At 49.5% G+C, this 71,145-nt stretch overlaps 1 protein-coding gene across 2 annotated transcripts; it reads left to right on the forward strand.

Annotated features, from left to right (window-relative positions):
• Positions 1 to 24,799: 24,799 nt before the first annotated feature.
• Positions 24,800 to 56,430, forward strand: ANKRD50 (ankyrin repeat domain containing 50). 2 transcript variants are annotated; one of them, XM_045831108.1, is made up of 5 exons: positions 24,800 to 25,078; positions 26,501 to 27,451; positions 43,423 to 43,652; positions 48,503 to 52,056; positions 53,417 to 56,430. In XM_045831108.1, the coding sequence occupies exons 2-4, from the start codon at positions 26,907 to 26,909 to the stop codon at positions 52,051 to 52,053; spliced, it is 4,326 nt and encodes a 1,441-aa protein (XP_045687064.1). In that variant the 5' UTR covers positions 24,800 to 25,078; positions 26,501 to 26,906; the 3' UTR covers positions 52,054 to 52,056; positions 53,417 to 56,430. The 2 variants fall into 2 exon arrangements, with proteins under 2 accessions (XP_045687064.1, XP_045687065.1); XM_045831109.1 differs by having other exon boundaries at positions 26,570 to 27,451.
• The last annotated feature ends 14,715 nt before the right edge of the window (positions 56,431 to 71,145 follow it).

Genomic DNA, 71,145 nt, shown 5'->3' on the forward strand with positions numbered 1-71,145 from the left:
TGCGGAGCCCATCAGGGTTCCTGGGCCTAACACTTAATGACTTTGCAGAACTCTTGCTTCAAGGCCCTGCTCTGTCTAAACTCGGAGAGTGAAATTTATTAGAAAGTTTGAGAAAAAGCAGGTCAAACTGGTATCAGTATTTCTGTTATTTATTTTACCCTCTTTGAAACAAATCAATGCATGAGAGAACATCCCATTTAAATCAGTGAAGCAATTAATAGAGGTTTTTCCTCACTGTACGCATATCTGAGCAGGAAATAGCTGTGCTTTGCAAGGTAATATATACTCAACATTAATGAAACATGAATCAGATTTCTAGGATCTACCAATCCTATGCTAAATCAAAAATAAAGAAGTGAGTTTATAGTTTCCTGTGACAGAGCTCAACTATCTGATCTGGGAGCAGAAGTATTTAAGAAAATTTTAACCTGAGATCATCGCACATTGCCATGGACACAGATGCAAAATGTGGCAGGAATTGGGAGTCCAGATTAAAGAATACCAAATGATCTCGCTCTGAAGAACGTTCGAGAGGAAGAGAAGCCCGATTCAGTTTAAACATCTGAATGCACATGTAGAAATAACAATTTGCAAACTCATTCAATCGACTAGCATATTTGAACAGCACTTCTAAAGAAAAAAAAATATAAAACCCCAGAGCTATCCAGGTGGTTTTCCCCTTACGCAGACACACGGCTCTCCACCGGGGGGAACAGCACCCCTCAGGGACACCCAGTTCTGGGCAAGCGCTTGTTGGTCAGCTCTCACCGGCAAGCTGAAGGACACGGCGCCAGAACGAGCCACGACGTGGACGTTACACACACTATTGCTTGTAGACGTGTGTTGGTGTGCTCCGTGTTGTCCTAAAATGTGTGTGCAGGTAGGAGTCTTGAATGCCCTTAGACCCGAGCGTCTGTCCTCGGAGTAGAACCTCCCTTGGTCTCTAAACCTCTCGCACCGACACTACCCACATCAGCTCATGCCCCAACACTGGCTTCGTGAGTCATGTTTTCAGCTGCTCCTTAAGATACTTAGAACTTGTCTGTTGTATTAACCAGAACATAAAAGAAGCTGTTATATAAAACACACTGTTCTTTCTTCCACATAATAAACCTTTGTCTACAGAGTGCCTGTGAATATTGACTTTGCTGTATCGGTGAAATAATTACATTTAAAGCAATAGTTTCTTAATTAAAATTTGATCCTCAGCATTCATGCAAGTTGTCAAATATTTTAACTCCTCTGTCATAGATTTCTAGAGAGTGAATTTTTGTCTTTCTTTTAACATTACCCCACAACTCCAAGTAGCCCTTATCAGTCACAGCTGCGGGGAACTTTCAGAATAACATTCGAAGAACTAATTTCAAAAAGCAATGCCCTCTGGTATATTTCGAAGATAAATTTGTGCAGAAACAAGAATTGGTCGGCAGGAGTGAGAGTTCTTCTGTTTGTACAACTCCCGGTGTGCGAGCTAATCTGGTTTCCACTGGGACCCGTGACGGCGCTTCTCCTGCTTCCTCTCCGAAACTAGGTCTCCACCACCCTCCAAAACAGATGGTTTTGCAAAGAGACGGCGAGCTGAAAACATAGGAAAGATTCAAGCCAGACGACTGGGGACTCCACGTCAATATTCGACTACTAGAACATTCCAAACGAAGGCACGCTTGTGCAGCCCTCCCCTCTGCCGGAGTGGGGTCTGGCACGGGCCGCCCGTGCGTGGCAAGTGGGGGTTGTTTGGGGACCAGGGACAGAGACTTGGACAGAAGTGCCCTGCTGCCAGGAATAGATGACAGATGCAGATTCCTGAAAACGCCTGCATCGCTGCAACTGCACAAAGGTTTCAGTAAACATTTTCAGCGGCGGGCCGCTGAAAGCCCTGGGGGTTCCGAGCCGATAGGGAGGTTCAGAGGAGACAGAGGTGGGGCAGGAAGAGACGGTGGGAACTCCGGGCCGCAGCGTGCAGATAACAAACAAATGTTTTCATGGGTCTGTTGCCAAGTCCCTTGGGAATCACCGCCGCACCAACACAATCTCCTGGAAAATTTTGACCTGAAATGTATACATTTTTTTTTTCTGAGTTCTGGGGTTGATCTGGCAAAGGAAGAACCAGCTCATACATTGGTTTACCTAACATTTAGTTTATTCATAAAAGACTTTAACAGGAATGTGCCTTGAAGTTATGGACTGAGAAATTGTCATGATCAGTAACCTAATAAATTGAATTCAAGCTAATAATGAAATCGTTCCTTTTTACTTTTTATCTAACCACAAGTATTAACTTTTATTTCAAATAACTGAAGACCTGAGTGTGCACTGGAATGTGCATCCACACTTTTTAAGGCGGCATCCTCCATCCAGTGCTACACCCAGACATGGGCTCGACATGGGAGTTGACAGCCAATTCAGCAGTGGTTGCATTTTTGGATCCAGACGATCAGAACCGTTGAGATCAAATGCAAACCCAGGGGATGGAGACGGTGCTCACAAGCCCTAAGATATGCCCCGAAAGACTGGCACTTTCTCACGGAGGTCAAAAACCACGCCTCGAAAACAAACTTCTCCATCAGTTTTACCCTCTGCCCCTCTAGCCCTCATGCAACTGCCCTCTTCCCTGGTCCCACCCCCCCAGGAGCCCCCGCCACACCCCCTGCACCGCCTGCTGCCTCCGTCTGAGCCACCACGCTCACGTTGAACTTCCTTTCCCACCCACGCTTCCACGCCTCTTGCCCTGCACTAAACACGGGACGCCCTGGCATTCTGCGCCATCTGTTAATGTCCGGTCTACTCGATGTCTCAAGGGGAGATGAGTTAAGGACATGTAACTGTGAGAAAGAAGAGCTAAGTGCCTGAGAAAGTACAAAATGCTCCACAGGTGCACAGGAAGAGACTCCATCCAAGTGGTTTAGGAACTGGACTGAGAAAGGACTTCACAGAGGAAATGAGACTTGAACTGGCCTTATATGTTAACGGATTCCCTCAGATTAGAGAGAGAACGGTGGGAGATTTTTTTTAAAAAGGACCGTATCACTCTCTTGCTGAGAGTCCTCCCCACAACCTTCAGATTCCCCTGCAAACAGGAAAACACACGACCTAGTGCCCTGCACCACCTGGGCCCGGCTGGCTGCCTGTCTGTCCCCTCATCCCATCGCCATCCGCCCTGAGGTCCGCGCCCTTGTCGCAGGGAACTGTGTGCATTCCCAAGCGGGGGGCCAGCATTCAGTTCCAGGCCGTTGAACCGTCGGCTCCCACCGCGCAAAACACAGTGGAGGCTTCTTTCTAGTGCGTCCTGCCCCTCTCCCAGCCGGCCCGGTCAGCTCCTCCTCCTCCTCACAAAGCCCATCTCAAACCTCGCGCCCACCAGGTGCCCCTCACGGCGGCTACCAGACTCACGCGTGTGCTTATTCCACGCCACGTTATCACCACGGGCCAAAGGGCCTGTCCTTGCAGCTCCTCCCTGCTCCTGTCCCTTCCTCTTCCTGATGCAGCAGTGCAACTTTTCATCCTCACTTGTATGTTTTTACCAAATGCATATAGCTTGAGCAAACGTATTTTCAAATGTATGTAAATGTGTCGCTTTAGAGTTCTCATCGTCCCTTACTTTTCATTAAATAGTAGGCATCTAAGATTCACCTATGTTGCTGTGACTCTGTGTGGTTTATTATACGTGCCGAATTCATGTGTACAGCCCGTGTGTGTCCACTCTCCCGATGCTGCTCACACGGGGGTGCACGCACGCCCACGCTCACATAGACACACTTGCAAACACACACGCAAACACTTTCACACACAGTCACACACACACACTCACCTCACACAAGCACAGATGACGCAATGCTTCCAACGCCCCGTTACAGACATATACGGGCTCTGTTTACGGACACTGGAGTGGGGCCCGTGAGTCACACGCCGTGTTTAGACTGAATTTTCCAGATACTCCCGACTGCTCTCCAGAACGGCCGAGGGTTCCCACATCCCCGCGTCCCTGCGGGCCCCTGGCGACACCCAGCTTTCCAATGCTCCCAGCCCAGCCACGCGTGAGACCCCGTCGCCCACGCCACTCCTCAGCACTCGCCCAGAACCGCGTCTCTTTGCTGCCGGTCTGGCCGCTACCGGCCTGACAGGTGTGGAGGCCATCTCAACACTCAGGCAGTAAAGCATACTTAAAAAATCGAGATTCCGATAATGCAAGGCTACCAGTGAAAAAGAGGGTACTACCCAAATCCATGAAACTAGGAACTGGCTAAGGTGACAGAAAGGTGACCCAATTCTAATTCTAAGTCCACACTCACGCCCACGTAGCAGAAGGCAACGTATCCGCGTCTCACATCAAGAATCACTATAACATTTGTACATATTCTACTCTTTCGGTGATAGGAGTAGTCAGCACCTCAAGGTCCTTTGGGTGTCTCACTAGTTCTAACACATCCCTGAGACCTGGGGTTACACTTTTCACGACGTCACAAACCAGAGCAGAAGCCAGAGCAGAAGCCGTCCTCCCATCGGCCGAAGGAGCCTCGCAGCCCGAGGTCCCGGCCTCGGCAGCCCCGCGGGCCCAGCGGGTCCCCAAGTGCCGGGCCGCTTCGTCAAGCTCCAGCTATGAGCACAGAACCCCAGCGCGGCCTCCTCGCCCAGCAGTGCCGGGACTGCCCCGGGAATCCTTCGCTGGCTTTGTTCTGACCCTTTCAAAGTCTCCGTTCATGTATACATTCTAGTGGTACTCTTTGAAGTATTTTGTAATAAATACTTTAATCCATGGGTCATGGACTTATAGCTTGCTCATTCCAAAAGGGATTTTAAGTGGCAAACAGTTGATCACTTTTTATTTCAATGGCATATCTAATTTTGTCATGAGCTGGACATTTTTTCTTGTGAGCCGGACAATTTTTCCCCTAACGAACATTTTTGTTCCTTCCAGCAGGAGAGGTCACGGGCACTTCTGGCTGGCTCGCAGCAGGCCCCGGTGAGGACGCCTGTCACCGCCGGGGACTCCGTCCCGCCGTGCGTGTGCACGCCCACCAGCTCTCCTCCGGGACCCCGGATTGCACCCGTCAGAGAGCCGCAGGGGGCCCTTCCCACTCCGCAGCCGGTGCGGCAGGAGCCCTCCGTCTCTGCGGCTTCACCAGCAAGAGGCCGGCACGTGCGGGGCTGCTGCGAGGTTGGAGACCAGCAGCTTTGGGTCTGAGCCGTCCGTCCTCCTGCGAACACACTCCGTGACGGGGAGCGCCCGACAGCGACTCCTCCGTTCCCTTGTCTGTAACTTACAGTAATGTGCTCGGGTGTAAGCATAAATGTTCGCTGTTATGCATCGAACACATCCTTTCCAGAGCTACGTGAGAGGTGGTTCTTAGCATTTTTCGTGTGTCAAGTGCTCTCCCTCATCCTCAGTGAAGTCTGTTAACCTGGCACGGGCACTACCTCCGCCTTGGAAGTGAATGAGTCAGGGACCAGAGAGGGTCACTTGTGCGAGTCTACACAGCTTGTCAGAGCCAGAGCCAGGGTTCTAGCCCCGGTGCTCTCTCTGCCACACGGTCGACAGTCCCAGTGTGCTCCTAACCAAACGTCCCAAAACTCAGCATAAGCTCAATACTTTCCAGTCAACTCCCACAGGACTATTACGACTAGTAATAGTAATTAGTAGCCCAGAGGGCTATTACCACTGTCTAACAGGAAGAGCTTCCTCTGGGAAAAGGCAGAGATACCACGCCATGAAATCCGGATCGCACACCATGGCTTTTCCTTTCCTAATCCAAGGTTTGTGCCGACCACCTCTCCAGTGTGTTGGTGGGTCACGGTGCTGCGGGACAGATTGGACAAACCCCCAGACCTCTCACCTCCTTGCCTGCCTTCTTAATCGCCACTGTCACCCATTCTCTTTGAACCAAAAATATGACAGCACAACAAAAAATTTTGTACCATAAATTAAAAACATGTCAAATTCGATCCAAAGGAAAACTGGCCCAAATCTAACAATCATGGCACGAAAATGTATATGTCATTCGGTTATTTGGTATGGAAACCTGAAAGTCACATTTCTACCTTCAGGATGTCATGTTTTCCTTAAAAAGGACAATAACACATCGTTTGCCTTTTTAAATTAAGGAGGACTTGTCAATACACCTTTAGGAAACATTCACCATGTGCCGATTACTACGCTAAGAAGTGGGAATGCCAATGTGAATAAAGTAATTTCTAGCCTCTGAGCACACATACACAGAAAACAGAAAAATTAACCTGGTGTAGAGTCCAGAAACCTTTAAAGGTAAACCCAGGAGTATTTTTTGTTAGGAGTTTATTTGTATTAAAGTCATGATATACAGAGCTTAATATGCTTTAATAATAAAATGTCCCTAAGAACTCATTTTAATTAAGGATATAAACACATAAAGACTTGCTTTTAGGTCCTGTGTAGACGAAAATAAAGGGACGTGTAGATTTAGACTGTTCTCCATGATCAGGTGAAAGACATTTTGAAAAGCAACTTCACTAACCAAATTAACACATTTGAACAACTGATTGGAAAGAAAATTATATGGGAAATCATCTGGTTTTAGGCTTGCTATGTTGAAAACCACGCATATTTTGGACGTTTCCAGTAGGTTTATGTTTTGATTCCGTGCCTCTTTGAACCCACACGCTATCCCTCAGTGTGACAGCATCTCTGAAACAGGAATCGTGCAGTGATGTCACGGCAGGAGCTGGAAGGGCTTTCCAAACAGAGATAACAAATGTGTTGTTCTGTCTACCCCACACACTCGCAGGTCCGGGGTCAGACCTAGCGGAGGAAAACCTCGACCACCATGGTGACCTGGGTCTGCACTGTCACCGCTGGTCACGGCCCATCCTTCGGGTCCCCCACCCCCACCCCCGCCCACTCTCTTCGGAGAGCCCTGCCCCCACCGCTCTGTGGGCCTTGATCACATTCTTTCCCTTCAGTCTCCACTTTCCCAGCATAGCACTGCACCAGCTAGCTCAGGCACCGACAAAACATTGCCATCGCCTGGACGGCTTGCACAGCCGACATGTCCTTATCCTCTCACAGCCCCGGAGCCCAACCATCGACGTCAGGGCCCTGGCACGACCGGTTCCGGGGGGGCTCTCCCTCTGGGTCGCACGTGGGTGTCTTCTCCCCAAATCCACGCAAGTGAAGACAGAGCTTGGGTGTCTCTCTTCTTATAAGGGCAGCAGCTCTCTCAGACCAGGGCTCCACCCTCCTAACCTCATTTAACCTTAATCACGCCTTGAAAGGCCTTATCACTGACATTTACATTGGTGGGGAGAAACTTCAACATAGGGATTTGACGAGGGCATTCAGAGCATAAATCCACTCCACAGGGAGTAACCACTACAGTTTCTCACCACCTGTCAACTTACGTATTCGATGGCATCCTCCCCAACTCAATTACAAGCTGCAGGGATCGGGGCCCATTTGCCGTGGGCACCACTGAAGCCCACCACTCACTCAGCACAGCTCCTGGTCCACGCACTCCGGTCAGATGAACAGATGAATGTGGCTGTGGTCTGTGTCCTCACACAGAAATCCCTGAAGTTGGGCGGATGGAAAGTGTTCTCTTCAGTAGCTTCAGGGCTTGAATCCTATGCACACATGTCTGTACACACACTAGTCTCTCCCATTCAAACTTACTGACATTTATTTATTATTTTTTCAGAGAGGGAAAGGGAGGGAGAAAGAGAGGGAGAGAAACATTGATTCAAGAGAGAAGCATCGATCAGCTGCCTCTCGTACGTGCCCACACCAGGAACCGAACCTGCAACCTAGGCATATGCCCTCACCGAGAATGGAACCAGCGGCCTTTTGCTTTGCAGGATGACTCCCAACCGACTGAGCCACACGGGCATGGGCACACAATGGAAAATTATTCAGCAATGAGAAACAAGACAACCCTGCCATTTGTGCCAACGTGGATAGACCTGGAGGACATCACGCTATGTGAAATAGGTCAGAGAAAGACAAGTACTGTATGATCTCACTTATGTGTGGAACCCAAATGAAAAAATGTGAAGCTCATGCAAAGAGCAAGAGGGTGGTCACCAGGGTCTCGGGAATGGAGAAACGGAGCAGGTGCTGGTCGAAGGACGCAGCCTTCGGCTAGAGGATGAGGACGTTCCGGGACCCACTGCACAGCGTGGTGACCGTAGGTAACGATCCTGTGCTGTGTACTTAAAATCTGCGGAGAGAGTGAGTTTCAGCATTCTCACCACACACACCCACACACACACATACATGCACAGTAACTATGGGAGGTGACGTATGTGTTGTCAACCTGATTGTGGTCATCACTTCACAAAGTATCAAGTCCCCACATTGCACACTTTAAAGATAAGTAATTTCATTTATCAGCTACACCTAAATGAGTCTAGGAACAATAGCAACGAAGAAAGTGATGGTAACTGTACAAAGAGAGCACTAGGCATGAATGAGGTCCTAAGGAGGTGCCGGGGAGAGCGGCAGAGCACAGAGGCTCACAGAGAACGCGATGCCTTTCCCAGAACTCGAGTGCCCGCCCGCCGGTTGTCAGGAGCACAGAACAGGGGGGTGCGGAGTATACGGTTAAAAACTAAAGAACACGCAGAACGAAAAGACGAGGGAGTCGGTGAGCACGCCCGGGGAGACGGAGGCTGCAGACAGACGTGTGAGGGCCGTTAGGCACACGTCCGAGGGACCCGTTCTCGGGCGGGAGACCACGGTTGGCAAACGTTTGCCCGCGGACTAACGCTGACCCGCCTCCTGCTTGGGTGAGTCCGGGTTGACGGGCGCGCAGCCGTGCTCACAGCCGTGCTCACTCACTTGGGGAATGTCCCCGACGGCGCTCACCCTCCACGCGGGAATGGTGGTCGTGACAGAGGGCCCGTGGGCTGCGGGGCCCCAGGGCTCCCGGAGACACTGCCGAGCTCTCCACAGAAAAAGTTTGCTGACCTCTGCCATAGAGGACAGCCCCAAAGAGAAGCATTTTGAGCACAGGAGTCATAAGGTGAAGTGTTTCACGAGAGTTTTCTCTTAAAATCAGTTTTAGATAAATAATTCTTATAAATAAGAAACTTAGGCACAGTCCTCTCTCCTTACCCTTGGCGGGGACACTCCAAGACCCCCGCTCCAGTGAATGCCTGAAACCAAGGGTAGTACTGAGCCCTATACAAAGGGGGGACCCAGATACCTGAGATTTATATACAAAAATGTGTGTGTTTATTCTTACGAGTTTAAACTTCAGTCGCCTTCCAAATACTCTCCATCTGATGCAATACACTTGTCGAGACTTTTTTCTACTGCTCAAAACAGTTTTTGAACTTATCAGGGTTTTCTTGTTTGTTTGTTTGTTTTAGAGAGGGAGAGAGAGAGAGAGAGAGAGAGAGAGAGAGAGAGAGAGGGAGAGAAACATCAGTGTGCGGTTGCTGGGGGTCATGGCCTGCAACCCAGGCATGTGCCCTGACTGGGAATCGAACCTGCAACACTTTGATTCTCAGCCCGAGCTCAATCCACTGAGCTATGCCAGCCAGGACTGAACTCATCAGTTTTGATGCCTTTTAGCTCTTCTTCCAATTTTAGTGCTCAGTGCCTCTTCCACATCAGCAAAACAGTTCCCTCGGAGGACTTTTTTCATCCAGGGAAACAAACAAACAAACAAACAAGTTGCTAGGGGCAAGATCTGGCGAATAGGGCACGGGGGGTCATGCCATTTTTGGGTCAGAGACTGCTGGACAGTCCCTCAGTGCGGTGTGGGCAGGTGCACTCATAAATCACACATCATGAAATGGGCAATGGTGTTGAAAGAGCCATCAGAAAAATTCACTGAATCCAAACGCTGCTTCTCACAACAATGCCAGCTGGTCCACTGATACAGGTGGGTTCCTAGGGGGGAAAGGCTACAAGGGGGCCCGCCCTCCAGAAGACATCCTGGGTTTGTTTTTGGTACCCCCCGGTGTATCTGTTTTTTCCTATACACACAAACCCGAGATGAAGTTTAATGTATAAGTTAGGCACAGGAAGAGATTAACAACAATACCTACTAATAAAACAGCACAATCAGAGCACTATACTGCAATAACAGTTATGTGAATATGGTTTCTCTCCCTCAAAACACAGTCCGTATAGGACTGTACTCACCGTTGGTCTTGTGTTGATGTGAGATGAGACAAGATGAAACCTCTTTCCGAATCGGTGTAACGTCCCTCCGTTGCAGGGAGCGGCCGGGGAGGTCGCTTGCTGCAGGGGTCCCCTGGCTGGAGTCCCCGGGTGGGCTCCGTGCTTCCTGCGGCAACTCGCTGCAGTGAGTCGGAACCAGCCTGGGTTGGCGTCTTCCGTTCCGCCGCAGACACGACGCCTTTTCCGCCCTGATGGAGCTCCTGTCGCGCACTGTGGCCGTGACCTCGGCAGCTTGCAGTGCGAGAGCAAAGTGCGCATGAACTTCTTCGCCCTTCTTCCGTTTCACCGACAGAGGTTTCATCGTTACCGTAAAACTTAGCAACCTCAGCGCAGGATGCTTCTCGTCTTTCCTTATTCAGTAGAAAACTGTTCGCCTCTCAGCAGGGGAGCACAGCTCCTCTTGGGTGTGTTTGAATCCTCGGAATCCCTCCTCGGGCACGTCTGGGGCTGTTAGGAAGCCGAAGAGGAGTCACCTGTACACCTGCACTGCGGCCCGAGGCGGCCAGTTCGATAACAGGGCGGCTGCCACGTGACTCCCGGGCACGTGGAGCAGACCAGCAAACAAATGGGTCAGGACCCAAAGGTCCTGGCGAGGTTTCATCACGCGTGCCGTTTAAAACGCATGAATTGTTTACTTCTGGAATTTTCCATCATATTTTCAGCTCATGGCTGACCACTGATAACTGAGACCTCTGAAAGCACAATAAAACTGTGGGTGGGAGAGGGGCTGCAGCCGTGGTTTTGTATGTATTGTCTCATTTAGAAAAACCACAGAGTGAATACTAATGTATAAATCCTTCCCCTTGGAGCAGGTAGCATCTTATCCATCAGATAAACACATAGATACTTATATATCCACATTTACTTTAGCACAAATCAAGACAAGGAAGAAATGAAAGAGAGGCAGCCTTTTCCGTGGGAAATGACTCGGAGAGGTGACGCGGCAGAAGAGCTGGAAAACAGGGGCCCCTTCTAGAGAAGGGCAGGTGCCAGTGGACCCCAGAAAGAAGCCCCCGGTGGCTGGGCGGGCAGAGGGAGGGACTGAGACAGAAGTTACCAATAAAAGTTGGATGGTGCCCTGGCTGGTGTAGCTCAGTGGATTGAGCGCGAGCTGCGAACCAAAGTGTCACAGGTTCGAGTCCCAGCCAGGGCACATGCCTGGGTTGCAGGCCATAACCCCCAGCAACCGCACATTGATCTCTCTCTCTCTCTCTCTCTCTCCCCCTCTCTCTCCCTCCTTTCCCTCTCTCAAAATAAATAAATAAAATCTTTAAAAAAAAGCTGGATGGCTCATGAGAAAGAGGTAGGGTGTGGAAGAAGAGAAACCACCCGCTTCACAATTTTCCCTACAGTTTCCTTTGGGTTCACTGGATACTTTGAGGCTTGAAAGCAAAGCGCTGCCTGTAACAGCTGCAAAGTGTTAACATTAATTTAGACAGCAAGCGCTGAGGGTTGTTTCCAGTTACAACAGGGAAAGCTGCAGTTGGCTCCAGCGGCATGAGGAGAAGGATGTTGATGAATCTTCAGAAATCTCTGGCTGAAAACTTGCAAAGCGTATTGGCGCGGCTCAGTAAAACATGGGCATGCACAGCTTCCCAGACACATGCCCTCGAATGCCGAGGGGGGCACAGGCTTGACTTTGAGTCGTTTTATATTTGCGTGATGATACTTTTATCCAGATGAGAGTAAAAGCTTACCAATAAAAAATAGAGGAATAGGAGCAAGAAAGAATCACAGCATCCAGAAATGCCACTGTTAACATGTGGATGTATATGTCATGAAGTGTTTTTCTACTTTTTGGTTGTTGCTGTTTACAGGGTTGAAAATCACACCATACAAGGATGTATCTCACTTTCTCTATTTGCCATTTGCAACTGAGCAGCCCCTACGTTTTCTTTAAACCCTTTAATTCCATTTGTTAACCAGCATTTCATCGTCTCAATATGCTAACCCTTTACCATTCCCCTATTCCGGACATTTAGGTTGCCTCCACTTTTCCACAATTGTAAGTCATACAACATGGTGGTGAACATCTTCCTGCCCGAATCCTTAACAACATTTCAAATCACTTCCTTAAGCTAGTTTTCTGGAATCGTGATTACAAGCTAAAAGGCTATGCGTATTTTTAAGCACTGTGGTCCTTCACGCCAAAGTGTTTTCCAAAACAGCTGGGTCGCCTTACATGACCCCTCCCAGCAGTGCAGGGGAGGAAATAGGCAGCATTTTGTTGTGAGTGAAACCAAGTTCAAAGAGGGCAAGGCAGCCATCGAATTCCCTGGCCAATTTTAGCCTAAAGGGCAAGGTCAGGAAGGGAGAAGGAAGCTTCTTCACCTGTCAACACTGAGAACAACTTTTGCAAAAGGGTCACAGAAATAGAGCCTTTCAGGAATTCTTCTGGATACAATGAAATTATCTGCTCTTCCCTCTGCTCACCAACCTGGCAACTCCCTCTGTTCTCCTCTCTTGGGCTTAGCAGTGGCACCAGCCAGCTACCCTGGGGACCAATTGCTCTGCCCACCGCAGCTGCCTTCCGAAAGGCAGAAACATGTCAGTAGGAAGAGACCTTAAAGATTCTTCAATCCACCCTCCTCACCTGATCAGATCAAACCCTGGGGAAAGCATGGCAGCTCGTCATGAAAAGATGCTCCATATCATCTGCCACCAAGGATGTTTACATTCAAACAACAACGAGACACCACTGTAAATCTATCAGAGTGGCCAAAATCTGACACACGGACAACAGCAAATGCTGGCGAGGATGTGGAGCAACGGGAACTCTCATTCACTGCCGATGGGAATGCAGAATGGCACACCCAGCTTGGAAGACTGTTTAGAGGTTTGTGCTAATATCATCCTCTCTTAGCATACAACTCATCAGTCATGCTCCTTGGTACTTACTCCAGGTAGCTGAAAACGTACGGGCACCTGAACACCTGCACGCCGATGCCTATTGCAGCTTCGCGCATCGTTGCTGGAACTTGCACGCAACTGAGATGTCCTTCGGGAAGTGAATGGGTAACTAGACCGTGGTCCATCCAAGCACTGGAATATTATTCAGCCCCCAAAATAAATGCGCTATCCAGCCATGAAAAGACGTGGAGGAAAGTTAAATGCATGTTGCTGCGTGAACGCAGCCAATCTGAAAAGGCTGTCAGATTCTCTAAAAGGCAAGACTGTAGGGAAAGGAAAGGGATTCGTGGTTGCCCGGGGTGTGGGATGGAGTTGATGAATGCTGGTCGAAGAGAATTTTTAGATTACAAAAACTACTCTGTATATTTCTATAATGATGGACACAAGTCATTATAAATTTGTCCAAATCCACAGACCGTAGCACACGCAGGATGAACCCTAAGGTAAACTGTGGACTTGGGGTGACTGTGATGGCCAAGGTTGGCTCTGTCACTTGTCACAAACGCGGTGCCTCTGGCGGGGATGTTGCTAATGGACAGACCATGCATGTGGGGGTGGGGGTTACGTGAAACACCTTCCTCTCAAATTTGCTGTGAACCTAAAGCTGCTTTAAAAGTACTCCTTGAAATAAGACAATAAACAGAATCATTTGCCTGAGATGGGGCATCCCTGCGTGCAGGAGGCATGAGCGACCTTTCCAGATGACGGAAATCTTTGTTCCATAGTTTCATTGCGGCAGTGGTTACACAGATAATACGTTTGTCAATGTGGGACAATTAAGACATGCACATTTTATAATGTGCAAATTATACTTTCTTAGCGTGGACTTTTTCAGTGAAAAAGTATAATTGCCAAATGAAGAAAAGTTTAATAGCCTCTGAGATAAAAGAGGAAGATAGTCTTTGAATAAATAGTATATAATAGACAGAAAATTTTAAAGTATAGGGGGTTGTTGAAACTAAAAAGAACTTTTTCCCCTGGTACAAACCACATTGTCGATATAATAATAGCTCTCCTCGAAGAAATAGTCCATGCTACTCAATGTCACCCAGAGAGGGGCCCGTGCCCGAGTGAGGAGCCCTGAAGCGTAAGAACCATAAGCTTCCACCTGGTGTTTACATTTTTTATGAGTTGAAATAAAAATTCTGTAAATTTATATTCTGTGAAAACTAATTTAACAGAATCTGCCCAATTCAGGTTTTTATTTAAAATGTGTTTATGGCTCCATTTGTTACATAATGTGAACAATTTCAAGTAACGGTTTTCAGTTTAATTTTATTTGCAAACAAAATAGAATTTGCAGCCCTGGCCAGGTAGTTCAGAGGCTTAGAGCCTCATCCTGATACGCCAAGGCTGAGGGTTCAATGCTGGTCAGGGTGCATATAAGAAGCAACCAATGAATGAGTCAATAAGTGGAACAACAAATCTCTCTCTCGCTCTCTCTCTCTTCCTCTCTCTCTCTCCCCCCACCCCAGTCTCTCTCTCCCTTCCTCTATTTCTCTCTAAAAATCAAGAAATTAAAAAAAACAACTGGAGATAAAGGCAGGGAGACAGGAGACGTTTGCTCCTTCACATCCGCAGTGTGGCAGCCTAGGAACCGAAGGGAGAAATCAATAAGAACTGGTCTGTGACTTTTGCTCCTTTTCCAAACACATGGCGTCATTCATCTACCCATCACTAATCCTTTTGAAGTGTTTTCTTGATGTTGTGTTCAAAGGACTTTGGGTTTCTCTTCTCTAATCTAGAGAATGAAAGGCCTTCAACAATGACGTAACTGAAGTATTTCCAAGGAAGTTCTAAAGTACAATGAGATAAACACCGCGCTACTGCCTACAACGGTCATCCCTGGGGGAGGACATTTCTCTGAAAACATGGGAATGACATGCAGTGTGGTGGGAGCGGGAGAGAATAAGAAAACACCAGCCACTGTTTCAGCCTCCCTGGCCTTCCCTGTGCACTCAAGCCAACAAAAAACAGGGAGTAAAAAAAAAGTTTCCATGGCATATCTCTTACAAACTAGTAAAACAAGCTGTTAGAAATCAGGAACTGAGCATTACTAAGTTTAAGATGGGAACTGATGATTTATAACACAGACCTGGAAAATAAAACGCCAAACTATGCTGAATAACCTGGATACAACTTGCAACAGAAAATGATTATACACCTGCATTTAGATCATTTACAACTAAACTTTAAAAATAAAATAAACTGCTCTGGCTGGGGTGGCTCAGTGGACTGAGTGCCGGCCTGCAAACCAAAGCGTCACCGGTTCAATTCCCAGTCAGGGCACATGCCTGGGTTGCAGACCAGATCCCCAGTAGGGAACATGTGGTTGCAGAGAGGCAACCACACATTGATGTTTCTCTCCCTCTCTTTCTCCCTTCCTTCCCCTCTCTCTAAAAATAAATAAACAAATGTGTTTCTTTTTTTTTTAAATTTTTTAAAAGATTTTATTTATTTATTTTTAGAGAGGGAAGGGAGGAAGACAGAGAGAGAAAGAGAGAAACATCAATGTGCAGTTGCTGGGGGTCATGGCCTGCAACCCAGGCATGTACCCTGACTGGGAATCGAACCTGCGACACTTTGGTTCGCAGCCCGCGTTCAATCCACTGAGCTATGCCAGCCAAGGCTAAACAAATGTGTTTAAAAATTAAAAAAACACCTGATTGCTCTCTTGGCAAAGTAGATGGCAATCCACCTTGTAGCCTTGGATGACCCCCCCACCCCAAACTCTTTTCCCCGTTATCTTCCCTGCTTCCCCCAAACAGCCTAGACGACTGGAATGTCCTTGTGTTGGACTGATGACACGGCTGTCGGACTGGAGGTCGGCCAGGAGGCGAAGCCTCCGTGCCAACGTTTGTTTCATTTTCCCCTTTTGCGTCCAAAAACCACTAAGCGAATGGCCACGTCGTGCTGGGGAAGGGAGAGGCGACAGGGTAACCCCAGAGGTGTTGCGTGGCCCTCGATTTGTAGCCCAGCGGCAGCAACGGGGTAAATGTTATTCTAGCTGTAGACATCCGGACCGTAAAGAGATGAATTCTAAAGCAAATTGTTTACAACACGAGCTGAACAGTACGTGTGGCCCAGAGTAGGGTTGTGGACGTCAGAGCCCCTCGGAAGTTGCTTGGGCCGAGAGGAAGGAGAGCCATGGAGAGCAGATGGGACCCATCCGTGTCCCTCTGTGAGTGGCTGTGCCGTGTGTGATGGCATCACCTGACACGGGGTTTTACAGTTTAGCCATTTTTCTAGGGTGCAGACCAGACCTAACGCATATCTTTAGGAAACAAACCAAGCTATGTACTGGCTACGTAGAAAAGAGGGTTCCAGTGCAAGAGTAAAAGAATACCGAATTCTTGTTCTCCTACTAAGTAAACACAAGTCAGAAAAACCTCCCAAGGAGCCGAGAAAAGGTAATGTGGATTCAGCTACCGTGTGTTTAGAGGTGGTTTGAACGGACAGCAAACCGGGCCTTGCACAGGGTTTCGGACCCAGCCCCTTTCCTGTGAGGAGCAGCTTTCATTGTTTTGTTTCTCTAACTCACTGATTTAATTTAACGCATCTGCAAGCTGAAGGGAGCTTGGAAATGATAACTACGCATGACGCTGAGAACTCCGACAGCTCATCAGGCCCATTTTCCTATTTCCCGCACGCAGCGAGTTCGTGAAAAGGAAGCTGCATCTGGGTGATTCATCTTCTCCGCTCTTATGGAGAAATTTTCTTTTCTTCTTTTTTCTTACAAAAACACGTGCTGGCATATTCTTTGGGCATGCCCTCTGTGCAAAACTGTCGCGACAAAGCTCAGCACCAGACGACACAGGTCACTGGAATAGTTCCCCCAGGCTGTCCTTGCGGCCTTCGGTCCATTAGAATCACTCGGCTTTAATTTTCCCTCAGCCAACGCAGTTCACTGACCCGAGAATCTTTCATTAGCTAAAGGGGATTTAAAAATCAAAAAAGAATGATAGTCCTTCTTTTAAAAAAACCTTTACTCACAGGAATTAGCGTACTGACGTGCCCGATCCGTCGCTGCCCTGAGCAGGCCAGGCCTGACCCACGGGTGCCGCCGTGGCCTGCGGGGCGCAGGCCAGCAGGCCGGGTACTTATGCAGCAGAAACTACGGAGCAGTAGTCGGAGTTCCGGCCTGAGACGTCAGCAAAGAAAGAGAACTGTGACGTGGACGCTGTTGTGGAGGAGTGCAGCTCATCACTGGACGGGAGTTGGGTTCGTGGAGTTTGTCGATGCTCCGCACTCCCCAGGAGCGTCGTGTGCCAGGTGGGAGCCGCGGGCGGACGACTGCCCAGTCCCACTGCCGCGGGGCGAGACACACTGCCGTTTTACTGAAGCATAATAGCAGCACTCCTTACTACTCGCACAGGTTGTTCGTTAAGGGCACGGCGTCTGCCTGTCATCCCAGGGACAGAGGCTCCTTCCTCCTTTCTCTTTGCCCGATGCAGACCTGAAGGGCATCGGGGTGACAAAGCTAATGGTGACCTTCATCGACAAAAGCCAATTTATTGGTCCTCATCCTCGAAAATGAACGTCAATATGTGTTAAGGTATCACATATAGAAGCTACAGAGTGCTGTGGTTTGTTTTTTTTTTTAATTTCATGAAACTGTAAATTTAGGCATAGTCTAGCATTCTAGTATAGTGTTGGTTACTTTTGTTTTACTAAAGAAAATTAAAATTCGGGGTTTATTATTGTCGATTTATGTTAGAATTGTTTTCATGGCTATTCCTTTGCGGCGAACAAAGACAATGCTTTCTACGCCCTAAGAGAGTATTTGACAATGGAGTTTATGACTTAAAATTTAAGGACCAAAGCGGATCATTTTCTAGAATTAGAATTAGCTCATTCCTCAATTCTTCTTTTTCTAGTTATTCTTTTTAAGTTTATTTTTATTTTTTATTGTTGTTCAAGTACCGTTGTCTCCATCCCCCCTCCCCCGCCCCCTCCCCACTCACTATTCTTTTCCACAAGAATCTATCACGAGCCTATGGAACAACTACAAAATACATCCCCCTGGATTCTAAAGCCACACGTATTTGTAAAAGGCCTGTGCCCCTAGGGGTCTAACGGCAAACCAGTTACAACGGCGCTGCTATACCAGAGCAGACATAACACGGAACGCCAGCACAGGAGAAGGCCCAGCTAACGCTGCGGGCGGGATCGGGAGAGGTTTCGCAAAGGAACTTCACGGTGGCGTTCATGCGGGAGTCTCTCTGGTGAACTGAAGATGGGAGAAGGAAGTGTCCTCCAGAGCATGCCTCCCAAGGTATGGAAATATCAAGAGCCCGAGTGATGTAGGGGCTCCAAAGTGTCCCTGGAAGAAAGCCGAGAGATCACTGGAGCTGTGAGTTAGGCACCCCATCACAAAGGGCTATACAAAGACGCTTGCACATACGTTAGGGCCGCCAATAAAAAAATTCACAAAGACCCTGTCTGGCGTAGCTCAGTGGATTGAGCGCGGGCTGGGAACCAAAGTGTCCCAGGTTCGATTCCCAGCCAGGGTACCTGTCTGGGTTGCAGGCCATAACCCCCAGCAACCGCACATTGGTGTTTCTCTCTCTCTCTCTCTCCCTCCCTCCCTTCCCTCTCTAAAAATAAATAAGTAAAATATTAAAAAAAATTCACAAAGAAGCGTGATATCGGCTTTCAGTTTTCCACAGATCACTTTTGCAAAACCGTGGGAGATGGAAAGCATGACTCGGAGACTGAAGTGGGAAGACCAGGCGAGACGGGAATCTGAACTACGCAGTAAGGATGAGGAGGAGAAGGACGGGCATGAAAGGGAGTCAGGAGGAAACGTCGAGTTCCGTACGAAGAGGAAAGACAAGGAGGACGTGTGGGGAGATTCCTAGGTCTCTGTCTGGAGCGACCAAGTGGACCACGTAGCCAAACAGTAGGGCCCGCCCAGGAGGGGGAACAGATTAGTGTGTGATGGGAAGACACGTCCTCTTGAACTAAAATGAAAATGCCATGTTCTCGGTATATTAAAGGAGGTGGTGTTTTAAATCAAAGTCGTTATGTGGTTGCCTGTGTTAGTCATGGCGCATTTATGTGTTTATTCAACCTCCTCACTGAGGAATAACAAGCCGGCTCGCAGCAGTGGGTGGGGGTGGGCAGTGCAACAAGCAGCGTGCAGGTCCCTGCCCCGCGGGAGCTTATCCCTGTATCAGAGAGCTGTAGAGTGGTGACTGTGAGAGTTCGGGTAATCCTTTCTCGGGAAAGGTGCGCCCTATCTGCAGCCACCCGGTGTTACCAGCCCTGCTTCCTGCCCGACACTGTGGGGGGCGGTGAGTGTCCTTTTAAGTCCCCAGCTCTCTGTCCCCTGCGGTCCCCACTGGCAGCGCTCCTGCTGAAAGGTACTACCAAGTACCTTGTGGCTTTAGGTGGATTTAAGTGGACAAAAGGCTCAGATTTTTTAAAAAAATAATTCCTTTTCTATTTTGGGCTTCAGCTGAGGTGGCGGAGGGACGCTGCCCATAAGCTTTCTGAGGCTGCCCACTTCGGCTGGGACCCACGAGGCACACCTGGAGTCCCCTGAGACTGCACGCCTCGGACCCTCCTCTCCCCGGGGGCGGGGGGGGACTGTCCAGGGTGGCACAGCCAGCCCACGGCGGTCACTCTGCGCCACACCTTCAGGCGCAATCTTTCATGTCAGCGCCTTTTGCCGTCACCGCAGGGCGAGACTGCCCCAGGTCATCCAGTCCCGGTTCCCCTTTGAGTTACAGTCCCTTCTCCGATTCCTTTCCCTCTTCTCACGTTTTACTACGAGGGGAAAGAAGGAAACGGGCCTCACTCTCAACACGCTGCTTAGGAACCGTCTCAGCTCAATACCCACGTCCATCACTCACAAGTCCTACAGCAGGAAACCATTTTCCTCAGCTTCCCGCTGAGACCTACCAAGACTCTCGCTTCCTCTGTGTCCCAGTCACGTCTTCCTCGCTTCCTTCGGGCCCTCGCCAGCAGCGCTGGGAGTGTCCTTTGTACCAACGGTCTTTTCGAAGCAAAAGCGTCTGTTTCTATCAACCTCCTCAAAATTCTAACAGCCTCCGGTGACTACCTGACCCCAGACCCCTTCCTCATGTGGGGGTGTCTTCTACATTAACTCCCTCGGTATCAAGATCTGTGCTAGTTTTCTACTGCTGCAAAATAAATGATTGCAAACACGGGAGTTTAAAACAATAGCCAATGATTATTTCTCAGTTTCTGCACATCAGGAGTCTGGGCAGGCTCAAGTGGATTCAGTGCATTCACGGCTGAAACCCAGGTGTCTACTGACAGTGTTTACAGTTAGCAATGATTGCGCCTCGGATAAACTTCACTGGCTGTGACAGTGCCCCTGTGCAAAGCTACCGACAGTGTTTTCATGTGGAACTCAAGGTCGTCTTCCAGGCTCATGCGTGTTACTGGCAGAGTTTCGTTCTCTGCGGTGATAGGACTAGGCTCCCCGACCTGTTGTGGGCAGTTGGCCTCGGGTGACACAGACCTCTCCGTGGCCTCGCTCCATCCTGTGCTCATGGCCCTCTCCATCCTCAAAGTCAGCGATGGTGCATCACATCCTTCCAACCGGGCCCCAGCCGGTGTGGCTCAGATGGATGGGTGCTGTCCGTCCTGCAGACAGACAGGTCACTGGTTCGACTCCAGGTCAGGGCACATGCCAGGGCTGCAGGCTCCGTCCCCAGGCAGGGCAAACACAGAAGGCAGCCAATCAGCATTTCTCTCACACATCAAAGTTTCTTTCCCTCTCATTCTCCCTCCCTTCCTGTGTCTCTTTAAAAAAAATTAAAAATAAACATTTTAAAAATGCATCAAACTGGGATTTTTCATTTTGAGTTAGTGTGTGATTTGTGGACTTTGCCTCTGATATAACCTCCCTACCGTGAGCTTTTCAAGCATCATGTCGCCTCCATCTGAGAGCACACCGTGAGTAAGATACGTTCCTCTCCCCAGCCTCTGGCTCTCACTGGCAAATGGCAGCGCCTTGTTTTCTCAAGTTCCAGGGGCCCTGGGAGGGTTTCCTTTACATAGCCGGTGTGCATATCTGAAAGTCTTGCTTTTATCTTATCAGTGGCAGATTATGGACTGAAGTGCCTGGCACTCACTTGGGTGACATTTCAGAATTCTTCTGGAAGCAAATGATAAATGTATATAAACAAATACAAGTAATAAAATAAAATAGTCTTCATCCATTTTCATTGGGATTTAGCCAAATTAAACTGCCACGTATTATGATATTTGTTCACATTACAAAGGTAGACTAAATGAGAAATATATTTTGAGAAGTATTTCAGCTGTCAGTGATTAAGTGTGAAAATACTTTTGAAAAATGCTCATGTTGATGTACATTTTAATAAACACTAGTTAATTTACTAGTTAGTTTATTAATAATTAACCAAGCTAAGCAAAAACTCTATTTCACTTTCCTCTTTGAAGAAAAAGTTCCTTTTCCACCAACGACTAAAGAAGACAAAAAATTTTTGAACCTCCTTAAATTAAAAGAATTTAACCAAAGGTAGAGTGACATGTTGATTAAAACCAGAACTTCTTGTTATAAAACTAGAAAAGAGAATATTGTTTTATGAATTAATTTATAAACTAATATTTCATTCAAAGTCAAACAAATCGTCAATCTCTCTTTAACTATGATACTCACATTTTCTGAGCCTTAACTCTTTAAAACCCTGTTATATTGAATAAAAATGTAAATGTTGATAAACACAGAGCCTAATGCTGAGAAAAGTGTCAGTGTGGATGGATATATTATATATATTTATATATATCTGGGCTGTATTTCTATTTATTCACGTTAAGTGGCTCATTGAATTTAAGAGAAGCCGTGTGAGTCAGGCTCCCTTCATCTGGAGGCCTGTGACATAGAAGGGCATTATTCTTTTATAATAACACAGACTTTGTATAAGCCTGCTTTTTTTTTTTCTCTTTCTGGTGGAGAGTTTAAATTACGTGTCAAATTCTCAAAGGTTTCCATTCGTGGTACTTGAAGGATAGGACCATAGTATCTTGCACCTCATTCCCTCCCATGGCGGAGTATAGTTCGCCCCTTGAGTCTGGCCGGTCCTGGTGAACTGCTTTGACGTATACAACCGGCAGAAGTGGCACAGGGCGAGTTCCAGAGTAAGGCCTCCAGAGGCTCTTTGGTCCTCACGGAGCTCTGAGCCCACTTGCGGGGAAGAAGCCTTGGGAGAAGGCGCACACGCCTCAGCCTTTGCCGCCAGCCCAGCTGGTGACCAAACAGGGCAGTGAAGCCGGCTGAGCGCAAGTGTACTAGAGGGGGTGTGGGGGGGACCACCCAGAACCACCCAGTCAGTCCACACAACTGGGAGGAATAAGAAACCAGTGCCGTGTTAAGCCACCAAGCTGTAAGTTATGGTATAAGATATATAGCAACAAATAACTGGCACACCAAAAGTCTAATACCCCACTAAAAGTTGATTTAGAGGTGAAAAACGAGTTTAGCTTTCAAGTTTGTCCTCTTTACTACAGAGCCTTTTTGGCAAATGTGCTACAAAAGACTACTGTCGACATTTTAATGATATTTTTCTTCTACTAAGTCAGAAGGTGTTAATATTGATTTTTTTAAAAGTGTATTATTTTAGAATATTTTTGTGATTTCTGAATTAATTTTTATTGTATAACAATTATATATAGACTTTTGTTATCTTTGAAAAAGTCAAAGTACACAGTTTTATCCATACGAGGCCAAATCCATACGAGGCCTGCGTGTGCTGTGCTCTGTCCTTGTCTGAAAGGTAGGAGGGGATGCCCCAGGGCACGGCAGAGCGCCCCCTGGAGCCGTGCCCGCCGGGCATTTTATTGCCTAGGAGAAACAAGCCCTGATGTATCAAACATTGGAAGCAAGCTTTGCTAAATGTGCTCAGACGGCCCGGGGAACTGCACCCACTACCTTGACACACTGTAGCCCGTGCAGCGCGCCGGTGCATGGGAATGGCTGCCTGCAGTTGAGCAGTGCGCAGCCTCTCCGCTGGCTATGTGTGGTGGCTCTGCCCCAAACCTAACCTCCTAATGTCCCAACTGTGATTCCGCCTTACAGGTAAGCAATTAGGGAAAGCTAAAAGCCATAGAAATAAAATGTGAAATCAACTTTCAAGCAAAACAAAAAAAAGTTCTAAGTGAGTCTGAAGATCAATTACACCTTAGCTATCACTGCGATTAACAGCATTCCACCATGGTTAGTTGCCATAAAAAAACAGACCCACTAAACCAAAAGTTTCTGTAAACTCTCTCTATTGGGCAAAAATTCTTTTGATGATCACATTTAGCAAATTGTTAAGTGGAAATGATAATATGATGGACATATTTAATTTTTTTCTCTAAACATAGTTTTACAACCAAGAACCTGAGGCAGTCAGTGAGTATAAAGCTGCATGCAAGCTAGGTTTATAAACCATCTACCTGGTAATTAAAACTGCTTAAGCAATTTTGTAGATTTTCATAAATTTGTAGATTTTTAAAAATCAATTTCCTTGATAGATTAAATTCCAGATAATTTATACTCTCCCATCTTTTTTCTGTTTCTTGCTTTGGAAAAGGACCTCAGAATTCACAGTAAATGAATTCTAGTTAAAATACTAAGATCAACCAGCCTCAAGCGCCATGGACAAGATGGGAGTAAAGAGAAGGGAAGAGTCGGCGCAGCCCCCGCCCCTTCAATTATCTGTTTTTCTAGGTGCGTGTGATACCTATATTTTGAAATTTCCTGAAACCAGATGGAAATGGGCTTAATATTTGGGAAATAAACACATTCAAACCAGTGGAGAATGAGAGATGGACAGCTCATGGTTTTAGCATAATCAAATAATAAAGATAGTACATATTCTACTCTATCCGTTGACAGAAAGTAAATTTACTTTCCTAGCAGAAATCTGAATGATCCAGATCCACGCGAGGGAGAACCACTGGCCTGCCTAATTCACCAGTTCCTGCCTGTGGCCAGGCCTCTAGGGCCGTTGATCTGACTCTACAGTCTGACCACCACCATGGACTTTCTCCCCTATAGTGGCCCCTGGAAGTCATCACACTGTCCCTCAGGGCAGGAGCCCCAGGCGCAAGGACTGCTGATTTCGACCTCCCTCGGGGGAGGTCAGGTCCTGTCCACTGGCGGTAGGAACGCCGCCCTATACCCCTGCTATTTTTATTTTTGCAGCATTCTTCCCAGCGTTTTCCTTCCTGCTCCTAGGCTCATCCTGAGAAAGGAAAAAAATCCCCGGAATTTAATGGATTGAAAGGGAACCCGCACGCCTGAGAGCGAGGATGGGTCTGCAGTGGCCCTTTGGGGCAAGGGGGCTGAGGGAGAGGAAGGGGCCCACTCTCCCAGCCCAGCTGCTCCTCCTACGAGCGGATCTGGCCCCCAAAGCCAGCGAGTCCCTCGGGCCTGGAAGACAAAGGAAAGCTCAGGGCCGAGCGGTGACGGGGTGGGTGGGAGCAGCGACTCGCGTGAGCTCGGGGACGTGAGAACGCAGCCCCCGCCCCCTTCTCCGCCCCCCGCCCCGAGAAGGCGGAGCCCCAAGGCCGCTCCGAGAAAGGTCTCCCCACGGCGCGAACAGCGGGTCCCAGGCCGCCGCACACGCCCCGGCACGGGCGGCGCCGGGCCCGCACGTTGGGGGCGGGGCGAGGAGGGGGCGGGGCTGGCGGCGAAGAAAGGCTGCGGGCCCGGAGGGGGCGGGGCCTGAGCCGCGGCGGGGCGGAGCCGGCCGGTCCGGGGCTGCTTGAGACAGTCATTGCCCTGGCGGCGGCGGCGGCGGCGGTTGGTCGGTGGGGGCTGGGGGAAGCGTGACCCCGGCTGCCGGGCAGTTGGAACGGGCAGTTCCCGGGGTCGAGCGGCGGATCGGAGCTGGGAGCGCGCCCCGGGCAGGGCGGAGCAGGCGGCGGCTGCTGGAACCCCGGGAGCGCTGGCTACGGCGGCGTCTCAGCGGAGCAAGTGTCGGGGGCTGAGATTCCGCGGCGGCCACGGCGGCTGCGGCCGAGGTAACCGAGGGGCGGCGGCGGTGGGAGCTCGGGACTACCGCCGGGGCGCGGACCTGACCCACCCGCGCACTTTCCAGGCTAGGACCCCGGTCGCCGCCGATCCTCTCTCTCCGCCGCGGGCCGGGAGGGGGCGGGATCGGTGCGCGGGATGCGGGCGCCGAGCCGGACCCGGATCCGGAGGCGACCCCTCCGCAGGGATTGGCAAGGACGGCGGGCACCCCTCCCCCTTCGAAAGACACACCCGGTGTCGGGGCGGGGCGGGCTGTCCCGGCGTCTGCGAGGGAAGACCTCGGAGGGTGGCTGCACCTCCGTCCGCAGCCCATCCACGGTGGCCCCCCTGTGGCTCTTCGGGGCTGCTCAAACGAAGGTGGTTCTGTGGCTGGGGATCCCGGAATTCCTTTTGTCTGTCAGCCGAAACCGGCGGCCGGAACTGTAGGCAGACACCCCCTGCGCCGGGGCCGTTGGCTCCTGGCCCCTCCTGCCTCGGAGGGAATTCTCCCCGGCAGCCGTTCCTCCGAGCGCCGGAGGAGATTGACTCCTCGCCCCCATCCGGAACCTTCACCTCTAGCGCAGAGCAAGGAAGGATTCACGTTGTTCTGTGTTTGGATTTATCATTCGCGTGAGATCATCCCCCTCCTCCCTTCTTTTTTTTTTTTTTTAACCCGTTGCCACCCAGCCTCCGCCATGGCAGTCATTCCCTAGATGTTGCAAACTATCAACAAAGAAGTGTGGCTAGTCAAGTAAACAGAGTCCTTGACTCGCTGGACTGGGCGGGTTAATAGAGCTTCCTTAGCTGGCGCCCGTCTGCCAAGCTAGTGGAAAGATCTCTCTGGCTAGGCTTAAGGATGTTACTGTGTGAGCATGTCTTCTTTTTTCCCCTCGTCAACAGTGAGGTTTGAAAAATCTAGGGTAACTTGGTGAAAATGTAGCTGTATGGGAATTATGACCACGGTAGAAGAAAAATACAGAAAGGAAAACATAATCAGGATGTCAAGGTAATTGTTGAAATTTTTGAAAGTGCAAAAATATGATTTTTGAGGTTAACTGGTAAGTTGTATCCTTCGATCAGTAAACTTTTAATGTAGATTTTTGCACTAAGATATTTTATTCCAGTTACTGGTGGAAATTGTTGATTACCAGGGTGTCTTATGAAGAGGAAACTGTGAAAAGGTTCATTAAGAATCTGTCTTGAAAAATGCACTTTATGAATGCTTTGCATGAAGAGATGCTAACACTGGTCTGTCATTTTCGCCACACAGTTGTTGCCTCCCTGGCAGTGGTCCACGTGCCCGAAAGTGGCAGGCCTGGTGGTGTGAGTGGCTGTCCTTCCCGGAGAAGTACAGAGCTCCCTACCTCCTGCGTACATGGGGTCTCTCTGGTGACAGTGACTGTAACGGACACTTTCTCTGATCTGATTTTCAGATACAGGAGTAACACTTGGAATCTGGAGAAGCATTTTGTACAAAGTGAAAGATTGGGCTTTCTCTTTAGTTTTCCAGATGCATTGTCTCATCTGCATACTTGAAAGACCCACAGTCACATAAACTCTGGTTGTTAGCCATGAAGCTGTGTGACCCATCAAGATAGAGAAAGGCTGCTGCTGAGCTTGGGAACCAGGCAATTTTTCACCCGTTCAACAATTAAACCGATACATTCTCTGCTGATACTCAAGAATAAAGAACCAGATAAAGTCACGCACATCCTGTGGACCGATGGACCCTGTGGCTGTTGAATCTCACTGTAGTAACTGGTTGCTCTGTCCTTCCAAGTTAACTTGATACGCAGGTTGCGTCCCAGCGGACGTGAAGACCTGTGTTGATGTGTCCCGATGTTAGCGAAGGTTGAAGACACGAAGCCTACTATGACTGACCCTTGGGAAGAGAAAGTCTGCAAAATGGCCCAGACGAGCTTACTGCAGGGGAAGCAGTTTTACTGTAGGGAGTGGGTTTTCCACAAGCTTCAGCACTGCCTCCAGGAGAAGACGAACGGCTGCAACAGTGCTGTCCACACACCGCCCCTCTCAGGGAATTCTGGGAGCAACGCTAGTGTTGTCTCTGGCAAAGGAGCCGCCTGGGGTGTGCTGTTGGTAGGAGGGCCCGGCAGTGGCAAGACGGCCCTGTGTACTGAGCTCCTGTGGCCAAGTTCACCTACAAGCTTGCAGAGAGGTTTACATCGCCAGGCTCTGGCCTTTCATTTCTGCAAGGCCCAGGACTCGGACACGTTGTGTGTCGGAGGGTTTGTTAGAGGCCTGGTCGCCCAGATCTGCCACAGCGGACTGCTCCCAGGGTACGAGGACAAGCTGAGGGACCCTGCCGTGCAGAGCCTCTTGCAGCCCGGGGAGTGCGAGAGGAACCCCGCCGAAGCATTTAAAAGGTAATGATGAGAATGGCACGGTGTGCCAGGTTCTGTGCAAAAGTTAAAATGGGTTCTGGATTTTTTTAGTTTTTTAAAAATTTTGTGGGGTGCTTGTACTACGGATGTAAATTTGGGGGATAATCTGTGGTTGTGAATAAACCAGTTGATTTGAATATTGAAGGAAACAAAATTTAAGCTTTGTTTGCACAGGCTATGGATTAAAAGGATGTCTTTTATAGTAACATTTGAAGCACTGTGAGAAACATTAGTTTTCAACTTTACGCCAATTATGTACTTACTCTTCCAGTATTACCTGTAAGTGGTTAGGGACACCTGTCCTTACGGTGGAGAAGAACAGTTAGCTACCCGGAATCCAGGCTGCATTTTTAGGAAGGGCACACTTACTGGGCCTGACTTTAGAGGAACTCTCATCGGAGAACCTACTATCTGTGTTTGCAGTGTTACTCCTTTAAATAAGGAAGGTTCTCTTTGAAAGAGACCACTGGCCATTGAGAATCCGAAGAAAGTTTACAAATGCACTTTGCTGTTTATTCCCTTCAAGTAAATGGAAATTTTGGTGATATTTTGATATAGGTGGTATTTACAAAATAATGAAAATTAGGCATCATTTTAGTACTTTTACCAAGTGATACCAAAAAAAATTTTTTTTTACCTAATCTCAATTACGCATTTTTCCACAGTAGAAGGAGTGGTCTAAGAAGTGGTTTGAGGGTTTTTTTTTTTTCCCTGAGTGATTCTGGAGTCAAAATGTGTTTTTAAAAAAATGAGCCCTTGAAAATAATTTTTTGTATGTTACTCGTCTGCTCACTGTAAAAGAAGGAGGCGGCAAATTGTTTTGCAATTGCTGTTGCCTCGCTGCTGCTTCGGTCACTTAGCCATGCACTTTCGTCCCCCACACGGTAAGCAGTTCTTAGTGTGGTTCCCCAAAGGGGCAGGGGCGTCCGCAGTGAAGGCGCGTGTGGGTGTGTGTCTGCGTGAGGGTCGCTAGGAGTCATCTGGGCAGGATGTGAATTGCTGTGGAAGTGATTTTGCTCTTTTGATGTCCTCAGATCTAATGGTATGAAATGTATGAATTCTGATGTGATGTGAAACTAGCAGTGACAGTAGCACGCAGTATGTGTGAGCCGCTGTTCTAAGAGCTGTGCCAGTAATAGTCCTGTGAGGCAGGTACTGTTGGTCCCATTTTACAGACGAGGAAACCGAAGCACGAGAGCCGAAGGAACTTGTCCAAGGTTACAGGCTAGTTAAAGGGCAGAGCTGGGGTTTGAAAGACACACGTATGTATACAGGTTTGCGATCACAGACATTCTTTGGAGGACTTAGCGGAAGAGGAGGGGTTTTGAAGTGTGTGGAGACCGGGGCGTGTCAGAGCTGTGGCCCGAGCGTGGTTTTCAGATCACCCGTGGACATGAGGAGTGGCAGTCTGGAGTGATCGTTGTGACTGGCAGTGTAGAATTCAAACAGGTGAGAGGTTTGTTAAAGTCAGCAGAGGGTGGTGTCTTTGAAGGCTGTGATGTTCCTGTAGACCTTTAAAATGTGTAAGTGCTAGCCAATAAAACTCAGGGCAAATCTGTTATCTTTTGCCGCAGGCAAAATATTTGGGTTAAAACTATTACATCATCCTTAACTCAGCGAGGACATCTGCCCAGGAGATGCCTGCGGCGCAGGTATGAGAGGCCAGGTGCGGCGGACGGTGTTCAGCATGCCGTCGCCGTGTGGAATCGGGTGTTGCCCTCAGTATAGAACTGGGCTTTCCAAGAGGCTTCAAGTCTCTCTACACAAACAAGTCATTTTTGTCAACTTAATGCTTTTTCTTAAGATACTGTCACTAGTTGAAGAGCTGAATTTCCATTGCTTATAAATCATCTCATCAGCTATTTGGATTTATTGACACCTTAGAAAATCACTTCCAAAGAGTATAACTAACCATGCACTTTATTTCATTGGAATTCATATTAAAATTCGACTCCTTTTAAATATTTGAAACCATGTCTGATAGCTGTGTATTTTTGATATGTCCTGATCCTGAGCAGATCTTTCTCGACAGTGAGATTCCGTACTCGGTCCTCTCCTTTTCGCTCCTGTGTGAATTTCCGTCATTGACTCACGAGAGAGAGCTAGGAAGCAGCCGCAGCGGGTGTGAGGTCACGCGGGCACCAGTTACCTGACGACCAGACGAACGGAAGCAGCTGACAGACGGTGTGTGCCCCGGTCTGCATTTTGGTGGAGAAAACCCACTGGGTCTCCTTGGGCCGCTGGGTGCTGTACCTTACCTCCTGCCGGAGCTTTCAAAAGCCTGGGTCACTTTTTATTTTTTTTTTATCATTAAAGTGATTAATCATTAAACAAATGAGATAATCTTAGTATTGGAACAACGGTTTCTGGTAATTCATGAGATACCTACTTCCTCTACGACTGTGAAGCTACGATACAACCACAGCCAAATGGACACGTGAGAACACAATTCAAAGTTAAAAAGAAACATTTTTGCGTAGTCTACGGTGGCATTTGACGATGTAGACCTCTACTTTTGGACAGATAGTCAAGGTTTCCTTGTCGGTTCTATTAGTGACTGTGACTGATTTGTTAAACAGGTCCTTGTGAGAGTTTTCATTGGAATGCATTTTATTTAGCCAGGGTCAGTATAGCGCAACAGGTGGACCGTGGGCGGAAGATCCTTGTTTTCCAGGAGTTAATATTTTGGGGGAGATGGAGATCAGAGTAGGTGATTATAATGATAGGGTCAAGGCTCCCGAGTTAGGGAATCAGGGGTGGGGTAGTGGTTTGGGGTCCTGTGCCTGGTTTAGCAGCACAACTGGAGATGGGTATTTCATCCAACCAGAAACTCCTTCCTGACCTCCTGTCCCCACTGTCGTGGCCCTTGAACCCACAGGAGATGTAGATTGATGTGGGAAATAAAAACCTTTGTTTTTCTTTGTTTGACAATCTGCAAGACCAGATGTGAGTTTTCTGTGCATGGTGTTAATTTTCCCATGTTGACTAAAAAGATTGTGTTCTTGTGATGTGGATAGGAGTTCATTAAACAGCTTCAGGGTCACCACAAATTAAGTGTAAATGGAATAAAATTGTGAAGAGGAATGAAGGACCCATGGTTCTAAACTCTGAGAGTCAGCAGAAATGTGGACATGGCGAAAGGCCAGTGTCTTGTGAGGGTCGGAAACAGGAAGTCTGGACTCTGACGTTTCTTTTTGATGTCGAATAGGAATCTTTAGATAGTGGCATCTCCTATTTATCTCCTCCTTCTGAACATTTATAGCTCTTCATGTGTATCTCGATAGATTGTAGCTTCTTTTGTAGTTATTTATGCATGTCTTCTGTTTTCTCCTCTGCTAGGCACATGCTTCTTCATGACATTATTCATGAGTGATTAATTTTTTATATTCACAGTTGTGCTTTGAACAGCACTTCTCATAGAGTAATTGCTAAATGATGATCAGCCGAAAGACTGAATAATGCTACTTAACTATCTAAAGATGTCTGAATCTGATTAAAGGGCAGCAGAAGCTCTTGCACATGAGAGGAAATAGGAATGCTGGATCATTCGGGTCAGTGTCACATGCAGACCGCACTGGTGTCGTGATTATTAATTTATCAGCCCGCTGTCTGCTCTTCGGCACGTATGTGTGTGGCACAGGTCCAGATCGTTGTAAGTGGCCCGACGTCCATCCTCCGTCTCAGCTGGCTGCAGGTGTCTTTGGCAAACTCGGTCAAGGGACGAGGAGCAGAATGGGACCAGAAAGTGTGTTTCCTTCTTACCCTCAGTTGTGGTTCTTTTCGAGGCAAAATACCCCCTTTCCATGGTCTGCCTTGTATACCTAATACCATGTAAGATGACTGTTCCTGAATGCTATCCATCCCTAAATGTTTTCAGATTAAAAGATTTTGTAAAAGTGTCTTTACTGGTCAGATTTGGAATAAAAGAAAAATATTATCTTCATAATCAAACTTCTACATTGCCTGTAGTCTACGATGGTTGCTTTCACTGAAATGTCTGTTGTTTCCGAGCTTTAACTGTTAAATTCCCTTTAAGACGGCCTTCCGTTCATTCAGCCTCTCCTACTTCCACTTCCTACAGTGAAAGGGAACCTTTTCTTGCCCCCCCAGATGGGCTCGCTCTTTCATACTTCGTGTCTGAGTGCAGCTTCCCTTGGTGCCTGGCACTATCTGTCATTTACGGAACTGGCCTTAACCTTGAACCCCTTCAGCGTAATGACGGCACCACGTGCAAGTCCAGTGTACACGCCTGATGTTAGCCACATTCTTAGCCCTGCCTGGCCGCGCTTTTATTCGTGCATTTCCTGATAACTCGGACTTCTCTTCGCACCAGAGAGAGTAAAGTGGTGCCCCACGGGTTAAATATGTTTTTACCCAATTCAGGACATTGCACACACATATCCAAATTATTGTTTGTTTCTTGGGGAAATAGAAAGGAAATTTTGACAATATTAGATTCTCATTCCTTTGAGGCAGTAAACAGTTGCGCTGAGTTAGCTGCTGTCTTTAGATGCCAGTGCATCCTAATTTGATCCAGCCCCTCCCCACCCCACACACACTCTGTTGTTCTGTCCCAAGACCATTTCATTTGTTTCCTCCTCTGTCCGGGAAAAGTCCAGCCATTGTTAATATAATGAGAATGGGTGTAATCTGGCAGCCAAGGAGAGTGGACTGGAATGCGCATGTGTGAATAATGACGACTTCACTGTAGTAGTCAGTGGGGGTGGTAGACGCTGTTGAGTGAGCGTGAGTACTGTGTGGCCGTCACATTCAAAATGACTGAGCGAGCAGAGCCATGAATCTGTGTCAAGTTTTGCGTTAAGCTTGAACATTCCTCTGCGGAAACTATTTGGATGATTCGGAAGGCTTTCAGGGACGATGCAATGAGTGCAGCACAAGTAAAAGTGTGGCACAAATGCTTCAGAGACGGTCGAGAATCTGTTGAAAGCGATCCACGTTCTGGAAGGCCTGCAACAAGCAGAGCACCTGAGAATGTTGAACGTGTATGGGCTGCAGTCAGCAAAGGTGAGCGACGGACAATGTGAAGCTGATCTGGGGATTCCTAAAACTACCTTGTCTGAGAGTTTTGATGCAGGACCTTGGCATGAAACATGCTGTGGCAAAATTCGTTCCACGGCTTCTGCTACCGGAGCAGAAGGAACATCGTGCTGCAGCTGCCAGTGACTTGATTCAAACCACTACCGGTGAAGGAGGTTTCCTCAAGGAGGTCATAACCAGAGATGAATCCTGGGTCTACGGCTGTGATCCAGAAAGGAAGGCCTGGTTGTCCCACTGGAAGGCGTCTGGTTCTCCATGCCGGAAGATGGCCTGAAGATGTTGTAGGAAGGTCAAGACCATGTTCACTGTGTTTTTTGATTGGGAAGGTGTTGCCCATCATGGGTACTCTCCTGTCCAGGCCAAACCGTAAGGAGTACTACCTCAATGTTCTGTATCGGGTGAAAGATGCAATACGACAAAAATGGCTACAGGTATGGGCAACTGGTGATTAGCAGCTTCATCACGACAAGGTACCCACTCATGCATCACGTCTCCTACAGAGTTTTTTGGTGAAACATCAAATCACCCAGGTGACTCAGCCCCACTACAGCCCACTTCTGGCTTTCCCCCAAACTAAAATCACCTTTGAAAGGGAAGGCATTTCAGAGCATCGATGAGATTCAGGAAAATACGACAGGGCAGCTGATGGCAATTTCAACAAAGGAGTCTGCAGTGTTTTGAGCGGTGGAAGAGATGCTGGGAGAACTGTGTGAGGTCCCGAGTTGCTTACTGTGAAGGGACTGAGGTGTCCTTGTCCTGTGAACAATGTTTCTAGTATCTTCTTCAGTAGATGTCTCTATTTTCCACAGTCCTGTCTAGATACTTTATGGACAGAGCTCTATGTCACTCCGGCTCCCATAGGCAATTTCAAACATGACCGTGTGCCCTGGCCTGGTAGCTCACTTGGTTCGAGCATCGTCCCGATACACCAAGGCTGCGGTTTGATCCCAGGTCACAGCACATACACAAACCAGCCAGTGACTGCATAAGTAAGGGGAAGAACAAGTCAGTGTCTCTGTGTCTTCTCTCCTTCCTCTCTCTCACATCAATAAATGTTTCTTTTAATTTTTAAAAATTAAAAAACATGAACATGTTTCCTATTCCTCTGAAACAAGAAAGCCTGTACTTTTATCTCCCCCTAAGCGTGCCTTCCTACCTCCTGGAGTTTGTGCGTGCGAGTGCGCCTTCCCCGCCCCTTCCCTCTCCCCCCTTTCAGAGGTCTCGCCTCTCTCTCTGCACGGCCACCGGAAGCTGTGGCGGCATGGCAGCCTCTGAACTCACTGCTCAGTCCATCTGTAGCCTTAGGAGATACGTTTCAGAACTGTTTCTCATTATTTGCCCTTCGTTCCTTTCAGAATCCCCTGCCCAACTGTATTCCTTGGTAGCCGTTCCTCTGGATTGCGCCTGGGTATTTGTCCAACAGAGCTTACGTAGATCTTCTCTCTGCATACTTAACTCCTTGAAAACATGGTGTTTACTTACATGGATACCATAGCAACCAAATCGGCATCAACAGCCTCTGTCTTCACTCTGATCAATATATGCCTTTTTCCTGGCGTGGCCCTCACGGACCTCCCAGTGCTCGAACCAGCATCTCTTCCAGCACATCTGTGCACGGACTCACTCATCCACTGCTCACATAAGCGTTCGGCGCCTGCTCTGTGCCAGGTGGGTGTGCTGAGTGACGGGGCCAAAGGGGCTGGCTAGCCAAACAGCACAGTGAACCAAGTGGGAGGGAGTGCACTAGACAAATAATGACAAAAGTAAACGTAAAAAGTGCAGCTTTGAGAAACGCTAAGCAGCAGGGACACGGGACGCTAAAAAAAGATGTAATAGGAAGCTTGGTCATTGTCTGGAAGTCTGGGAAAACTGAGTATTTAGGTGGTTCCATCATCATTCTAGTGTCTGAGACCCTTTCTACTTACAAGTGTGATCTGAAGACCAACAATACTGGCGGCACGTGGGAGGTCACGAGAACTGCAGGAGCTTGGGTGTACTGGCTCCGGACCCGCACCTGAGGTCCCCGCGTGTGTCCCGCGCCCACCCACGTTTGAGAGGCACCATCCCGGGCTCGATTCTCTCCTCCGTCTCCTGTTCTGTTGGAAGATAGCTAATCTTTTTCTTGGAGTGCTTCTTGAATTCTTTTACTCTAATCTAGAATTTTTATTCGTCTCCTCGTAGTTGGCCTGCTTCATTCTAGCCCATCCTCGTTCCCATCCCTTTGGTCGCCGCCGGCCAGCGAACCGCAGCGGAACAGGCTTTCTGCGGGCCCTCCCCCGGAGCCCGTGCTAATCTGCGCGGGTCGGGTTTCTCTCTGCCTGGCTTTAAAAGCTCCTGATAATTTGATTCTGCTCCAGCGAACGTATGTATCATGTTTCCAAACTTCATCTGGGCACACTAAGCTCATTTATTCTTTCAAGAAATATTCTTAAACATAACGAGAAAGTGTTCAAGTCGATAGGAGATAAGACTAAATATTATTTCCTTACTGTTTAGTAAGAACTTCATATACATAGTAAAGATTCAGCCTTTTATTTGTTGTCTATATTGCAGCCTTTTTTGGTTTTTAGCCCTTTGTTTTGAGCAATTTTGCTTTCTAAAGAGTTTATGAGTAAAATGTTTTTTACGCAGTGAATTAATTTGATTTCATGAAGCAAAATAAGTAAATACTCATTCTCTGCCCTTAGAAATCTTTGAGGTGTATTCTGACGAGTGGCCTGTCTTCACCCTGCGGCTACTGCCGCGGTGCCTTTGCCCGCACCGAGCGTAACCGTCTTAGCCCGCACACCAGCCTCTCCTCATGTCTCCTGGTGGCGGAGATACTCCTGTTATTCCTCTCTATTACACACGTGTGTGCCGAAACACCGTTCATGTAATGGCTTAATAAAATAGTATTAATTAAGAGAACTAATTATGTCTTACCTGTTGGTTACCTTGAGAAACGATTTGGATTCTTCCAGAAACCAGTGGCCTTTTACATCTCCAGCTGAAGATTTGAATACAGGAAACCGGGGTGCGCTGACCCATTCGCTCTTGCTCCTCCCTCCGCGAGCTCTGGCTCTGTGCCGTTTTGGCGGTTCAGGCCCTTCCGCTGGCGGGGGTGGGGGGGTGGCACACCTCCGCCTCTGCCTCTGCTTTTGGCGCAGCCCCACGCCGTGCTCGGGCCAGTGGGATGTTAGCAGACGAGGTCCAAACAGAGGCTTAACGTGCGTGCAGGCGGCCGGGCCTGTCCTCTTGGTGTGGCCACCCCTTTGAGGAGGACGTGCCCAGGCTAGCTCGTCGGCTGTAGGAGGAGGGGCCGGTGTGCAGCGGACCAGTCCCAGCCTGCAGTGACTCCGAGCCTGGAGTGGAACCACAAACGGACACAGGAGAAGCATGATGATTGTTATTTTAAGCTAAGCCACTGGGTTCAGGGTGGTTTCTGATATACCAACAACACGAAGATGGCTAACAATACAAAAACTAAGGATATGATGTTTTAGTGGGAACTCATTAATTTTCATCACAAAAATCTAGGTGGCCTCATTGACCCCTCAATCTCATCCTCCCCTCCACCCCCCACCCCTGCATCCATCAGCTCTTTTTGTTCTATCCCAAGATAAAACTGATACCTGCACTTCTCTCCAGCCTGTGACTGACTGCCACTCGCATTGTCTCCTGCCCAGACTGCTGCAGTGGCCTCCGGACTGGCCGTGTCGCTATTGTCCTCCTCCACAGAGCAGGCAGAGGGCCAGACCCTGTTACTCCCCCTGCTTTGCACCTGCCCACGGTCTCCGCGCTGCCCTTCCTGGACCCTGACGTGGGTCCGGTTCTGGCCAGCAGGTTTCTGTATGGCGCCTTGCTCTGGTCTCACTCGGGTGTGTGCATCATCTTCACTGTCCCCTCTCAGAGGGCTTCCCCTGTCCACCGAGTCTCTAGAAGACGTCCCAGCTGGTCACTTTCTCGAATCACATCACCACACTTTGTTTTCTGTGCCTTCATTCTCAGTGTCTTTCATGATCTGGACTTACTTTCTGCATTTGTCTGATCTGACTTCCTGCCCGCCTACTGGAATGAGCAGGGCACTGGCCTGTCTCGCGTATCCCCAGGGTTTAGAATATGGTGGAGACCAGATAACTATTTCTTGAATTAATGCGCTGTATTTTAACTTAAAACATTATGATTTGTCACATTGATAATGGGCATTTTATCATTTAAAATTCACATTCACTTAGAAAGGAGAAGAAACTTTTGTAGCTTCAGGCTCAGTTAAGGGGTTTGTTAAATTGCTTCTTTATAGAGAGAAACAGCTCGCAAACCCCTGGACCTCACAGGAATCGGAAGGGAAAACTAACAGCACCAAAGGGGAAGAAATGGTTGCAGGAACCCTTCCTCCCCCCAGCGTGCTTCCGTTGTACAGGAGAGTAATTAATTAAATAAGCGCACGCGCACCCGTTTGCCACATTTAAGTCTGGGTTTTCTGTTGTATTTTCAAGAACAGTAATTGGCGCTGGGAGCCCGCCGGGTCTCCCTTCCTAAGTCTGATCTGCCCACACCCCACGGGAGACCCTCCGGCGAGGTCCTGTCTGTGCAGTTTGCCAGTCCTTGGGGTCCACCGCGCGGGGAGACGCGTGCGTTCGCACGCGCTCCGCGACCCGCCCTCGCCGTGCACGCTGTGGGTCCGCACCGCGGGTCTCCGGCGCCTTCCCCTCGGCCGCTCACACGCCCAACGACCTTTTGTTGACGTGGGCGCATGTGAAATCTTAGCAGGTAAATTTACCAATATGCATTAATAAATTTAGCAAGAATAAACATGTTACCCAAGAACCCCCCCCCCAAATAGAGTGGCATTATTTTACTATTTTTTTTTCTGGCAAATCTTCTTACCGTTAGGCTTAATAAAAGACGGCCGGATTCTCCTGTCTGCTCCGCACGCAGCCCCCGGCGAGCCCCGCTGTGTTCTCGCGGGAGACGAGAGTGGAGAAGGCGCACGGCGCCTGGGTTTCCAACGGCCCCGCGAGGGTGCGGAGGGCGGGCGGCTCCTGGGCGCCCCCTGGAGCTCACCCTGCAAACCACCGCCCGCAGGATGGGGTGTGTGGTGAGCGCTGTTTCCGAGCTCCCCCGTGCTGGTACCTGGGGGTCTGCGCGGTTCCAGCCGACCGCTGGAGAGCGTGTATAATCCCCCCACTGGTGCTGGGCTGCGGTCGTTGCTGCCGTGTCCACACCCGCCTACGGTGCCTACGGTGCCGGCTTCCTGGCTGGGCAGCGGCGCTGCTGCGAGCGCGCTCGGGCCCCCTCGGGTTGTGCTCCGGGAGCGCGAGCACCGACTCCACGTTCACACTCGGGTGCGGTGTGGGTGGCGGGGTGGAGTGGGTGGCGGGGCGGACGTCCGTCCTCAACTGCGAGACCGTGCGGGCCCCCTCCCACAACCACGCAGCTCGTCCTGCTGGGGCCTCGTGTCCTCGGGTGTCCGTGACCTGCCGCGTCCCCTGCACGTGCTCCCTTGCCAGGGTTCTTACAGTTCGTTTGGTAAATGTGAACCGGCCTCTCATTGTTTTAAATATCTGCGATCCCGTGGCTTGCCATTTTGTGAACATTTTTGAAGTGTAAAAAGGAATACAGTCAAATAGATCAGTCCTTTTCTGTATGATGTCCTTTGTGGTTGGCCTTTTGGGGTCTTAACATTTTAAAACATGTCTTCTGCCTGATCCGGCAACATTCGTTGAATGGCTGCCTCACCTTCCACTGTTGACTTGTGATACTGACACAGGAAGGCGTGCACACACACACACACACGAATGTATGTATGTATTTCTGAGTTCTGGGTTCTGCTTTGGTCCATTCATTCATTCATTGATTTACCAGGTCAACATTGGATACCGGGAATCTACCAGATGTCATTCCTGATAGTGGGATATCTTAGCAAATAAAAAGTGGCACACATCATCTGTGTGTGTTAGAATGCAAGGACTGGTGTGGGTGGGTGGTAAAAGAATGAAGAGTCAGGAGGACACTGTAGAGCCCGTCACCCGGCAAGAAATGACTGTGGGAATGAGCCCCGAGTAGGGAGGTTGGGGGCACGGTGCTGGGTGGCTCGGGGACGGGGGAGCCATGTGTATAGTGGGGGCTGGGGTCTCTGAAGGACGATTCTGACCACAGCGTCCCAGCCCCGACCTGGGGGCTGGGTGGACACTGGGAAAGCCGGGGCGCCTGGCGGCAGGAGCGGGGAGCCCGGGGGTGAGCAGCAGGAGGAGGAGGAGTGTGGAGCCGTGCAGTGTATGGACCTGGGGGCTGTTGTTGGGACACTCGTTTTTATTTTCACTTTGAGAAGAGCGGAAGCCATTCAGTCTTTGAAGCAGGAGTGGCATTGTTTGTTCGGCCTGAGCGTGTAAGGGGTGGAGGCCCACGGTGCTGAGGGGGGAGCCAGGGGGCCAGGAGCTGGGGGTGCAGCAGTGAGGGGAGAGGCTGGGTGCTTGACCTTGGGCGGGGTGGTGCGGACAGCGGGCAGTGTTGTGGCTACATTTCCCCCGTTTTCCTGCCCAGGACTTTCTGACTGTGTGTCAGATAGTGTGTGACTGACTGTGGCCTTCCACGCGCGGGCTTTCCCCAGACAAGGCCCCCCTTTCCTCTGTCGGGTGGCCAGATGGGGCGGGGGCAGGCCGGGCTGGGCTGAGACCACTGGCTCATCACCCATGTTCTGGGGGGTCCTTCCGAGCTTCTGCCTGAGGTCTCTGAAGAGACTGTTGATGATTCGTTTCTTCCGCCACCAACAGTTATGTGTCCCGGTCCTTTATAGCTTCAGATTCTAGCAGATCTTCTTGAGGGAGGCGGGCTCTGTGTTTAAAGCAAGCAGTCTCCCTGGAGCAGAGTTTCGTCTCTGACACGTGGACCGTGGGAGACTCCACGCTGGCGGGTCCCCCTCGGCCTGGTTCCCGGCTTTTTTAAAAAGCACAGCGCAGAATGTAGCAAATGTGCTTTCGGGAAAACCCGCCTTTGCTCGTGACACCTTGCGTATATTTTTTGCCCTCTGCTCTCTAAAAGGGGTACAACTGGCCTCTGAAACACCGTGCTGGTTTTATCCCTTTGGTTCTGGGCCTCGGGGTGGGCCAACCTGATTCTCACGTAGTCCCCACGTGGAAGCAGTGGGTGCTCCCGAGTCAGCACGTGGCTCCCGCGAAGACATCGGCAGCGCGTCCTGGGCGTGCCGTGTGAGAACTCCCATGCCCTGGAGTTCTCGGTCGCCTTGTTCTCTCGCTTCAGCGGCCCTCCCCGTCATTCGGGATCTAGAATTCGCACTTCACCCGTCTTCTGCAGTTGTGCAGTGGGGGTTTGGGGCCGCTGCCACCCACTCCACTTTATCTGGCAGTAGGGGTCCCAGTGAGGAAGATTTTCCTGGTTCTTCGCTGTTTTATTTGCGTGTTAAATAATTTTTGAATGAATTTCATTTTTGTCTGCACAACACAAATACACTTCCTTTCAGTCCTTTGGCAGTTCTGCGGATCCCCATCGGTGGGATGTGAGCGCACGTTCTGGCTGCGGGTTCGCTGCTGGCCTCCGGGCACGGGGGGCCCCCGCGGTGTCCTTGCACTCGCCCCTTCGGACCCCTCCCGCCACCATTCCCACCTCCTGCCCTCCCTGCTGCGCCTCCAGCGCTGCTCACCTGCCTCGTGGCCTCGGACGAGGGGCTGACAGCGAAGGTGTGCAGCCCCCACTCCAAGGCGGTCGGGCGTGGCGATTGGGTAAACGTGGTCCCTGAGCTGTGGCCTGCCCGGCGGGGCTCCCTTCTCCGCCAGGGCCGGCTTTGGGTCCTCCCTGCTGCTGCGCCGAGGCCCTGACCCTCCGTGGGAAGGCTCCCTCTCTTCCTCTCGCTGGGTGACAGCGAGCCGCCCCAGCCCCTCGTCTGGCGCCCACAGTGTGAGTCCTGCTGGTGGAGGCCTGGGTGCGGGCCCAGCTGCTGCTGCCGCCGCCGCCGCCGCCGCCGCTTTCTTGGCAGACCAGAGTTCCAGGTTCCTCTTCAGCATTCTGCTACTTCCCCGTTTCTTATGCTTTGAAGTGTTTATTTTATCTCTGACTGGTTATATTTTTCTTTTTGTGTTCCTATTCCATATTTCCCAGCTGTACTTTAACAAAGGGGAAACGGTGCACGAGGGCATGAAGTCATGACAACATCTTGGTCAAAAGTGCAGAGAGAAGTCTTACCCTGCATGTGGGCCAAACTTCTAGCCTGTTTCTAGTTATAAGTTTTACTTACTAGATTTTAAAAAATGAACAAATATATAATATTTGATTTTTAACTGATTGGAGATAGTAATTACACTTTCATTGTTTTACCCTCTGTACCATGTGCTTTAATTTATTGGGTGGATAATTTTGTTCCTAAGAAAAGAAAATAGGGAAACAACCTATGTCCATGGCAGATGAATGGGTCAAGAAATCATGGTATATATATAAATGGAATACTATTCAGCCATAAAAAAGAAGGTAATCCAGCCCTGGCTGGTGTGGCTGAAAATATGGTAATTTTGTTTTTTCCCTGAAACCATTTTCAGGTAATTAAATGCTAAAAAGTTAGCGGCTTGCTAATTTAGTCAGGTTGCTCTAAGAACTTTGGACCTCAGGGTTTATACAACTTCCTGACATTTTCAGATTCAGTTTAGCATAAAAAAGAAGAGGAACTTCGAAACACCGAATTCTGTTCCCACTTCCGCCACTTGCGGCTTGCGTCACCGCGCAGGCCGCTCTCCTGCGCCCGTCTCCTCATCTGCAGCTCGGGGACGGTGACAGTGTGTGTGTCGCGGGGCTGCCGTGGGGAGTAGACAGGGGAGCCCACAGAGACCACTCCGCGTGGTGCTTCACACTTGTACACACTCAGCAAGTGTGAGGGCGACTGTGTATTTCCCACTTTTCCACTTTAAATATTTGGTTTCCAAAGGAAAGTAAGTTAACACACATTGTACACACACTCGATACAGAATACAGAGGCATCACGTGTCCTGCTCCCCAGTCCTCTAGCGCCAGGGAGCCGAGCTGCTTTAACATAGCCAAGGCAGGTCAGTCATTTTCAGATCAGTGTCCTGGTGTCCGATCGGGTGTTTAGTGCCTGAGAATTTTGGTCGGTGACCAGCTTCTAGGAACAAAGCAGCTTGGATGAACACAGCGCCGTCCACTAGATTTTGAATCAGCAGTTCTGGCTGCTGGTGTGTTATTGTAGGTTTATGAATGAGGCTTCCGTCAACCTTCACGTGCAGACTGCTGTGTCCCCGAGAGTCTCACCTCGCTCAGGTCAATGCCTAGAAAGGGTCTCCGGGCCGTGGGGCAGGTGTGCATTTAACTTTCTAAGGAACCGCCAAACTCCTCCACGCTGGCGATTTGGGCACGGCTGTGTCGCTGCGCCACGTCACTGGCAGCCCTCGGTAGTTTCGGGGTTTTCATTTCCTTCAGCAGTTCTAATAGGTGTCTGGTGGTGTCTTCCTGTGGTTTTCATTTGCATTTCCCTGATGAGTTAATTACAGGATGAGAGAAGGGAAGCAGTGCCAGCCAGAGGAAACTAAATGAAAAGGCCCCTGTATAATTGTGTCTAATAAAAGTCATTGAAAGAAGGCCGCTGTGGCTGGAGGGACACTTTGAGAACGGTGTCTGGCTGCAGTGGGCTCTCCGGAGGGGGGCTCGGGGAGGCGTGTGGCTGTCACCCTGGCCCAGGTGACAGAGGGGACGGTTGTGTGGACCGGGGCAGCAAAGTGCCAGCCAGCTGGCCGCGAGAGTGTTCAAGACGTGCAACACCACCGGACTGTTGGGTCGGGGCACCGACCTCTGCCCTTAGACTGGCAGGTAGAAAAGTGACAGCGGCCAGCACAGCAGCAGCCGTCCCATGGGAACGAATCAAAATCACACCTGTTATTTTGTCACCTTGGCAAAAAAACTTTTTTTTGGTGTGCCACAGAATTGTAGCAATTGCCGTGTGTGTGCCAGGAGGTGAAAGAGGCCGGAGGGCGCTGGCCTGGGGTGACGGTGTGACCGGCGGGATGGGTCTGAGACCTTTACGAAGAAATGGGGACAGGGCGCGCTGCTGAGGCGGCTCGGGGGTGCCGTGGGCCTGCCCGGGAAGAGCGCAGTGGTGGGCGGACTGCCCGTGCACTGTTGTCACGGCTGGGCGGGCGTGTCCTCCGCTGCGCCGGCGGGCTGAGTCCGCACCGCGCTCCGCACGCGGCACGCGGTAAGTACGTACACGTTGGAGATGCGTGAGCACGGCTTTAGTTGTGAGAATGTCATGTCAGCTGCAATGTAAATTCTGTGAGCAGGAAATATATTCAGTGGAATGATACCCAGTAGTTTATTCCCTGCACTGGAATTTGAAAATCCGTCTAGAGGGACCTAGCCTGCAGTTCATCTGTGCACCGTCTTTCCAGATAAAGTCTGTGTGACCAGCTGGCCTACAGTGCAGCCCTGTTGTAAGAGAGACGGTGATGCAACACTCCTGACTTCTCCGGAACCTTTGCTATTTTCCTTATTGTTAGAGTGGTCCCCAAATTTGTTCTCCCCCCTTTGCAACACATTCTAGCTTTGTTATAAACAGTTCAAGCTTTGTGCCAATTCAGAAGGTTGGAGAAAACTGAAATACGGTTCCCTCACATTCCCACTGCTCTTCCTTACCTGTGCTGAATTACTGAACTCACACTCACACACTCGACTGTGGAAAATGTGATTGGCAGTGCACGCTAGTTCAGATAAAAGCGAAGTGAGGAATTCCTCCTTAAAGGAAGGAATCGAAACCTGTACAGTGCTTTCACGCTAAAACCTGAGTTCACCTTTGAAGCGTGTTTGTACACGTCCCTAGCGGGTAAGCCTCCTGTTTGCATAACAAAGGTCCGCGCCAGCGCCCACGCCGCTCACTCTGCTTGTGCGGATGTGCCTTCCAGGTGTGTTCTGCTCCCCCTGCTGGGCGTGAAGCCTCCGCAGCAGAGCCTCTACCTGCTCGTGGACTCTGTGGACGAGGGCTGCGACGTCGCCGGAGGCGAACAGACGCCCACCAGCCTGTCCGGGACAGTGGCGGAGCTCCTGGCCGGCCACCACGAGTTCTTCCCGCCCTGGCTGCTGCTGCTCTGCTCTGCCCGGAAGCAGAGCAAGGCCGTCACTAAAATGTTCACGGGTAAGCACGACTCCTTGCTGCCGTCCTCGGACGCCCTCGTCGGTGGCCTGGTCCGGGTGGCTCTTTCTTGGAGGAGCGGGCGCGGTGGGAAGGCCGGGGCTGCTCCTGTTGGCTGTTCTCAACGGTGCTTTGTACAAGTTCTATTGACAATGAGCCACAGGGTGTTTTAGGATCCTTTAACCGTTGCCTTTCTCAAGATTGTTTTCCTGACTTCCTTCATAAATGTCGGGGGTGTTTCACGCCGCCTAGCTGCCCTTCCTCTGTGGGGGTGTGCGTTTATGGCGCAGGGACGGCACCGCCGCCTGCCGTGTTTGCTCCGACTCGACCGAGCATCTGGAGAGCGGTGGGCACGCTTCTCAAACCGCCAGTGGCAGCTGGCGAGGTGGCCTTCCCGTGTGGGAGGAGAGGCGGTCCACAGCCTTTTGGGGTGCCTCCCGAACTGTGTCCTTTTTGACACCCTTTCCCGATATGGGAAAGGACAACGTGTGTAAATAGTGTGTAAAAGCACATGATCAGGGTTTTTTTAACTGAACTATTTTACTTTTGTTACTAACACGATATAGCTGTGATTACTCCTGTTCAATTACGTAAAGCATTCTGTGTGCTTTGTAAAATGAAAGGAGTGTAAACAAGGACCACTCGCAGGATTTACAGTGTAAGTGGAGAGAAAGCAATGAAGTTAGTTATTCGCTAAGTAGCCACGTCAGTTTTAAGTAGGTCTGTGCATTTTACAGTGTGGTAAAACCTAATTGATCTGTACACGTTTTCTTAATAATAAAATTGAACATAAAAGTACTAGTATGTTAGGTTTGGCCGGTGTGGCTCAGTTACTGGGAGTGTTGTCCTGTGGACCACAGGGTCACGGGTTCAATTCTCAGTCAGGGCATGTGCCCGGGTTGCGGGGTTGAGCCCTGGCTGGGGTGTGTATCGTAACACAACCAGGCGATGTTTGTCTCTCTCTCTCTTCCTCTGTCCCTTCTCTCTCTAAAAACAATGAAAAAATGTCCTTGGGTGGCAATAAAAAAATATATATGCTTTTGTTCCATCTATGAACATGGCATTTCATTTATTCAACATTTTTCTTAGATTTTTCAGTTATTCTTATCTATGTCCTGCACATCTCTTCCTGCTTTTTGCTAATGTTTTAAGTTGAAATATGTGGATTTTGAGTTGAGATCTATGTGTCCGAACTTAAAATTGTCAGGTACATAACCCACAGAGCAGTACCATTAAGGTTTTTGCTGTGTCTAAATCAGTTTCATCTGCTCGTATCTGAGCATGTAACATTCTGTGAAGAGACCCCCTTTGCTGGGGCGCATACTGTGCTGACCAGGAGCAGACAGCGTCAGGTTCGTTGCACGAACAGCCCCTTCGGCGCTGAGCAGGATTTTTGCACACACGTGAGGGTGTGGTCACAGGCTGCCAGCTGCCGACACTTGTCCCGGGACTGAAAGAACAGCAGCCTGTTTGAAAGTGTTTTGTGTATAAAATATTAAACCTCAAAGACTTTGAAGATGTTTATACATATTTAGTTTACCTGATTCAAAAGTGATACACGCTCTCTATAAAGACTGTTTTAAACGACAACATACTCAAGTAGCACATCATTCAGAGATGAAGTGATAATCACTCTCGAACACTCTGGATTGAATTCTGTGTGTGTTACCCCCCCGGTTGAGATCATGCTCTAGGTCAGTTCAATTCTGCATTGTAAATTTAACATTTATAGATCTTTCAGTGTCACTGTATTGTTGTCTTCTTAGTATCTATTTTCATGGATACATAACTTACTAGTATACCAGTATGCCAGCATTCACTTAACTTTCCTATTCTCGTGCTTTTACGTTTCCCCACACTCTCACCCCACGGAGTCCTCAGGACAATCAGTGATGCAGCGAGTGCCAGTCTGTACGGACTGGCCCAGGTCCTAGCGTCCTGTCGCTCTGCTGTCCCCAGCATTGAGGAGTCGCACACCCTGATAAATGTTTTAAGGAAGAATACAAAAGTGGTCGAACATTGTAGTAAGTCATTTATCTTACCCTGAAACTTTCGAGCCTTTGTCAACCTTACAAAAATATTTTAAAGTGCTTTGATAGCAATGTATCAAATGGTGTCTGTTCAAGAGAAAGGAATTACATGTAAAATGGGCAGAAGTTGCACTCCAAAAAGAAGCACTTATTTTCAGCAACTTTAACTCAAGACATTCAAATTGTTGATTAATAAATATTCTTAGTTCTATATTAAGGAACAGATAACTATCATTAGTGATGAACACTAATTGTTTCCGTGTAAATTCATGTAACTAAGCACATTTCCATTTGGAAGCTCTTTGTTCTTTTAACTGTGAGCATTTCATGTCTGTTACTTCCCTAAGTTTTCTCTCCTCTCTTTTAGAGTCAGTCTTGTGGCCCCGCCCACCAGCCCTCACCCCGTCCAGCGTCCAGCACTCACATTCCCCTTCACAATCTTCCCCGCCCATTCCCATCTTAATGAGAAGAGCAAACTTCTGGGTCAAAACAGTCCGAGTCCTTGGCCTGTGGCTTGCCAGCCCTCCTACCTTGGGCAGTTACACTGACCTGTTTCAACTTTAGCACCTTCATTTTTAAAGTGCAGAGACCTCCCTCACAGGCGTGACATAAAGAGGAGTTAGGCAGGATAAGGGCTTGAAGTGCTGCTTTAAAACTACTGACTGAATGATCTCTTTGTTTCTTGGGAACTGAACCTGTTGCTATGGAGGTGTAGCCTCGATTCCGTCTTAATCATCTCCAGTTTCAGCCATGGTATCTTCGTTAAGTAGGTTTAAATTAATAGATACTGACTCATAATAGGTACTATAACCTTTCATGTAAATAAATCGGTCAATATCGAAAAGATCACTTTGGAAACTTTGAAACACTGTAATATGTAAGATAGTTACTTTTTAAAAAATGTTTATTAACAGCATTCCACGTGTTTCCCAACTTAAATTGTTTTAATGACTTCATAAATCCAAGAGCAAATGAACACACAGAAAAAGGTTTTGAGGCAAGTTATTGTACCTTATACCATTGGTAAATGTAGAGGGATATAAATTTCTATAAATGTTTTAAACTCTCCTTAGATCAAGAATGCCTTTTAATCATTAACATTTATCTTTTGAAATTAATTCTATTGAAAGTAATCTATTTGTATAATTAGTTAATAATCAGTTGCATGCAGGTATATGTATAATCACAGATTCCACTTTTGTATAGATTTAGAGCTGTGCAAATTTGTTATTTCTTTATATGTCATTCTGGTAGGTTGTATTTTTAATACATTTACCTATTTCATGTGAGTACTTCAAGCTTAGTATCACAAAACTGAATCTATCAGCTTCCTCTCCAGACCCGTGGTCCTCCTCCATCAGGCCAGAGTGGTTCGTGTCAGCCTCGACTCCGCCTCCCCTCCCTCCCCAGCTGCGGCCCGCTCTGTGCCCTCTGGCTCTTACTGACTGTCCCCAGACCCTCGTCTGACTTCTTCTGTGCTGCTGCGGTGGCCCAGGCCCTTAGCGACCCTGACCCTGACCCCGACTGGCTCGCAGGCTCTTTGGAGAGGCCTTGCCCACAGCTCAGCCCCAGCTCTGCTGTGGCGTCTGGCCTGCCCTCCACAGTGCGGGTCTGGTCACGTATTCCGCACTAGTGGGTCATCTCAGGATAGAAGTCTCATCATCCCACAGAGCGCCCGACACACAGTGGGTGATGTACAGGGGCCGCAGCAGTGAGGCCTGCTGGAGTGTGGTGGGTAGGGCAATAATGCGGGTGTAGTAATTTATAGTCTTAATTTGAGCACTCCACCTAAAATGTCATACGGTGTGCTGGAGTGGGATTGTCATGTTACAGAATTCCATGCTTATGATTTTGTAATAAAAAGGGGCGTTATTTGTGCCAGACCCTGGGTACATACGTATTTGTTTTACTGAGTTGGGTAAGAGCATTTCACCCAGTATTAATCGACCATTACTAATCTCTGCTGACTTTCTCGAGTAATGTCTCTTAAGGGAGTTCATTCACTCAGTAGTTTTTTCTTCTGTAAGATGAAAACACACCTGCCTGATAAATTCATACCTATAAATCAGGACACCTCCTCCCTTTAGGAAATGAAATTACAGTTCCCTTTCAAGAACTTAAAGGTGAGTTTCAAACAGCTTTAACTAGGATGTTTTCATGTTGGTTTGAATTATATTAAGTTGCTTTATTTTTACAATGCTGAAGTTGTGTCACCATAATTTGACCAAGTTGCATCTTAAGGTTCGGGCTATTTTTTGGCAGTGTGACATTTAATTACTTTAATTTGATAACAGGCAAAATAATGTTATTCAAAGGCGGTGACAGGTGATATTCTAATTAGATATGAATATTCAGTCCCCTAGTTAAAGCTAGTATACATTTAGTTATGGAGATGGAAATACATAAATTTTTCATGTGAAAAACATCAACTGTAAAAACAAACAAATCTTATTTGTTGTGTTTCCCACAACTTTTTTCCCTAATCGCTTGAGAGTTCCGCAGGTGTCGCCGTGCTTGTTTGGGCGTGTGTGGAGGAGAACTGTGGGACGCTCGCCCCTGGAGTGGAGTGCAGTACAGAGCCACCAGAGAGTGGCTGCATTTGTGGGCTGCAGAACGAAATCGTGTGTCTGCCATCATTGCGTGCTTACAGAAGGAAAATAAAACTGATTCATGTACTAACAGGCATCAGTTTATTAGTATTGGTTGGTTTATCACTGACCTTTTTGCTTGTTAGCTGATTACATATTGAAGGCATTCTCTCTGAGTGTATAACAACTTCGGTCATCGTTTCCAAAGGATGACGTCTACTTTTTGTCTCTCTAGGTTTTCGGAAAATAAGTCTAGATGACCTCCGGAAGGCGTACATTGTTAAGGACGTGCAGCAGTACATTCTTCACCGTTTGGATCAAGAAGAAGCTTTGCGACAACACCTCACGAAAGAAACCGCGGAGATGTTGAATCAGCTGCACATTAAAAGCAGTGGGTGCTTTCTTTATCTGGAACGCGTTCTGGATGGAGTTGTAGAAAATTTTATTATGTTACGAGAGATCCGTGACATCCCGGGAACTCTAAACGGGCTCTATCTCTGGCTGTGTCAGAGACTTTTTGTGAGGAAGCAGTTTGCCAAGGTGCAGCCTATTCTGAATGTGATCCTTGCAGCCTGCCGACCTTTGACCATAACAGAATTGTATCATGCGGTGTGGACCAAAAACATGTCACTAACCTTGGAAGACTTTCAACGCAAGTTAGACGTCCTCTCCAAACTTCTTGTTGACGGACTGGGAAACACCAAAATACTGTTTCACTACAGTTTTGCAGAGTGGCTTCTGGACGTGAAGCACTGCACTCAGAAGTATTTATGTAACGCGGCGGAAGGACACAGAATGCTGGCTATGAGCTATACCTGCCAAGCCGAGAATCTGAGCCCGCTGGAAGCACAAGAGTTTGCACTGCACTTAATCAACTCGAACTTGCAGCTGGAGCCCGCCGAGCTGGCCCTGTGGATGATCTGGAACGGCACGCCCGTCAGAGACTCCCTGTCCACGCTCGTCCCCAAGGAGCAGGAGGTGCTGCAGCTGCTGGTGAAGGCCGGCGCGCACGTGAACAGCCAGGACGACCGCGCCTCCTGCATAGTCCGCCAGGCGCTGGAGAGGGAGGACTCCATCCGGACCCTGCTGGACAACGGCGCTTCCGTGAACCAGTGCGACTCCAACGGGAGGACGCTGCTGGCCAACGCCGCGTACGGCGGCAACCTGGACGTGGTGAACCTGCTGGTCTCCCGGGGGGCGGATTTAGAGATCGAAGACGCCCACGGGCACACGCCGCTCACGCTCGCCGCGAGGCAGGGGCACACCAAGGTGGTGAGCTGTCTGATCGGGCGCGGCGCGGACATCAACCACACGGACCGGGACGGCTGGACGGCGCTGAGGTCCGCCGCCTGGGGCGGTCACACCGAGGTGGTCTCCGCGCTGCTGTACGCCGGCGTCACGGTGGACTGCGCAGACGCCGACAGCCGCACCGCCCTGCGGGCCGCGGCGTGGGGCGGGCACGAGGACATCGTGCTGAACCTGCTGCAGCACGGCGCCGAGGTCAACAAGGCGGACAACGAGGGCCGGACCGCTCTGATCGCGGCGGCGTACATGGGGCACAGGGAGATCGTGGAGCACCTCCTGGACCACGGGGCGGAGGTGAACCACGAGGACGTGGACGGCCGCACCGCGCTCTCTGTGGCCGCGCTCTGCGTGCCCGCCAGCAAGGGGCACGCTTCGGTCGTCAGCCTGCTGATCGACCGAGGGGCCGAGGTGGACCACTGCGACAAAGACGGCATGACCCCGCTGCTGGTGGCCGCCTACGAGGGGCACGTCGACGTGGTCGACCTGCTTCTGGAGGGGGGCGCGGACGTGGACCACACCGACAACAACGGCCGGACGCCCCTCTTGGCCGCGGCCTCCATGGGCCACGCCTCGGTGGTGAACACGCTCCTGTTCTGGGGGGCGGCCGTGGACAGCATCGACAGCGAGGGCAGGACGGTGCTCAGCATAGCCTCGGCCCAGGGGAACGTGGAGGTGGTGCGCACTCTGCTGGACAGGGGGCTAGATGAAAACCACCGAGACGACGCCGGGTGGACGCCTCTGCACATGGCGGCTTTCGAAGGTCACAGACTAATATGCGAGGCACTTATCGAGCAGGGTGCTAGAACAAACGAGATTGACAACGATGGGCGAATACCCTTCATACTGGCCGCGCAAGAGGGCCACTATGACTGTGTTCAGATGCTGCTGGAGAGCAAGTCCAACGTCGACCAGAGAGGCTATGACGGCAGGAACGCGCTGCGGGTTGCCGCCCTAGAGGGACACAGGGACATTGTCGAGCTGCTCTTCAGCCACGGGGCGGACGTCAACTACAGAGACGCGGACGGCAGGCCCACCCTGTACATTCTGGCCTTAGAAAACCAGCTGGTCATGGCCGAGTACTTTCTGGAAAACGGTGCGAACGTGGAAACAAGCGACGCCGAAGGGAGGACGGCGCTTCACGTCTCCTGCTGGCAGGGCCACCTGGAGATGGTGCAGGCGCTGATCGCCTACCACGCCGACGTGAACGCGGCGGACAACGAGAAGCGGTCGGCCCTGCAGTCCGCGGCCTGGCAGGGCCACGTGAAGGTGGTGCAGCTGCTGATCGAGCACGGGGCCGCGGTGGACCACACGTGCAACCAGGGCGCCACGGCGCTCTGCATCGCGGCCCAGGAGGGGCACATGGACGTCGTGCAGGTCCTCCTGGAGCAGGGCGCCGACCCGAACCACGCAGACCAGTTTGGGCGCACCGCCATGCGTGTGGCGGCCAAGAATGGGCACTCCCAGATCATTAAGTTACTAGAAAAATACGGCGCGTCCAGTCTGAACGGCTGTTCCCCGTCTCCCGTTCACACGATGGAGCAGAAGCCCCTGCAGTCCGTGTCTTCAAAGATGCAGTCGCTGACCATTAAGTCGAACAGCTCCGGCAGCACCGGCGCGGGGGACGTGCAGCCCCCGCCCCTGCGCAGCCTACCCAACGGGCCAGCGCACGCGTTCAGCTCCCCCTCCGAGTCTCCAGACTCCACGGTCGACCGGCAGAAGTCGTCCCTGTCGAATAATTCCCTGAAGAGCTCCAAGAATTCCTCCTTGAGAACGACTTCGTCCACGGCAACGGCCCAAACCGTGCCCATCGACAGCTTCCACAGCTTGTCCTTTACCGAGCAGATCCAGCAGCACTCGCTGCCCCGCAGCAGGAGCCGGCAGTCCATCGTGTCCCCGTCTTCCACGACGCAGTCCCTGGGCCAGAGCCACCGCTCCCCGAGCAGCGAGTTCGAGTGGAGTCAGGTGAAGCCCAGTCTGAAGTCAACCAAAACAAACAAGGGGGGGAAGTCAGAGACTTCCAGTAAATCGGGGTCAGCTGGGAAAAAGGCTAAACAGAACAATTCCTCGCAGCCAAAGGTCTTAGAATACGAGATGACTCAGTTCGATGCGAGAGGGCCCGCAGCCAAACCCGGGCCCGGCGCGCCCCCGAAGCAGACGCCAGCAGAACCTCCGTGCAGAATGACGGCGCCGTCCGCCCAGCCGGAGGTCGGCCGGTCTCAGCAGCCACTGCTCATTCACCAGCAGGGCGGGGAGCAGAAGAAGAGGAACGGGATAATGACGAACCCGAACTACCACCTCCAGAGCAGCCAGGTGTTTCTCGGCAGGGTCTCCGTCCCCCGCACAGTGCAAGACAGGGGGCACCAGGACGTGCTGGAAGGGTACCCGGCGTCAGAGACGGAATTGAGCCTTAAACAAGCCCTGAAGCTTCAGATCGATGGTTCCGACCCCAGCTTCAACTATAAAAAGGAAACGCCATTGTAACAGGTAACGTTGGCTCAGCATACAGAGTAGAATGCCAGAGGTCTGGTCCCCCCTTAGGGGTTGGGCCTCTCCCACCTGGAGCACCCCTCTTCCCTGCCCTCCTTTTGTCGCCCAGAGTGCGGACGGTTTCACGTACTTCCTGTGTTTTATTTACTACGTTGATTATGTGCCCCCTTCCGACTTAAGTGGAATCTTCGTGAGGGTGGGATTTTCATCTGTTTTGCTCGCTCCACGTACTTGGGATACTGCTTGGACCTATAGGAGTTTCTCAGTAAAAATGTGTTGGATGGATGGATGGATGGATGGATGGATGAATGGATGAATGAATATACTATTTATGGGTCTCAGATTAAGAATTCCTTCCATACAGTCATTTTCCCTCTTAAAAGTTCTTTGATGATAATAGAGGGAGGAACTATTTCTGTAATACTTCTTGGTTTGAATAAAATAGCGTATGCAGTGCAGAGTAGATGACAGTACATGTTAGTTTCCTGACTTTTCACCCTGGAAGTCAGAGACCTAATCAGCCAAAGGTAATTTTTTGTAGGCAGGTTCTTAAGACTCTTCTAAGTAAACTTCGCACCCACCAAGCATAAGTGTGGAAAGGTGGGGGGTGGCTGTATTGGCAAAGGGGATTTTAGAGGCCATTATATTTAGGCATAAGAATTAAGTGTTAAAACCGCAAAAATAAAGTCATATTTATTAAATAACACCTCAGTGCATGCTTCATTAATTATATTGGGGAAGTTAATGGGAAAATAGATACAGAATTTTGTTTTATCTATGCTTTTTTTAGAAGCACATTTCTGATATTGGCGATAAATATTTCATTAGGAATCTTTCCTGACTTTTACAAGTGTGTTTATCCCACTTTGCTTAATCATTTTTATCCTCTAACAAAACTGAACTCTTTCCTTCTAGCAAACGGAAAGCTCTTTCTTAATGTTTCTTTTGTCTTTGGAGATATATTTTAGGTGACACATTACTATACCTTTTACTAACAGATGCCCCTCTGTGTGGCCAAATCCCATTCAAAAAGAATATGTATGAAGTAGTTAGTTCATTCTCCAATGTGATTTATTTTAAAAGTGTTTTGCTCTATGCTACCACTCCCCAACTCATGACACCTCTTGTAAAGGCAAAGTAAAACGGTGGGTCCTGAGCAGCTGAATACATGAATTAAGGTAGCATTTTGTGGGACCTTTCGAAATGCCTTGTAAGTTAAATAGTGAATCTCTGATGTCTACTTTGTGCTTTACACAGAAAGTGTATATTATCATATGTGGTCCTAACACTGTATGTAGTCGCACAGTAAGTACAATGTAGAAATTCATATATATATATCTCTTTAATTCTGCATTAGTTCCCCATCCTGTGAAACGGAAGACCTGGTGATCGGGGTGGTTCCTCGGCCGCCGGATGACAACGCAGCACCCGCCGCCTGCGGGAGGGAGGCAGGGAAGACACGACCCACAGGGAGCTGCCGGCCGCCCCGCGAGCGCCGCCCTGTGCCTGGCTCTGGGCTGCCGTCTTGGTGTGACCCTCTCTCGTGCTTCAGAAACTCCATTTCGTGTGCTTTGTATCCATTCACTCCACCAGAACGAGCACTTTTTAAAATGCAGGTGTATACTGCAGTTCCCTGATAAAAGCTGAGAAAACTTTACGTATTTTAAGTTAAGTTTTGATAAATGTGCATGTGCCATGATCAAATATATATGAACAGGCAGTGTTCCTTGTATTTATTTTTTTGTTTTTGTGGCAAATGAATCTTAAGCCTACTGTTGAGTCACATCCGCGTTGCTGTAGTGTTCGGCTCGTTTCTTGTACCTTTAAAAATGTCACTCAATAAAATAAACCATGCAACTATTTATACCTGCTACACCTTCAGCATCGGTTAAAAGGAGTTTCCGTTTAATGCCACCTTGAGGTGAAGACAACGGTTTTTTCATAGATTTCACACTAATTTCTAGTCTTTTAGGGAGCTGCTCTAAGTCACTGAGATTGGGATTTCCCAGTGGAACCCTCCCGATCTCTGAGTTACAGCATCAGGGAGGAGAAAGGAAAACAGACAAGGCAGAGCGCAGTTCTGTCCCATTCACCAGGGCGCGAGTGCACCCTCCGCTCACGGGTCATTCCACCTCCGAGAAGATGGATGGTCGCCCCCGAGGCCGGACACTGCCCAAGACAGAGTCGGACCTCAGTGGCGTGCGTGTAGAGGGAGGCCCAGCGGTCTCTGAGGGTGGATTGCTGATCCCCGAACAATTAGCTCATCGACTGCCCTCATCTCCTCCGTCGAGTTGAATACACTATAATTTACCAGTGCGAGTTTTAATGCTGGCTTCTCTCTCAGTTGCTTCTATTTTGCAAATCAAGCATGCTGGAAATAAGTCCCCGCTGAAAATCAGTTGGGTTGATTCCAGTGGTTAGTGGGATGAACGTTCTTGATGAGTGTGGTAAGCACTGTCCTTCACCGGGGACACCACCAACCTGCCCGTCATAGCACGTGTGTGGGGTTTTGGGGTATCTGATAAACACTAAGCTTTGTCCACATACTCTTTCCTGTTTTCTTCCTCGGACAGCTGCCTTCGGGATGGCCGCCAGGGTCGAGGGTGAGGTCCGTGAGCAAGCCAAAGCGAGCCAACTGGCTCCGGTGGGCGGGCATGCGGAGCCAGCTTCAGTGGGCGCGCACGCGTCCGGAAAGGCTCGAGTGTATTTAAAAGCCAAGGGCTTGTGTTTGATCTTTTTAGGAGCCCCGAAAATCTTACAAAATCCAGAAATTCAGTTCTTCCCATATACCCTTGGTAAGAAGGAGGAATGAGGAAAGAGAATTTGGAGATTCAGCACAAAACCATTGCCAGTAGGAGAAGAGAACGTTTAGAAAATGTCTTTCTTAGGTAACCGAGGTCAGTAATGTCATCTCGCACGAAGGATCTCCACGTGACACATTGTTCACACAAACAGAAGCCGCGTGCACTTGGTCGTGGTCCCTGTTTCACTTGGATCTTCTGTAAGGCCTTGCATTTTGCTTTTGTTGTTTAGAGTCGGCAAAACTCGTCTTGTTCGTGTCACCGAGTCCGAGTCAGGAGTAGGAGGTGCAGTAATGAGTTCTGTCGCCATTAGGGTGACATGGCAATGTGGAGAACTCGAATGTGAATGTTTCAAGTATTGAATTTTTGTCCCCATGGGACATTTATTAATACACTTAACAGGACTCTTGCAAAGTAGCCTTAAAAGTGTTAATGATTCTTTTAATAAATATGAACACATACTGTTATGAGAACCAATCTTGGTCATGCCTCAGATACAGTGCATTTACATTGCTGTGGAAGATGAAGCTCTAATTTCTTACTAGGTGTATTTTTTTTAGAGAACCCTGAAAGCTGCCAGTTTTTCTATTAACCTTGAATTATTGGAATTGTATTTATTTAATTTTATTGTTTTTGTTTTTGTTTTTTTTTACAAAAATGCACCTTGTAGCCAAAGGGCAAAGATATGACTCATTACAGAAGGGATTTATGTTTTTCAAACAGCTAAATGTTTTCATATTCATACGATAAAAACTTGAAACAGTTGGTAGGAAGAAAACCTGCTGGAAAAATAAGACTTTCGAAAGTAAGTATTCCTCTGAATGTTTTTATATTACGTTTTGGAATAGAACAAAAAATGGCTTTCAGTTAGGCTAAGGATGCCAGGGAATCCAGGTGCCCTACTTTGCTGGTTTCTTTCTGTGGGGGATTTCATACCGTGATTGAAAATGGCTTTTAATCCACTAAGGAGAGTAAAAGGAGTCCCCCAACTATAACTCCTAAAAAGCTATTTTAAAAATTAAACTGGCTAAATTTTGTAAATCGCCTGACGCCACTACATGCCTACGATGATGCCATGTGCTTTGAACAGGTTTGGAATACTCCGTCTCTGCCTGCCCCTCAGAGTCATGAGCTGACACACGGGGAGTGGTAGGGAGCACAGGAACGAAGAATAAAGATCTCAGTGCTTGTGGGAAAGTCTGCCCAGAGCTCAGTGTGTCCTGCGTAGCCCAGCGGTGTCTTCTGTCCCTCACCCTCGTCCCACCCCTACGAGAATCTTCACCAAAAAGAATTCCTTCTGCAAAAGCAGGAGTCCATGCTTTTCTCAACATTGTCTGGCTATGCAAATGTTTGTTTTGCTCCGTGTCCTCCATTTATTTACTTGTCTCAGCAAATGTAGATGCCAACAAATACTTTCTTTTTTACTTTTCCATTGGTTTGGGGTATGTAAATAGCCTAAAATGTACATTGAACTTCACATTGTAAAAGTTTTATTTTATTCCTTGTATTATATTACGCAAAAATCCCTATGTATATGAAAGTGCATAATAAATATATTTGCTTTACAGAGGATATCTTGTTTTAATTTTGTTCTTGAACCAACAGAACATGCATGCCATGCTCATAGTAAAACAACTAACAGTTTTATATATTAATGTATTTTAAAGATTTTATTTATTTATTTTTAGAGAGGGAAGGGAGGGAGAGAGAGAAACATCAATGTGCAGTTGCTGGGGGCCGTGGCCTGCAATCCAGGCATGTGCCCTGGCTGGGAATCGAACCTGCGACACTTGGGTTCACAGCCCGTGTTCAGTCCACTGAGCTACACCAGCCAGGGCATATTAATGTATTTTAAATAAGTTCTGAGCACATGAATTTGGAACCATTTTACAAAGAGGGAGAGGGAAAGAGGGAACTTTCCAAAGGAAGGCAGAAAAAAAGATTTGGCCTGTCAATCTCCTGAAAGCTCCTTCCTGAGTCCGTCTGCTTTTCTGCGAGCACTGTGTCTCGCCGAGGTATGTGTCATGCCTTTGGAACGGCAGGAACCCCGTAAACTGTGTGTGTGGATGCTCCCTGACGTCAGAATACTGCGGCCACCTAGCACTCGATATTTTGGAGTTTCATTGCAAACGTGGCCGGTCATTTTTCAAATAAATTTCTATGTACTGTTCACTGAGTAAACCTGAGTCACCTCTTCCTGTGTGTGTCTGTTTTCTGGTACTGCTCTAAAGAGAGGTTTCTAGAAAGGCCATCGCAGTATTTTCTGTTAGGTAATTTTATAATTACAGGGTTCTGCCGTCATTACCTTAGGTTCTTTATAAAATCTGTTGCATTCATAGAAACCTTATTCTAAACGTTTTTAATGATGTTTACATACAAATGAGTGATTTACATAGAAGAATTTTAAAACAAGCTGGTTGACTAAATAAACACGGAATTTTCTAGCTGGCGGTCCAAAGGAATACACTATGAGAACTTGGCAATGATTAATGTTTTCACTCCTTTGCCCTAGTTGTTGGAAGGATTCCAACGAATAGTAGTGAGATACACACCGAGGGTTTAGGTTGCTGAATTTCTGGGAAATTTTCAGTCATTCTGCAAATACATGCACTAATCTTATTTTTAAGAGAAGGCCTCTGCTTGTAAGTGAAATTTAAATTATCCAAATTGAAATGGAGTCATTTGAAATTTACTGTGTTTTTAGGTTTCTGCCTTTTTTAGTTTTATTTTCAGTTACAATTTGCATTCAGTGTTATTTTGAATTAGTTGCAAGTGGGCAGCGCAGTGATTGGATTCTCACGTTTTATGGAGTGATGTGCCTGACATTTCACGTACACACCAGACACCATTCATAGTTCCTACAGTGCTACCGACTGCATTTCCCATGCTGCACTTCACATGCCTGTGGCTGTTTTTGTGAGTAAACTGGCAGCTTTGCACTTCTCAGTCCCTCCACCTTTTTCGCCCAGCCCTGCAGCCCCCTCCTCTCTGGGGACCATCACTCTGGTCTCTGCGTCTATGAATCTGTTTCCATTTTGCGCCTTTATTTTGTTCTTTAGATTCCACATATAAGTGGAATCACATGGCATTCGTCTTTCTCTGTCTGGCTTATTTCACTCAGCACAATGACCTCTAGGTCCCAAAGGGTAAGATTTCATTCGTTTTTTATGGCCAACTAGTATTCCATTGTATACATGGGCCACAACATTTATCCACTTGTCTACTGATGGACACTTGTACAACTCAACACACACACACACAAAAACAAAAAACAATCCAAGTAAAAAGTAGGCGGAGGATGCACAGAGGGCCAGTAGACGTGAAAACACGTTCTAGGTCACCAATCGTCAGAGAAATTCAAGTTAAAGCACAATGAGTCTTACCTGTCGGAATGGCCGTCGTCAACACAGCAACAAGTGGTGGGGAGGGGGTGGAGACGGGAACCCTCGGCACTGCTGGTGGGAACGCGGACTGGGGTGGCCCCTGTGGGAAACAGTGGGGGGGGGTCCTCAGAAAGTTAAAACGGGAACTGCCTTATGGCCAGCGATTTCACTTCTGGCTCTGCATCCAAAGAAATGCAAAACAGCAGTGCATTGCAGTATTATTTACAATAGCCAAGATAGGTTTCTACTCTTAAATACACGTTGTCTTTACCACCCTGGCAAAATTTAGCCAAGTTCTGAGAACATTTCTTTAAAAACATGTATTACATCTAGAAGCCCCCTATGCACTTACAGCTTTTACTTATTCTTGGTCTCCGTGTGTGAAAACTGATACAATGGTCCGTCCCCAGAGAACGGACGCTACACTTTTAATGAGCACAGGTAATCCCACTTTGTGTATGACCTTATGGTGATCTAGAACACATACAGGAAAAGCCAGAAATCCTAAGCTGCTGTCCGGAAGGTCTTTATAAATTGAACACACCTGCTCACCCACACCCCTGATCTGGATGCAGTCCGGATGCAGGCCGTACCCACGGTCGGAAACCCCCTTGCCCGTCCCGGACACGACCCCCAGTGACGAAAACCCCTGCTCTGGCTTTCGTCACCGTAGATCAGCGCTGGCTGTTTAGACTTCATAGGAGTGGAATCAGGCAGTGCGTCCCTTTTGTGCTGGCTTCTTTAGCTTAAGTTTGTGAAGTTTCCCCACACTGCGTAACCGTGATGTGCCCTTTTCCACTGCTGTGTAGTATTGTGTGTCCTTTTAAAATTGTACAGAATTCCACAGTGAATACGTTCAAAACTCCACGCTACTACTAGTGAACATTAGGATTGTTTCTAGTTTTCGGCTCTTCATATCGCAGGCAACATCTTTGTACGTATTTTTGGTGCCCATAGGATACAATTCTTTTTAATAACGGGAGTGAAAATACTGAGTCTTAGGATGTGATTAGGATTAGCGTTAACACAGAACGTCGGTGTTCCCGGGTGGCTGCATCAGCTGTGCCCACACCAGGCAGACAGGAGCCTCCGTCCGTATGTCTCTGCGAATATTCCGTCACTTTGTATTGTCTAGTGCTTTCTTCTTGTGACTCTGTTTGGTTGCATACTTGTAATGAGGTTCAAATTTGCATTTTTGACCTGACTAATGAAATTAGGCACTTTTACACAAGATTTTTGTCTATTTTTATATCCTGTCTTGTGGAGAGATTTGTCTTGTGCCCATTTCGGCTTCTTGGTTTTTTAGAAATTCTTTATTTTTAGATTGTATTTATTTATTTTTAGAGAGGGAAGGGAGGGAGATAGAAAGAGAGAAACATCAGTGTGCGATTGCTGGGGGCTGTGGCCTGCAACCCAGGCATGTGCCCTGGCTGGGAATGGAACCTGCGATGCTTTGGTTCACAGCCCACGCTCAATCCACTGAGCTACGCCAGCCAGGGCCGTTTTTTTAGAAATTCTTTTACATTTTGGATACAGGTCCTTTTCATAATAGATACCATGCAAATAGCTTCTCAAATTCTGTGCTTTGTCTTCTCACTCACCATGGTATGTTTTCACAGCGGTTCTTATTTAATGAGATCTAATCTTTTATAGTGGTTCCACTGCTTTGTGTCCTGTTGTAGAAATACTTGCCTATCCCAAGGTCACGATGGCAGTTCCTTGGTTTTCTCCCAATGTCTGTGGTTTTACCTTAATTGTCAGATCAGCCCAGCATTACCTATGTATCGGGGTCTTTTCATACCACCTGTCATGAACCAGGTACTGTTAATGCGGGTGAGTGTCCTTGTCCGTCCAGCCAACATCACACCCATTGAATCGCCGGCGCTTTGTTACAGGCGTTAGCGTCTGGGCGTGGGGCCCTCTGCCTTGTCTCTCCAGGGCTCCTGAGCCCTTCTCCGCATTCTGGATCGACACAGAGCTTCTAAAACTGGCTTCTCGATTTCATTAAAAAGAGGAACTTGCCGCTGTGCTGTCTGACATTACATTGAATCTACAGATCAGTTTGGAGTTGGGTGAGTTGATTTGTTCATACATGTAGCCTTCCAATCAATGAACCGGCTGTATCTCTCATGTACTTAGATCTAATTTATTTTCAGTAACGTTTCTCATTTCTGCGTGGAGGTGGGCGCATACATTAAATATATTCCTAGGTAATTTGTTTCTTATTGATGCTGCTGGAAATGCTATTTTTATTTCATTTTCTAGGTGTTGCTGTATAGAGAAATAGTTTTCTCGGTATATGGATTGTTTATTCAGAAATGTTGCTAAATTTACTTTTAAGTGAGGTATAACTTTTACACAATAAAATTCACATTTTAAAGGATAGTGTGATGAGCTCTGACAAGTATATAAGACACAGACAGCACTACCATTGAGACACACAACGTCAGCATCGCCTCACAGAGCTTCCTTGTGCACGGCACCCTGTAAAATCAGCTCCCTCCTCTGACCCCAGCCTCTGGCAACCTCTAGTCTTGATTTCTTAACAGTTTTGTGGGGGGAAACCAAGCTCTTCCCGGGGATTGTGAAGACGGATCCCCAAGGACCGCACACAGGAGGCTGTGGTGTGGCAGAACGGTTTATTTGTGTAGAATTGCCCCCCCCACCCCGGTTATCTCCCTCCATCCCACCACGGAAAAGGTCCAATAGTGTCCTCAGTCAGCGGCGGGGCCAAAGCAAAGGCCAGTGTCCAGAGTTTCTGCTTCACGTTAAAGGGGAGCCCTTCCGCAGCCCACGCACCTGCTGCGGCTGCGGTAGCTGCTGGACCCACGTGGCCGCACGCTCCCGGGCGAGAGAGCCTTGCAACTCGCACGGCAAGTGCAAGTCACGAGGAGGGGGGGTGGTGGAGAGAGAGGGAGAGAGAGAGAGAGAGAGAGCGGGCGCACAAGTGCACACTTCTTTGTCCCCCTGGAATTATTCCCAGCTTGGGTTCGGGGTGGGCCAGATGCTTTTCCGAAAGAGCCAATCGGCTTCCCAAGCTTTCAGGACTTTTGATAGGGTTACACCCCCTGGTTAGGGTGACGGGCCTCTGTGGCCCAGCCCCACCCCCAGTGCCCCAGAGGGGGAGGGAGGAGGGTTGATCCCCCGGGGGAGCGACAAGGCTGTGGTCCCCTGGGGCCTGGAGCTGCGGCTTCCTGGTGAAGCAAACAGGCTCCCGCTCCCCAGTTCACGCGGCTCGGTGTCCGATTTCCTGTGCTCCCCTTTTCCTATTAATAACCAGCTCGCTGTTGACAGGCACGGTTCTGCCTCTTTAGAAATGCCTGATAAATGGGATCGTACAGGCGCTCCTGGGCCGGCCTAATGTCCCTCCGCGTCGCGTTTTGAGACTCATCCCTGCGGCAGCGTGTGTGAGCCGCGTGGCTTTCGGTTCGGAGTGGGTTCGGCTTTCCACCCGTGGGGCACCCCAGCAGCGTGTCCGTCCGCTCACACGCTGAGAGCACGTGAGCTGTTTTCCGCTGCTGACTGCCATGCGTGACGCTGTTATGAGTGTGTGCGTTCAGTTGTGTGTGTCCACACGGGACCCCATTTGTCTTCGGGGAGCAGCCAGGAGCGGGGGCGCGGTGTGGCCAGGAAGCCGGCCCACTGGCGGCAGAACTCACGAAAAACAAGGGAGAGACGGCAGCAAAAATACACTTTTTTAAAATAAGGGCCATGCTGAGGTAACCAACCCATATCTGATACACACCTCAAAGACGGTTTAATGTCACCCAAATAAATAAATCTGAAAACCTGGATGACACGAATAATTTCCTTAGAAAAATATAGCTTTCCATTACTGACTCTGTAAAGAGTTTTAAAAATCTCCAAATCTTATTTCTATATAGGAAATAGAGCTATCCTGTCAAAACAAAGAGAAGCAGGAGTAGGTGGTTTCATACGGGAATACCATAGGACATAGAGCAGAAAACCCTAAAGTTTTTGCAAAAACACCATTAAACACTCTGTATGCGGTCTTCGTGTTACACGGATGTGACGTGCCTGCACTTCATGACCACGGTTCAATCACATGAGACAGCCCCCCACATCCGGGCCCTGTCACAGTCACCCGGCCGCGTCAGGGTGACTGCCGAGTGAGGGCTGCCTGTGCAAACGGACACCGAATCGTGGCAAGGTCACATAAAAAAAATGGACCAATTGATCTCACTTAGGATTTTTGAAGCAAAAAGTCTTCAATGAATAAATACCAGGGACCAAAACCCAGTGCCACATTAAAAAATTATTTTATCTTCTCCAATGGAGTTAATTCCAGGAGTTCAAGCCTGGTTTGCTGTTGGGAAAGCGAGTAATAGAGGAGGTTTTAAAATTAGATACCCTAAAAAGAAAGACACACACACTTCCTGGATGCTCAGAGACATGTGGGGAACCACGGCAGTAGCTCCTGACAAACGCGCCACGGGAACAGGAGGGAACAGCCGTTTCTCGGTGGAACCATCAGCTTGGTGCTCAGTGGAGTCTGCGAGGAGCAGCCCACTCTGGCCCAGAATGAGGCAATTCACGTTCCCCACTCCTAGTCCGTCCTGCTCCCGAGCCAACAGTCGGAAACAAGGAGAAGACGGAGTTTGTAAAGAAGGCGAAGTCATCACCTGGTGCCGGAACTGCCACCACCCACGGTCCTGGGAAAAGCCTAAGCAAATCGACCGGAAAACCGAGGTAAGAAATGAGAGATTTCAATGAAGCGGCGAGGCACACAGCGGACATGTACTTACAGTGGTGTCCACATATGTACACAATGACCAACCACAACATATAAAGGAAGTAACGCCTATCAGGCACTTCTTTGGTCTATCCGAATGGCAAACATCCCCCAATTTTATTTCTTAAAAACCTCTTTTTTGAGAGTCTGGAGAAATTCGGCATGCTCCTGCAGCAGGTGGCCGTACCAGCAGCCACCATCCCCGAGGACAGCAAGTCCTTATGTAAGAACATCGCAAACTCATGTACTCCTGGACCCGGAATTCCCTCTTCCACCGTGACCTACGGATCGGCCCGCACACGCCCGCGAGGATGGAGGCGCCTGTTTACGCGCTGAGAGCGCGAGCTGCCCAACTGAGAAGTGAACGTACAACAAAGAAAAACTGAAATGGCAAGAAATCTGAAGCGCAGGTCCATGGGTGGGAGACGGATGAAACGAACTAACAGGGAGAGCCCCCCAAGGTATTTGTCCCATGAGGAAAAAGCCTGGCGAAGAGCATGCGTGTCCCAGGTCACCTTCTGCAGGAGGCATCTGACCATCCGCGGGCAGGAGACAGCAGTTTACAGCTGCGAGCAGGAGGGTGGGGGCGGAGCCCGAGGGTGGGGGCGGAGCCCGTGGGTTCAGGGCGGAGGCGGGCTTTTCCTCTGGATACCCCTTATTTATTTACCAAGTGAACGTGCTCCCGCATCAAAAAGAAAAACCAATAAAACACAGTAATTTGATTTTTTTAACTTATTTTCCAGCTCATTTTAAAATACGTATTCTTGGGGGTCTCATTTAATCTCTGCCTTGCGTGCAGGTGGGCCTCACCTGGCGATCTGCACCCTGCCTGGAACCGTGCCAGGGTGACTGACTCATCACGGCATCACTTTGGGTGCCCCGGACGCGACCCCGCGAACTGGCCAAGGACGAGAGCCCGCTCCTCGCCTGGGCAGCGGGCCAGGAGGGAGGTGTGGGCTTCCAATGCAGCCGGACTGAATGTCAGTGTAGCGGCCACCCTTTCCTAGCGTGATGCCCTTTGGCAAATCCCTCATGCTCTTTGCCTCGGCTCCCTTCTTTTGCAAATTGAAGATAACAAGACCTTCGCTACCAGGCTGGGAAGGTTAAAGGGGTTAAGCTGTGAAACACCTCCGGAGGCACGAATGTTAGCTGAGCTTTCCCTTTTCTCCACGTGCCTTGCTAAGCTTAGCACATGACACCCTACATTAATTGACCTGAATCAAATAAATGACCTTTATTCATTCATTAATAGCTTTTGTAGTCTTGGATTGGCCTTCTGAAAGGTGACATTATCTTTTGGAGTCCTACGGTTTACCTGTCACTTCTACCTTTTCTCTTACGTAAGCCGAAGGCCTACGCCCGCCCTTCACATGGCACTAGGCACCAGCGGTTTCAAAACCTTCCCTAATTTTGGCAAGACAGGAAAACGTGTAAGTTCCCTGGAGAAGCTCAGTCAAAATAGGAACAGTTGGGATCTGGAACCATGCTCTTTTTTTTTTTCTCCCCAAACAGGCTCGTATATTCTTTACTATGAAATCATACATTTCAGTTAGCAACTAACACAGGGTTCAAGAATATATTCTCCCAAAGAAGGATTCAATGACATTTCCAACTCATGAATAAAAAGATCAGAGGAAAGCTGAATTTCTGGGACCACAGAGTCTTGTTTTAATCCCCAAATAAGTTTTCTCCTGTTGGTAAATTTCTCTCTCCAGCAAATACATTACAGTCGACTCCGAGAGGAAAGTCTATTCAAGGGAGAGACGTGCATTTTGCCCAGGGTGCTTCGATTGATCTAAACACAGGCTGGGCTCCGAGCAAGTGTGACTTTGGAGATCAGAAGATTGCAGCTGCTGGCAGAGAAGCAGGTTTTGGGAATTCACACTTGGGGAGAGAGGCCTGCTGAGGCGGCTGCAGCCCATGTATCTTGTCTGTGGATATGGAGCGATCACAACATTTAGAATTCACATGGAAGTTGGCTGGAAGCAGGCATGAAGGCGGACTGGAGGCGTTGCCCAGGGTTCGGGGCCAGTTTTGGATTACCCTCCGTGGGAACGAAGCACACAAAGGACTTTCTGAGCGTGCCCAGGCTTGCATTTCTCACGGAATACCTGAACTGCCTCCTTACCTCCTGAGACCCAGGCCAGGGGCTAGGCAGGGAGGCGGAAGCTCTGTGAATGAGCTGCAAAAAGTCCCTGGTTGTAGCCTCATTACAGACCCCGCACCCGGATTTACTTTCACGGAACAGGTTCACGGAACTGTGCGGTGCCTGTCCTCCCGCTGCAGATGCGTGTTCACTCTGGAATTAATACCGAAACCAGACTGGTTCCGGGGCCCAGACCCACGCCGACCCTGCAGCCCCCTCCCACCTTTACCCCAACGCCTCCAGCTGACCGGAGTGTGTCCTCTCCGCCCAGGACCCCTGTTCTGATCAGCGTGCGGGGCCTGGGAGAAGACGAGAGACGGACCCACTTGCGCTGAACCTTCTCTTGGGCCCAGAGGACGAGATGAGGTGCACAGACCTTCGTCGGAAAATGTGAGGACAGGAAGACGCAAGGCCTTCTAAGCTGAATGACCAGGGGCCAGTTTTCGTCACAATCATCTCCTGAAAGGAGACGTCACGACGTGTCCTGGAAAACTGACTCCCTTGGAGACCTTTGCCCAGCGCAGGGGGACGCACTTGCTCCGGCTGGTTTCGGCAAAGCCTTGCAGGGGCGCCACGCTAACTGCACGCGGGGAAGCAAGCCGAGCTCTGAGCAGGCCCGATGCAGGAGGTCGTAAAGGAAGGTGATTCAGTGGCCGCAGGTGACAAAGGTCCTCACTTTGTGTGTTTTGGTTTGCAAGTAGTACACACCCATTCCCATCACTCCCGGCAAAGAGGGGGCTTCCCTGAAAACCTGGGTCGCCCACCTAGAGAATGGCAGGTCCAGTGTGGCCTACGGACCCTGACCCCCTTCCGACAGCATCTCCTGTGTCTGCAGACCTCTCACAGGTGAGGGTCGCCACATCTCTGATAAAACGGCCAATCGAGGAGGACCCCCTCTCTCCTTAGGGAAGAATTCAGACTAGCCCACCCTTGGATGAATCAACTTGGACGCAAAAGGCAGGCTACCATCATTGTCAGCAGTCATTAAAGTTCAAGGTAAAGTGGAAAAAAGAACAGCTTTGAAAATAAGAAGGGGGGCGGTCCCAGAAAAATGACTGGGATTGTGCAGCAGTCAAACTGGGGGCAGGTCACGCACCTAGACAGGGAGAAGGACTGGTCAGTCCTGCGCACCGGGTGACCTTGCCCACAGTCCAGGCTGTGGGCGAGGAGGGCAGTGTGTGGCCCGGAGGCGGGAGGAGGGCTGGGCCTCATCTCTCAGGCAGAGAAGGATCGGACAGCATGCTGTTCAAGCGACCGCACCCATGCCCAGGGAATTATCGGGCTAGTGAGGTGAAGAGCAGCAAAGACTGCTCTTTAGAAACAGAGTTTAATTCGGGTGACTCGAGGCTTCCCGGAAATCCCTACTGGTTTTCAGAGACCACAGCCTCAGGGTCGGCGGGTCCCTCGCCGGTCCTCCGAGGGCTCAGGCCTGCGGGGACATGCCTGCCCCTGCTCCTCCGGAGCCGCGGCTGGCCGGCCGAGGGCGGCTGCCTTTCCTCATGGCACGCACTGAGGTCTGGCTGTCCGTTCAGCAGGTCCAGCTGAACAACACATGCACCCTGCTTTCTCTCTTCTCGCATTGGCCCATTACGCCTGAAAACAAACTAAAAGGCAAAGCAAAACAAAGTGTGCGGAGAACTATCCCACACATCCCTTCTATTCTGACATTAAACTTACTCGCCCTGATGTTTTAAAGAAATAATTTCTTCTGTAGTGTATTTAGAAAATGTAGTAAATATATGAGGCTGATTTAAAAAAAAAAAGTCGCAAGACAGGTTACTTGAGCAGACATTTCTCCAAAGGTGACACGCATGCAGCCCACAGGCCCGTGAAAGAGATGCTCAGTGTCACGAACCACCAAGGAAACGAGAAATCACAGGGAGGGGGCACCTCCGGCGCATCAGGATGGCTGGCTACCACCAAACAAACAGGCGGTGCCCAGGAGGCAGAGAAATGGGAACCTGGGTGCGTTGTCAGTGGGAATGGAAAACGGCCCAGTCACTACGGAGAAAAGTGCACCGGCTCCTTGAGGAATGAAAACGCGGATTCCCGCAGGGCCCAGCCGTCCGCGTCTGGGCAGACGGCCCAAAGGAGCCACAGCGGAGTCTTGCAGAGATGCCCACGCACCGCGGTTGCAGCGGCGGCGCTGTCCATGACCGCCACGAGGCGGGAGCAGCCCGATGTGAATAGGTCAAGTGCGGTCTGTACCTACAACCGAGCGTTATTATTCCGCCTTAAAGTGGGAGGGAATACCGACACACACGACAGCACGGACGAGCCGTGAGTGTATTGCGCTGAGTGAGCCAAGCCAGTCACAGAAGACACCACGCCGCAGGATTTCACGGAGATGAGGCTCCCGGGTGGTCAGACTCCTAAACAGCGAACAGGCCGTGGGCTGTGGGGGCTGGGGGGAGGGGGAGGGGGAGGGGGGAGGGGGGAGGGAGAAGCCAGAGCCGCTGTGTGAAGGGTGCAGAGGGGAGGTTTTGCAAGAGGAAAGTCTTCCTGAGGGCGGTCGTACAGCTACGTGAGCATGCTTCACGCCACTGGACTGCGCGCTGGGAAATGGTTAAGTCAGCAAATTGCACGCTAGGTGTGCTTTGCCACAATAGAGATGCCAATTATCGTCAGGATCCGTTGATGTAAAAATATTTGGATGATTGAGCTAAATAAGAATATTTCTAGTATGAGTTGATTTGATAGAAACTGTTTTTTCTTCCTTATAATTTATGCTTCATTATATTGTGTGATGTTTTCTTTTCAAAATTAATTGGTCCAATTGCTGATAATGTCATAATTATTGCATTCACCTTTCAAAAATGATAATCAGATGTCTATGAACACGGCTGATTATAAAACTGAATTTTTTTCCTTCTGTAATTCAGCTTTTAGGAACTGAAGAGTAATTCATTTTTAAAGAGTATTTAAATAAATCATAATTACTTATGTTTCCAGATACATCGACCGAGTTGGGCTGTGTAAGATGAAAGCTGAAGATGTTGAAAATGCAATCTCTCTCTCCCTGAGGAGGTCCCGTTACTTCTGAGCTCTAATTTAGCCATGCGAGTGTGTACGTGCTCCCAGACGGCCCCTGATAAGATTATTTAAATAAAAGGAAGAACAATTATGTACCTAGGAAGACATGCAAAAAATAGTTTTACGTGAGTTATCTGCTTGATAAATCAAGTTTATGTGAGAACATATATAGTTTTATGTGAGATTTATCTGCTTGATTTATCTGCTTGAACTTTTGAATACTTTCTTTGCTTTCCATATGCCTCTACGACAAGCGGACAACAGAGCTCTCACCACCACTGCAGACTGCTAGAGACCCTGAGGTGTGAAGACATGAGGTTAAAACCCAGCTTTCGTCTCTTCGTGGTCGTGCGGGTTGCCTGGGCTCAGAGGGGGCCGTTCCCTCTGGGGGCCTCTGGTACCATCTGGAGGTCTGATGGGTAGGCATCTGAGAGGGCTTCCTCGCTCCCACGTCTGGAGACTCAGTCCTCCGGGGCCGCCTCCCCAGGTAGCTGGGACGGTTACAGCGTAACACTCCCCCTCCTAGTAGCAGCTGGCTTCCCAAACGAAAGACACAGATGCCGCCATGCCAGCTACAGGCTGCGCCCACCAGAGAAACAGGGGCACTTCTGTGATGCTCTGCCAGTCCAAGCAGGCCCGGGATGCAAGTGTTGCAGAAACTCGCTCCGCCTCCCAATGGGCACAGGGAGAATAGCATTACAGGAAAGTGTGCGTGGTGAGAATTATCGTTGCAGTCACCTTCACGATGCCACACATTCAAAGTAAAAACGCCAGCCACACAGACAGTAGATGAAGGCGCAGCGTGTACCAACATGCCGCGTGGGGAGCAGGGGGTGATAAAGGATGGGAGGGAACCCCGGTGAGGAAGGGAGGGCCAAGTGGCGTTTACCATCGGCTTGTCACGGAACAAGAAGGCAGATCAAAGAGAGTGGGGGGGGGTGAGTGGGGGCTATGGAAGCGTCTCTGAGAGAGACCTGAAAGCAGGAGTAAGAAGTGAGGGGCCCACAGCGGCATCCTGGAGCAGGGCCCTCGAGTCAGCGCCGGCGGCTCCCATGGCAGCAGGGTGGGGGGAGGGCAGCCGCGTGTGCCCTGGAGCCAGGGAGACCGCCTAGTTTGCTACTTCCCAGCGTGGCGGAGACTCCAGTCCTGGGCTGGAGGAAGGCCTGGAAGGACGGCAGGGCAAAAGCACCTCCCTTTCTCACAGAAAGACCTAGAATGGCTTAGGAACTAGAAGCACTGCCCATCCAGGCCTGGAAGGGACACACGTGAAGGCCTTGACCATCTTCTGTCTTGGTGTGACATGGATTGCAAGTGTGGATAGGTTGGATTCTTACAGTAAGTCTTCATTTTAGCCCCAGACCTCAGATGTTTAAGAAACAGGGTTTTAAAAATTTTCTGCAGCCCTCACCGGTGTGGCTCAGTTGGCTGGGTGTCATCCCACAAAGCAAAAGTCACTGGTTCGATTCCCAGTCAGGGCACAGGACTGGGTTGCGGGGTCGGTCCCCAGTAGGGGCGTGTGAGAGGCAACCAATCAGTGTTTCGCTTTCACATTGATGTTTCTCTCCCTCTCTTTCTCCCTCCCTGCACGTCTCTAAAAATAAATAAAATCCTTAACGAAAAGGGAAAAAAATTTCTCCAACCAATATATCTAACATAAACCCTAATTACACTCTGTAGCCACCCCTTCACCTGCCCTGAAATCGCGCACTCGCTTTCCTCCCGGGCTGCGTCTCCGTCTCCGGGAGCTCGCACTGCGCCAGGCGGTGAAGGGTAGCGCCTGTCCCCGTAGCCGCCTCTCTCCGCCCGGCATCTCCTGCAGCGACCTGGTTGAGTCCGGTGTTGCTGTCTCGCCACGTGGCCCGCGGCTGTGACACCCTTTCATCTCATCCGGAGGCCCCACGGGTCACGCTAGCACTCGTGGGTGCACAGGATCACTCTGCTGGTCTCGTCTGGGCCGAGGCCCAGGAACTCCGCGAGGCCTCCCGTGCGTCCTCGCCCCTCCGCCACTACTGGGGACAACCCAGGCCTCTGCTCCTCCGGCGGAGAAGTGCAGGCGGCTCCCGGGATACAGCCGAAGTCCCTCCTACTCTGAGGAGCCTCCCTTTCTTCAGCCCCACCCGGAAAGAGGAGGCAAAGCTGCCCTCTTCATCTGCTCCCGACAAAATATCGGGAGCCCCTCTGTCCCCGGAGACAGAAGTCTCCCCAGGACTTTCATGGGGAGAGCTCAGATCGCTCACCCCAGACCCCGATATGGGCTCACTTCTGCACCGCCTTCCCGGCCTCCTCTTCTCCCGACTTCTGGAGCCCCTTACTCCTCCGGGAGTCCCCTTACTCCCCCGGGGGGGGGGAGGGGACAGAGAGGGGGGACACGGTGCGGTAACAGTCCGCTCGAGCCCTCTGGCATCTCTGTGTCTTGAGTTCTCTTCTTGGCCAGATTGTGCTCATAAAAAGGGCTGGCCTTTGACCCCCGAAGGGCTGCGCTTTGATTCTGCGCGTGTGTTTCTCTGAGGACGCGCTAGAGGGGGCAGGGCTGAGCGGCCCTAGCGCCAAAGGCTCCCAGGGTCGCATGAAATATAAAGAATCCACATTTTCTAATACTTCAGAGTGTTACCCCACTACAACAGTGAACCCCCCACCCCACTGGCGACAGAACTGTATGCTTTAGTGTAACAAACAGGACGAGAACAGCAGTGAAAACCATACAGCATTGCTGCTAGTGGACTGGAGTAGCAGAAAGAGACTCCCGCACAGAAGCGTGGGGTCTGGGCCCTGGACCACCGTCTGCTGCAGAAGGACGCCCCGCAGAGGCCGTGGGGGTATCACCGTTATTGAAGTGTTGTCACTGCGCCTCCCGCTGAGCTTCCTGACCGGGAGCCCTAAGGTGTGGTCTGCGAGTCCGCGTGCAAAGCCAGCAGGCCCGCGGGCGGGTGCTCTGCACACACACACACACACCCCCGCCCCCGCCCCTCT

This window comes from Phyllostomus hastatus, unplaced genomic scaffold, assembly GCF_019186645.2.
Source record: "Phyllostomus hastatus isolate PE091 unplaced genomic scaffold, TTU_PhHast_1.1 phas_contig_159, whole genome shotgun sequence".
NCBI classification, from domain to species: domain Eukaryota; kingdom Metazoa; phylum Chordata; class Mammalia; order Chiroptera; family Phyllostomidae; genus Phyllostomus; species Phyllostomus hastatus.

What these genes read in the sequence shown, in the direction of transcription:
- ANKRD50 (XM_045831108.1), top strand. Translation starts at nt 26,907, where the DNA reads ATGTTAGCGAAGGTTGAAGACACGAAGCCTACTATGACTGACCCTTGG. An exon ending in CCCGCCGAAGCATTTAAAAG is followed by an intron (nt 27,452 to 43,422) that starts GTAATGATGAGA and finishes TGTGCCTTCCAG; the next exon opens with GTGTGTTCTGCTCCCCCTGC. An exon ending in CGTCACTAAAATGTTCACGG is followed by an intron (nt 43,653 to 48,502) that starts GTAAGCACGACT and finishes TTGTCTCTCTAG; the next exon opens with GTTTTCGGAAAATAAGTCTA.